This window comes from Hypomesus nipponensis, chromosome 6 (assembly GCF_054491055.1).
Source record: "Hypomesus nipponensis isolate SF chromosome 6, ASM5449105v1, whole genome shotgun sequence".
Taxonomy (NCBI): domain Eukaryota; kingdom Metazoa; phylum Chordata; class Actinopteri; order Osmeriformes; family Osmeridae; genus Hypomesus; species Hypomesus nipponensis.
The window spans coordinates 8,787,501-8,845,527 of NC_140366.1; the positions used below are offsets into that span (position 1 = coordinate 8,787,501).

The 58,027-nt window shown below is 48.0% G+C and overlaps 3 protein-coding genes and 1 long non-coding RNA gene across 4 annotated transcripts; 3 read left to right on the top strand and 1 right to left on the bottom strand.

Annotated features, from left to right (window-relative positions):
• Positions 1–6,433: 6,433 nt before the first annotated feature.
• myb (MYB proto-oncogene, transcription factor) lies at positions 6,434–17,997 on the bottom strand. The gene is made up of 15 exons (XM_084700776.1): positions 17,612–17,997; positions 15,652–15,769; positions 15,467–15,538; positions 14,791–14,883; positions 13,623–13,843; positions 13,119–13,353; positions 12,838–12,906; positions 12,546–12,650; positions 11,955–12,212; positions 11,055–11,191; positions 10,745–10,856; positions 10,421–10,537; positions 9,998–10,096; positions 9,619–9,702; positions 6,434–9,414 (listed from the first exon to the last, which is right to left on the bottom strand). The coding sequence occupies exons 1-15, from the start codon at positions 17,632–17,634 to the stop codon at positions 9,304–9,306; spliced, it is 1,854 nt and encodes a 617-aa protein (XP_084556902.1). The 5' UTR covers positions 17,635–17,997; the 3' UTR covers positions 6,434–9,303.
• Positions 17,998–22,135: 4,138 nt separating this feature from the next.
• On the top strand, positions 22,136–36,664 carry hbs1l (HBS1-like translational GTPase). Its single transcript, XM_084699687.1, is given in 18 exon segments — positions 22,136–22,311; positions 23,082–23,147; positions 23,292–23,423; positions 23,527–23,778; positions 31,216–31,321; positions 31,485–31,738; positions 32,663–32,828; positions 33,007–33,124; positions 33,738–33,884; positions 33,992–34,066; positions 34,212–34,329; positions 34,791–34,859; positions 34,956–35,060; positions 35,733–35,823; positions 35,955–36,063; positions 36,298–36,398; positions 36,578–36,623; positions 36,626–36,664. Coding segments are annotated over 18 exon segments (2,022 nt in total). The 5' UTR covers positions 22,136–22,268; the 3' UTR covers positions 36,650–36,664.
• Positions 36,665–36,936: 272 nt separating this feature from the next.
• On the top strand, positions 36,937–43,009 carry aldh8a1 (aldehyde dehydrogenase 8 family, member A1). The gene is made up of 8 exons (XM_084699688.1): positions 36,937–38,797; positions 39,365–39,512; positions 39,889–40,044; positions 40,504–40,653; positions 40,916–41,172; positions 41,569–41,730; positions 41,900–42,356; positions 42,531–43,009. The coding sequence occupies exons 1-7, from the start codon at positions 38,651–38,653 to the stop codon at positions 42,353–42,355; spliced, it is 1,476 nt and encodes a 491-aa protein (XP_084555814.1). The 5' UTR covers positions 36,937–38,650; the 3' UTR covers position 42,356; positions 42,531–43,009.
• Positions 43,010–43,203: 194 nt separating this feature from the next.
• LOC146286905 (uncharacterized) lies at positions 43,204–44,011 on the top strand. Its single transcript, XR_014758559.1, has 2 exons — positions 43,204–43,282; positions 43,438–44,011. It is a non-coding gene; the product is annotated as an uncharacterized LOC146286905 (long non-coding RNA).
• The last annotated feature ends 14,016 nt before the right edge of the window (positions 44,012–58,027 follow it).

The window sequence follows — 58,027 nt, forward strand, 5'->3', positions numbered from 1 at the left end:
TCCTCTTTTTTCTTTTTCTTTCTCACACTCACTCACTCACTCACTTTCTCTCTCTCTCTCTCTCTCTCTCTCTCTCTCTCTCTCTCTCTCTCTCTCTCTCTCTCTCTCTTTCTTTCTCTATCTCTCTCTATCTATTTTATCTCTATCTCTCTCTATCTCTCTCTATCTCTTTATTTCTCTATCTCTATCTATCCATCGCTATCTTTCTCTATCTCCCTCTCAATCGCTGTCTATCTCTCTATATCTCTCTCTCTCTCGTCAGTGTCTGTCTGCCCCTATCTCTTTGTTCTGTGTCCCTGTCTCATTTCCTTCAAAGATCAAGTCAATGTTTACTGTATATCGTGTTCTCTTACTGTATTATTTTAATGTGTGTCTGTGAGTGTGTGTGTGTGTGTATGTGTGTGTGTGCATAGCCTCCAAGCACTTTAAGAACACTTGAAAGACTACTTTTACACACACACACACACACACACAAACAAACACAAACACATGATCTTTTATGTAGAGTAACAGATGGCGCACATTGCTCTCAATGAAAATGAGTGTGTGTGTGTGTTCAAAGCACTAAGTCATTATCAACAGAGCACTCCAGTCTACTGTTTGGGTCAACTTACTGTCATCTGGTTGGATTGTCCTTAGCTCACTTTTTTTGTTCCCATATGCCATCAGTAGCATCCTCCTGACCCCCAGAGCCAGGCGATAGTCAGGGCTGGGCTGGCTGGACCTGCAGCTGCAGCTGGCTCTCCTGGAGCCAGTCACATCCAAAATTGTTTCAATTTCTGCACATTTGTTGTATACAAAGGATTTAATGCAGTGAAACATGTGTGTGTGTAGCCTGTATCGAGTGAGTGTGTGTGTGTGAGTGTATAAGAATGTGTGTGTGTGTGCCCTTTCAGCCCGGCCATGTTTTGGATGGCAAACCACAAACAAGCTCTCATTGGACAAGTTATTGAATGCCCCCATGACACACACACACACACACACACAAACACACACACACACACTGGAAAAGGACTTGATTTGAGCGGGATTAGGCCGGGGAACACAGAGGGAGGGAGCATCTCAAACACACACACACACACCCTACTAGGGGATAGGGGGGATAGGGGGGGTAGGGGGGGTAGGGGAGTGGGGGGGTAGGGGGTGACTGATGGCCGGGGACCCAGATGACGAGTGGCCTAAATCGGGGCGGCCAGGCGTGATTGTGCGGGGTGAATCAACCTGTCAGGCCCACTTAGACCCAACAATGGGCTGGGGAAGCGAGGAGAGTGTGGAGAAGAGAGTTATGCCATGGGTGGTGGTGGGGGGAAGGGGGAAGGGGGAAGGGGGAGGAGGGTGGGGGGGTAACGAGGGAGGGGGGGTCCAGGGGCATGGGGGGGTAGCATCTCCATTTGTGTGTGTGTGTGATGGGCTCCATTAAGAGGCCCTTCCTTCTGCTCTATTTACCCAGGTGAATAGGAGCGCTGGGCAGGGCCAGAGCGGGAAATCGCCTTGGCCAACTCTATGTGTGCTTGCGTGCGTGCGTGCGTGTCTGTGTGTGTGTGTGTGTCTGCGTGTTTGTACTGGTAAATGTGTGTAATGGCCAGTTCTTACTCTATGATGCCCCTTGAAGCCACCCACCATGGGGAAACAACATGCATTTCTATTTGAAACAGTAGCTTTTAGGCCTCATGTGCAGTGTTGACAGGAAGAGTGTGTGGGTCCGGTGTGAAAGGTTTGAAGTTTCAAATCAAATCAAATCAAATGTATTTGTATAGCCCTTTTTACACGCAAGCATGTCACAGAGGGCTTCACATACGCCCATAGAACCGCCCCTCAACCAACCTAAACCCTCAAGGAAGACAAGGAAAAACTCCCAGAAAAACTCCCAACGGGAGAAAAAATGGAAGAAACCTTGGGAGGAGCAATTCAGAGAGGGATCCCCTCCTCCAGAGACGGTTGGTAAGAGAGAGGAGCAGAACACAAGCTAAACATAGTCATACAATGTCAATGGGTTTTGAAACACCAACAATCCATCTTGGTGACTTGATGTCACCAAGATATCCGTATCCGTTCAAACGTAATCACCTAATCATAATGATCATTTACTGAAGTTGAAAAGATACATGCACATACATGTATTAGTTTAGTTGGATACAATTTGATCAAAAAATGACTCACGTTGAAGGTTTTGGCCAAACAGTGTGAAGGCCAGAGGGTTTACTTACATTTGAGTGGGTTTTTTGTTAGTTTTTTTTTATATGAACTAAATACAAACTTTTTGTAGAACTATTAGTAGAACTAATAGTTTGTACAACTATTTTACCAAACTATTTTACCCTACTTTGCCCTATTTTACAATGTGTTATTGATAAATAGAGAGAATTATCATGGATTGCCTTCTGTCTCATCGAACATAAGGAGGCAAACACGAAACATGACCTCTTTGTGTGAGTTCCTCCACCCTTGTTTGGTTGTTTATTGTTATTTGTTTGTCTTTCTTTCTTTTTAACGGTCAACTGTACATTATGTTTTGTTCTCTTTGACTCACTTGGCACATATCTTCGACTGACCCACTATTTTTGGAGATGTTAACAGTTATTGTCCTGGGACTATCTGTCACATGCACATTGATGCGTTGTGTTGGTTTGAACAACCAGACGAACAGCCAAACGAACCAGCAGTCAAATCAGAGAACTGTTACAGACAAGCTAATCTTCTCAGCAACAGAGGTAACAGTCCCCCCCCCCTCTTTCCCTCTATCTCTCTCTCTTTCTATCTCCCTGTCTCCCTCTCGTGTGCTCTTTATCAGCTCACCCTCTCTTTCTCTCTACCTACTGACTCTCGCTCTCCCTTTCTGAGTGAATTGATCAATCAGACAATGCGTGTGTGCACGTGTGCACGTATAGAGACCCGATAGGTTATCTGTCCATCTGTCGGGCCAACGTGTGGCAGCCCCTCGTGCAGATCCATGAAGGCACAGAGGTTTAGGCAGGGTACACATCTTGTTCCTCCATCTCTATCTGTCCCCAAACATCTTCCCCCTCACCAAGCACCCCTCCGCCCCTCCCCCCTCCACACACACCCACACACACACACACACACAGGTGCCTCTGTGCCCCCCGTGGCTCGTGTTTCCCCCTCGTCCCGTCCTCTAGCGCTCTCTCCTTCCCCCTCCCTTCTCCTCCCTGTTCACCCAGTCTCCTGTTGTCTCCGACTGGCCCGCGGGAGGCCGAGGTGAGGGTTGAGGTGCCTTGTTTTGGTCGGATGACTTAGATCAGTGGCAAGCGGTCTGTCCCCGGGTCTGAACTCCTCCTCACGGCGTCCTCCTCACCTCGCCGGGAGGTGAAGACGCTCGCTGTAGAATGGAGACTTCTCCTTCGTGTGACCCCGCGCGACCCCGCGAATGTCAACGTCCTTCGTTCGAGTGGTCGCCGTGCGGCTTCCCGCTGTGTCTCCAGCGCAGCCTGCCCCAGCGCTCCCCTCCCGCTCCTTCCTGTTCCAGGGAAGGTCACCAAGCCAGCAGGGTCACCCGAGGAGGGCCAGTGAGATGAGACTGCGGGAATGGATGGAAACCACAACAATGTACAGTTATTCCCCCCCCTCTGCCCCTTAAAATGTTTTGCTCTCCATTTTTCTCCTCTCTCTGTCTCTCTCTCTCTCTCTCTCTTTTTTTCTCTCTCTTTCTCTCTCCGACTCCCTGCCTCCCTCCCTCTTCTTGTTTCTCTCTTTCTCCTCTCCGCTCTATCTGTCTGCAACCCCTCCTCCTCCTCCCCCATCACCACAGCGTGGGTAGGGCAGTTATCAGGCCAGGCCAGTCTAGCCGCTCCCTGCTACCTGACCCCGGCCATCGGGGAGCGGCTGCTCATGCCTGAGTATCTCTGACCACAACAGCTCTGGGGAATGAGGAAATCAGACTGGAGGAATGCCCGCTGGCGCAGTGTGAGCGGTGGTGTTGTTGTACGGAGCGGCGTTAGGGGGGCCGTGTGCGTGTGCCCGCGCACGCGCGTGTGTGTCTTTGTGTGTGGGACAAACCAGCCTCTTTGCAACATCCGGCTATAAATCCATTGTGACACGTCAAACTGAATTTGTGAGCCAATCCGCTTGCGACAGACACAAAGCAAAGGTAGTTTAGGTAGCTAACAAGTTCTCAGAGCAGAAAAAAGACCTTTGTTCTTAATACAACTGGTGTTGTACTGGACTTATTCTGTCCATATTCTAAACTGAAGTGGTAAAACAGGTTGTGTCACTGATGAAAACCAAGGTACTGTACCTAACCTGCCCTTCTTTATACCTAGAGAGTTCCTAGCACTCGTATGGTGTCAGGTTCTCTGCCCCCCTCCACTCCCCCCTCTCTCTCTCCCTCTCTTTCTCTTCAAGCCCAGATATCTTCACACAATCTAATTCCACCACTATCATCGAGGCACCCTGGTTGCCATAGCGCAAGCCCAAACGGCCACGCCTGTCTCCCAGGGGAACAAAGTGACTACTGGTTGTGGCATCAGTGTAAACAGCATGTGGAGACCAGAGTGAACTTCCATCTGGGGTCAAATGTCACTGTTCTTGACATGCTGTAGACTGACTAAGGCTACTGTCACAATCCCAGTGGCTTGTGTGGTGCAATCATTATTAAGTGTTTGCTTGCTATGTCTGTTTTGGTGAAAAGGCTTTGACTGGTCAACCATGGCCACGTTTCTCAGCTTATCACGTCAAATCAAATGTTTAGATGATTAAATCCTTTGAGGAAGAGACAAGTTTTTAGTTTTGCACCTGTTTTTGTTTTTTTGTCATTGTGCCTTTTTCTTTCTTTCCTCCCCCCCAACCCTCACCACCCCCCCCCTTCCCCCCCTCCCCTTTTTTCTCGGTCTCTGTCACACTCAAATGCACACAAACACACACACACAAACACACACACACACACAGGCAGGCAGCTGAGCCTTCAGACAGAGGGAGCAGGTGTCTAGTCTCTGGAGGTTTGGGGTTGTGGGTGCAGGAGATGGAGGCATTCCCATTCTGAAAGTCTGCTTCTGGACTCTCACACCTCAGACTCCCCCTTTTTCCGGAGTGTCCTTTCACAGCATACTGTACATGCTGTATACACACACACACACACACACACACACCGCACACACACACACACACTAAAACTGCCAGCTGACAGGAGTCATTCTATGAACAGAGACACACACCATCCTCTCCACCCCTCAACTTTTGTTTTCATAACCATTTTCACTTCACTACTTTCTGCTCCAAAACTTAAACCCAATTAATAGTACAGTCTGACTCAATAAACCAACAACCAACATGTAATGTACTGTGCAGTATTTATATATATATATATACATACTGTATATTGTATCAACATTTACCAAACATTTGCACTTTATATCCTATACATCCGGTACATACTTTATACTACAATGCATTTCAGGCAATTTGTTCACAAGAGCAAATTCAGGGATTTCTTTTTCTTTTCATGATGCTAATTAATGTGGCTCAGCTTGCTTTTATTGAGGTCAACTATATCATGTATGTATTTATGTGCTTATGTATTTGTATCTGTACTTCTATCCCTTGGAGATATAAACTCTGTCTATTTTTGAGGCCTCTATGATGGTTTCAGGGGGCAAGTGTAAGACAGATGGCTGTAGGGGGGATGTGAAAACTGGGGGAGCCGTAAATATAACCCCTGGTCTGGGTCTAGGCCCCTCGGCCTGCATGTCCTCACAGAAAAAGAGAGACTGAGACTTCTTCTCCAGAGACTGAACACTCCACTCATAGACATGAGTGTATGGATGATGCCTTATGTGTGCTGGTGTGAGTTGTCGTGTTTACAATGGAGATGAGGGGGATTTCTTCATAGTATGAAAAAGTGTCACTTTGTCAATTGCCACTGGAAGCTGTTCTCTTGAAAACGACCGAAGAGGATCATGTATCCTATCTTTAGATAGAGATGTAACGGTTGAAGACATTTGCATTTTCTTGCTTTATCATTGTAGACTGCTAAAGTTTTAATCTCTATACTAACACAAAGGTTACCGTACATGTTTGTAGTTTTATGAGTGCCAAGAAAAACTGTAGCTAAACAATCATTCTTTGTTACAATGTCCTCATGGTATAAGTGGATATCAGTGTCTGTGTGTATGTTTGAATATTTGAATACTTCAGAGTAAAAGTATTTGAATACTACAGATACACTCCACCTTTATAAACTTGGCTGTGAAAAGGCTATTCATTCACAGGCAGCTAATATAAATCATTTAGACCAACAGTGGATCAGTTTAAAGAACAAACTGTTCTGCTGAACCTACTGTGTACATCAACTTCTCCACTTTGCGGAATCAACGAGATTTCAAATGAGAAAAATATGCTGGTATGGTTTACCTTTGCCTGGTCACTTCTGAGCTTCTTTGTTCCACTTGTTATGTTATAAATGTAGACTACGAAAGAAATGTTATTGAAAAAGGACAAACTTTATTAGCAAGGCAGTATACAAATATATAAAAAAGATGAAATCCTGGCCTGTATAAAAGCTTTTATAAAACTTTTTTGTTGCTGAAAGCTACTATAATAAAACATATGAAATATAAAAATGATTGTCTTGCTAAGTGTTTGAAAATTGGCTACTGTAGTTTTAGTATAAAACATGCTGATTTTATATGCATTATAAAAACAAAGTATCAAAAGTAACCTTTCAAACCAAAAAACAGCTATATAAAACTTGTGATACCACAGGGCCATTGTTTGTAGTATAATAGCAGTGTTTTACACAAACATTTGTAGAGAACTAGGAATTCAAGTGCAGAACTGACAAACTTGATGTGTTCTCAGTTTGATTAACAACTGTAAACTTATGTAGGACTTTAGGTTTGACTTGATAAAAAAATTATCACGAGTAGTTAATACATTTGTTCAATGGAAACGTCTCCCTATACAGTATACGTATACTGTAAAGGTAAATAAGGAAACCAAAAACATACAATACAGGCTATAGTAAAATCTTGTTTGTAGTTCTCACACAAGCTTCTTATATGGGGTAACACTTAAATGGACTGGCCCAATTGTCACATAAGCATAACAAGATCATCCATAATCATTCGTTAGGATGACATAAGAGCGGACATTGCAGCTCGTGTTCAGCAGTGAAATGTTAACGTCTTGTCAAAAACACACTCGCTAAGGCTTCATTAGGGCCTATGTCATCAGTGAGAGTGTATTGTGACTGAAATACACAGGTTTGCAGTTATTTGGTCACATTTGACACATTCATTTTTAGTTAGGTGTAATGCTAGGGAGCTTTAGGGCTGAAATACTGGAATCAAACACTGCTTGATTGGCCGATTGTAAAAAGAAAACAAATAATAAAAATAAAAAAACAGTCCCCATTAAAATAAAACCAATAAATTAATCAGATTGTTCTTTATATTAATATGAAAATTAATAATTATCACGAATACAGCCCTCTGCAAATTACAGGAACATTTCCCCACTTATAATACAACATACATATTAGAATAACAAAAGCAAAAAGAGAATTGACCGAAAACAATACAAATAAAATAAAACACAAAATACAAACAAACACACACATGGACAAAATTGTTTGTACCCCTCGGTCAATGAAAGAAAAACTCACAACGGTCACAGAAAAAACTTGTATCCGACAAAAGTAATAATATGAATGTTAACCAATGAAAGTCAACCATGTTCAACCATGATTCAACAGAATTATTTAAAAAAAATAAACTCATGGAACAGGCCTAGACAAAAATGATGGTACCCCTCGCAAAGACTGAAAATAATGTGACCCAAGGGATATATTAATTCAAGGTGTGTCCACTAATTAGCATCACAGGTGTCTACAATCTTGTAATCAGTCAGTGGGCCTATATATAGGGCTCCAGGTAGTCACTGTGTTGTCTGGTGACATGGTCTGCACCACACTCAACATGGACCAGAGGAAGCAAAGGAAAGAGTTGTCTCAGGAGATTAGAAAGAAAATTATAGACAAGCATGATAAAGGTAAAGGCTATAAGACCATCTCCAAGCAGCTAGATGTTCCTGTGACTACAGTTGCACATATTGTTCAGAAATGTTAGATCCATGGGACTGTAGCCAACCTCCCTGGACGTGGCCGCAGGAGGAAAATTTATGAAAAATCAATGAGACGGATAATCCGAATGGTAACAAGGAGGCCAGAAAGGCTTCTAAAGAGATCCAAGGTGAACTTCATGCTCAAGGAACATCAGTGTCAGATGGCACCATGTGTCGTTGTTTGAGCCAAAGTGGACTACATGGGAGATGACCAAGGAAAACACCATTGTTGACAACAAATCATAAAAAAGCTAGACTGGAATATGCCAAACTACATGTTGACAAGCCACAAAGCTTCTGGGAGAATGTCCTATGGACAGATGAGACAAAAATTGAACTTTTTGCTAAGGCACATCAGCTCTGTTCACAGAAGGAAAAATGAAGCATACTGTGAAACATGGAGGAGGCTCTATGTTCTGGGGCTGCTGTGCTGCATCTAGTACAGGGTGTCTTGAATCTGTGCAGGGTACAATGAAATCTGAAGACTATCAAGGGATTCTAGAGAGAAATGTGCTGGCCAGTGTCAGAAAGCTTGGTCTCAGTCGCAGGTCATGGGTCTTGCAACAGGACAATGACTCAAAACACACAGCTAAAACACCCAAGAATGGCTAAGAGGAAAACATTGGACTATTCTAAAGTGGCCTTCTATGAGCCCTGACCTCAATCCTATTGAGCATCTTTGGAAGGAGTTGAAACATGCCGCCTGGAAAAGACACCCTTCAAACCGGAAACAACTGGAGCAGTTTGCTCATGAGTGGGCCAAAATACCTGCTGAGAGGTGCAGGAGTCTCATTGACAGTTACAGGAATTGTCTGATTGCCTTAAAAGGTTGTGCAACAAAAATTAAGTTAGGGGTACCATCATTTGTCTAGGCCTGTTCCATGAGTTTATTTTTTAAATAATTCCGTTGAAGCATGGTTGAAAACCAATGTCTGACTTTCATTGGTTAACACATAGAATTTATATTATTACTTTTGTCAGAATCAAATTCTGTGAATATTGTGAGTTTCTTTCATTGCCCAAGGGGTACCAACAATTTTGTTCACGTGTGTAATAGTCTTTGGTTGGTTGACATCCAACAAGTGTGTTAAAAACACCAAACGGCATCAAGCCTCTCCCAACTGTTGTACCACAACAAAATAACAAAATAAAGAACTTGAAGAGTGCAGGGAATGTTGATGTTTTCAAACCAACTTGTGTTTCTCTTCTGTCATTTGTGTGTGTGTGTATTTACATGACCAGAGTCCTCGTAGAGTAAGTGTTCATGTATTTGTGGCTCTGCTCCAAAGCCAAGACTTGGTCCTCTGTCTTCCCACAAGCCACCTGCTCCCATGTGCTGAGCTGTTGCAGAAACAAAAACAGATAAAGAGAGTGAGATAGAAACAGAGAGTGAGATAGAAACAGAGACAAAGAGACAGAGAGCATGGGAGGGGGGGGGGGGGGGGGGGAAGGAGACGGTATATGTTATGGCAAGTTTACATTGTATTATCTAGTAATCTATCATGCAATCTGAAACCCATGCTAACTTCTGACTCACACACACACCTGCTGTTGGCTGGCCGTGGACCGGTGGGGGAGGTGGTAGGACTTGTGTCCATCATCACTGAGCACTGAGCTTGTTAACAGGTCCTGGGGAACAGAGAGGGTCATCTTACATTCATTTCACAATTTGTCCTCAAAGAAAGTCCATTCGTCCACCCCAGATCAGTGTTGGAAGAGGACTTTCAGTTGTCTGCCTCGAAGACGCTAACGTCAATAACAGGGTTCCCTCCAAAAGCTTTGTCATGGTTCATTCAGGCATTTTGCGTCTGTCAGATCTTATTCAAGTCGGATCATCCGACCTCGTTCAACAGTACAGTGAAAAACAGCAGCGGGCCATGACACGACCCACGCGACAGGAGTTACGAGGTGAAAGGTCACTCACGGGTACTTCCTGGGCGGAGCCGGAGGGGGAGAAGAGCTGGGTGTGGAGGTCTTGTCCGTCCCACTGCATGCAGGGACTTCTCTCACACGGCGCTTCCACCTGTGACCACAACCACAAGCTGTCAGAGGGCGTGTGAGAGCTCACGCAAGCACGCAGAGCAGGTTCCCAACTGGATTTGAACTACTCCGGGGGCCGTTAGCCAGAGAAATGTGTTTCCCTGAATTGAAGCGCTTCAACGGATAAATGTTAATGGTGTGATCGCAAAACAGACAGGCATGTCCGTGATGATTCATAGCATTTCATCAAGCATTCGGGGTGCTTTCACTTTTGCTTCTCCGGAAAAAGAACGTGTCTTCCAGCTGTGTGCGTGTGTGTGTGAATGCACTTGTGTTCGGCTGTGTTAAAGACAGTAAATGGAAATACCTCTTGTTTAATCTTCTTTAGAGGGAGATGCTCATCGTGTGACCCCACCGCAGAGATGGTACACTCCATAGGCTCCTGCTTGATGGAATCTACCAATTCCTGCTCCAGAGGGGAGTTCTGAAAAAGACCAGAAAAGAGTATTGAGTGTCCACAGAAGACAGGGGGGTAGAACCCACATCAGCAACCTTGGTTTGACTTCACCTGGTTCATTTTCATGGACACTATTCATCTATATTCTTTTTAATTGGCAACTTTAGTGTACGCTCTGTCAGCAAATGTATGTCTTTTCATATTCCAAGTGTAGTCTTGGTGCGTGTGTCTCACCAGTAGTTTGAGGGATCCGTATTTGGATTCCTGGGTCAAGGCCGACCTGAAGGGAGTGGGCGTGCGAGGAGTGGACTCCATGATAGAGCGCCGGATGTTGGGAGTCCTGAACCTAAGAGAGAAGGAGAGAAAGAGAGAGAGAGAGAAAGAGAGAGAGAGGGGTGAGTTTTGCATAGTTGACATAAGACTACTACTATCATTCACTCCTGTTTTAAGTTAGGTATGAAAACACAGACACCGATGTGGAACACAGATGACTAAATGGAGGAAAGTAGATTCGAATTGAATCAGATGGAGCATGAGATCTTACATGTCGTTTTCTTTCTGCAGCCGGAGGGTGTGGTCTCGGTGCAAGGGTGTGACCAGCAGGGGTTTGGTGTCCACAGGTGAGCTCATCGATAGGCTGTCGCTGTCTGAGTGTTCTGAGCTTGTTGATTGGTTGAGAAACTGTGGTTGAATAAAAAAAGAGGAGACCAATGAATATGAGTCTAATCCCAAGTGTCATGGGAACCTGCAGGGTCACATCGATAGCTACGAGGCGAAGAGAAGGGTGGATAAGTGGCAGTAAGCAAGATCCAGGTCAGCTCAGATCAAAATAGTTTTCATGAAAAGATGGAATAATGGAACAGTTGATGGAAAATGCAGAGTAATGGGCAGAGAAAGAGAGAGAAGGAGGGAGAGATGATTTTATATTAAAGCACACTAATTAGTCCTCACGCTGGATGGGTGATTGATTAGACTGCATACAGTAATCAGATGGATGGTGATTGGTTCAATTCTAATTTGATTGAAACCGCTGTTGCTTAGCTACCTGCGAGGGTGAAAAGGGCAGGTTTCTGACTGGAGTACGCTTGGGCGTTGAGCAGGCAAAACTGGCCAATGAAAATGTGCCATGACCAGTCCCTGAGCCCTGATTAGGCAAGCCCCTGTTCGTTGTGGGCAAGCTCCTATCACAGAGCGTACTGCTGGCGACCTCATTCATTGAGGAAAGGCTCTGAAGAGAAGGCGGGAGCGAAGAAGGGGTCAAACCCACCATTGTGCCAGATGCTAGTGCTATGCTAATCGGTTCTGGAAGAATTTGATGCTCTGTTTATCAGTGTCGCAGTTTAAACTTCAATTCGTTTCGAGGAAGTAAGTCACTTGACAAGACACGCATTGTTTTTGTATTTTTTGTCGCTTACTGAACAAAATTCACGAAACATCGTCTTACCGAGTCGATGACTGACTCCATGAACTCTGACTCTGGCAGGCCGGAAAGACTGGAGCTGTTATTGCTGTTGTTGTTGTTATTGTGGTTGCCGTCGACGACAGAACCCAGGCTGCGTGCCGACGAGGCGCTACCCTCGGGGAGGCACCCCTGGTCTAGGGGCGGGGCTGGGGCGGCGGCCTGGTGCGGCTGGGAGGTCATACCCTCTAAGCTGTCTGTCAGAGAGCCCTGGTTTATCCAGTTCAGAAATGATGGGATCATCTGACAGGGAGAGAGAGATGGAGGGAGAGAGAGTGAGTGAGGAGGTAAGAGAGAGAGATAGACAGAAAAGGAGATGGAGGGAGGGAGAGAGAGAAAGGGAAGTTGAGTTTGAAGTTTTGGCAGCGTAGCTGTGATAAGTGGGAAGGTAGTAGGGTTGCACAAGAGTCAAACAGGGGCAAGATAAGCAGCTATTTCATCACTTATGTTGTAGGCAGTGAAATAGACCCCCCCAGATGTTTCCTCCCTGTGCGCACACACAAACACACACACACCTTCACTGTCATAGCACTGTAGGCCGGCCACAAGGACACAGACAAACCCATACACACTCACTGGCTGTGAAGGCTGGCCTCTCAGTTCATTCTCTGTTGACATCAGCAGCAGTTCAATCTCTTTCACTCTTTTCTCCTTCTCTGGGTCCTCCTCATTATAGTGTCTCTGGGTAGAGAGAGAGGGAGAGAGACAGAGAGAGAGAAAGAGACAGAGAGAGATTAGAATTGTGTTACTCTCTTAATTTGAATGAATCCCTCCAAATTCCTGACCATAAAAGTTGTTAGCTAAAAATAATTATTGTGATTAGTGGCCATGTGAAGAGACTACCATTACTGTTTTTGTTCTGTTATACCTGTATAGCAGCTGTTCCATGCTGTGGAATGTTCCGGATGTTGAAATGCAACGACACAGGAAAGGGAACCTAAGACACAGAGCCAACCAGAAAACAATGAATACTGACCGACAAACAATCATACGTATGATTGTTATGTCATCTGCCAAAAAGTTAAGATACAGTTTGCAAAGACTCAATTTCCCAATATAACCCCTGACCTCAGGATAGTATTATTTTTTATTTTTTTTGCATTGTGTTGGTTATGCAAGGTGTGGTTTGGGGGAAGAGAGTCCACTCACCCTGTGTGTGTCAGAAATGTAGCAGGGGTAGTTGGTCGATAGGGGTGACAAGGGTGGGAGATGCACATGATTGGGCGAGTGGTGGGAGAAGCCCAAGATGTGGTTGGCCTTGCCGTAACCTGTGGCGGCGGCCATCGAGGCGGCGCTGGACTTGTTGGCGTGCTGCAGATAACCCTCCTGCTCCACTTTGCGCCTCATGGTGGAGTTCCAATGGTTCTTGATAGCATTATCAGTCCTAGGCAATAAACACATACACACACGCGTGCGCGCGAGCGTCATTACAAAACTCACACGCACACACCTCAATAGCATTATCTCTCCCAAGCAGTTACATACACACACACATACACACACACACACACACATGGTCCAAGGCATACAATACACCTCCCCACCCCCACGATTTATCACTGGGGGATCCAATTGTCCGGACGACCCCGAGTGAGGCCGAACCAGTAGGCAACCAGGGGTGGGACCCTGTGGAGCTCTGCGTGGGCAGCCTACCTGCCAGGGAGCAGCTTGGCGATCTCGGCCCAGCGGTTGCCCAGCTTCTCGTGGGCCTGGTAGATGATCCTGTCCTCCTCCTCCGTCCAGGAGGTCTTCTTCACCTCGGGGTTCAGGTGGTTGTGCCAGCGCTCGCGGCACTGCTTGCCGATGCGCCCCTTCAGGTGCTTGGCGATTACGGACCAGCGCTTGGCGCCGTACTTCTGGACCAGCTCTATGACCTGGGAAAGGGGGGAGGGGAGAAAGAGGGTAGGAGGCAGGGGCAGGAGGGAGGTGGGGGAGGGAGGGAGGGGTGGAGAGAAGGGGAAGAAGAGGACAGGAAGCGGGTGGAGGGAGGGAGGGAGGGAGGGAGGGAGGGAGGGAGGGAGGGAGGGAGGGAGGGAGGGAGGGAGGGAGGGAGGGAGGGAGGGAGGGAGGGAGGGAGGGAGGGAGGGAGGGAGGGAGGGAGGGAGGGAGGGAGGGAGGGTGATATGGGGTTTAGGGGGAAGATAAAGAAATAAAGAGAGATAGAGAGAGAGAGAGACAGGGCCATGGGGGAAAGGAGAAAGATAAAAAATAATGTATTCCTCGCAATCCAGTCAACGGCCACCTTCTCATTTCCATTCTTTCGTCATTGACTCTCCCTCTCCTCACCCTTCCCTCTCCCACTATCTCCCCCCTACACGGCTGGGGGCACCTGCTAGTGATCAGTAAAGGGAGTTTCCACATGATACGTTAGCTTCCCCTGCTAATCATTACCTCCCTAGCATCTGCACTGAAACACAACTCCCTTTGGCTGATGTGCACCCTTGAGTGAGTTATTGAGTGAAGACGCACCGTTGATCTCAGTGAAACTTTATAGCTGGCTGTTCCCATACCGGATCAACTAATTCAATCTCTCTCATAAGCATGTTTCTGAAGGTGTGTTCACCTGCAGGTTGCTTACAGTAAAGTGATGCTTACTTTGAGACGTGTTCTAAGGTTAGGTTCTTTCCAAAAGGTTGGCCTACATTCTGTTCTCTTTCTGGTTCATTCTATAATGCTGTCTATAATGCTGTATATAATTCTATAATGTTATGTAGGAGGTTTCGGCAATTCTGTATTCCATGGGTATGTGGATTGCTTCAGTTAAGGTTCTAGGATAAAATGATTCTTTGTCTATTCTCATCTTGTTTCGTTCTGTACATACCCTCTGGTCCTCCTCTTTGGTCCAGGGACCTTTGATGAGTTCTGGATTGAGAACTTTCTGCCACCGGTGCTGACACTGCACATCTGTTCTGTTCTGTTGGTACAGACAAATACATGTTAAGAGTTGTTGAGTGTTTGTCATGGAGACTGATTAGGACAATGGTATATTCTGTAAGGCCCCACGCATGCGTTGGAAGTTGGAATCAAAATTCGACTTGGGTGAAGCGCAAGTGAAGGTGGTTGTGTGAAGTGTGTGTGCGTGTGTGTGTAGGGGATCAGCACTGTGTCTGGTGGTATATTATTCATTCACAGTGTGTGTGAGGAGCAGGTGCTCAGACAGGGCAACAATTCTAGTTTCTCATTTCCACACAAGACTGAAAAATAAGCTTTATTTTTGGAGAAATGAAATTGTATCACAGTTGTGCATGATTTGTGTGTGTCTGTGTGTGTGTGTACAGTACACCTCATGCATAAGCCTTAGCCCTTCTTGTTCCCATTGGAAATGACTGGTTGCCACCAAATCCCCCATGAATTTAGCAGATACCATGGAATCCACGGCAGACGTTACTTTTAAGATCAGCATCAGTACACACACACACAACAACTTGTGTTGGATGGAAAAAGTTGAATATGTGTGTGTGTGTATGTGTGTGTGTGGGTGGGTGTGTGTGACTTACGGGCAGAAAACTGGCAATTATTTTCCAGTCCTCGGAACCATGGTGCTCAACCAGCTTTTTTAACTTTTCATCCTGAAACAAATAAAAACATTTAAAGAATTGTTGTTTTGTTTTTAAACAAATGTGTGTGTGTGTGTGTGTGTGTGTGTGTGTGTGTGTGTGTGTGTGTGTGTGAGCGTGTATACCTCCTCCCGGGTCCAGCGTGTTTTGCCAAGATGGCGTTTTCCTGCCTTGGCCAGAGGCCCATCATAGTCATGGTCATACATCTCAATCTCATCGTCATCGTCCTCACTACTGTAAACACTGAGGGGAAACACAGAACAAGGAGAGGATGAGGGAAGGCGAAAGAGATATGGAAAAAATAAAGAGAAGAAGGAATGAAAGAAATAAAGAAAAAGAGGGAAAAGTGAGAACACTTTTGTCACATGGCTACCGAATGAAAACCAACCCTTTCGATAAAAAACACATGTACAGTACAGGAACGTAAGAGAAGAAGAAAAAACACTTTGACAGAACCAGTCATTCTTGCAGGTTTGGGTGCAGGCTCTGAGCCAGACACCCACAAGGGGAGGACAGAACATATTTGGAGAAACTGGTTCTGGGGTGGGTGTTTTTAGTTTCCACAGATACCAGGATTGGCACAGGTGATCATCATTTCATGACCTCAGCGTGTCCAGACTTGCACTTGCATTGTCAGAACAGCACGCAATCATCAACCCCATTAGCCAATCAGAGCATAGGACACGTGGAAGCCTGATAGGATACCTTTGTGTGTGACAGGGGGACAGGTGTAGAGGAACCCTGTGTACTAAATGTGTGTGTGTGTGTGTGTGTGTGTACTGTATTACAAAGGATAAGCTTAGTATGCAGATAGCCCTGAACTTTTCATCAACTTCCTTAACAATGTGTGATTCCTGTTTGTCCAACTACAATATTTAAGAACAAAGGTCAATTTGCCCAACAAGAAAGAAATTTGAACTGTTAGTATGTCTTTGTCTAAAAATGTATGTAGACCTAGTCTTTATCCATTAGGATGAACTCAATAAACAAAATACAACTTTGAGTTTTTTTTTTGCACCAGCAAAATTCATAGTAAAAAAAATACCATGATATCGTTAATAATGACCAAGCATATTTAAAGTGAGTTTACAGGTAAATCATGGTTTATTGGACTCCCAACTTCGTAAGGGAGGCTTGGCAACTGAAATCTTGGCTTGAAGACAACGGGACATCTGAGCCAGTGCCGCCACTCTCGGCTAGACTGGAAACAGGGGTGACTCAAGTCTAAGCTAACTGGCATGAAACAAAACGTGCATGGTGCACTGTAAAATGTTTCGCCTTAACATTTATTCATGTGATTTATGTTCAAATGCAATGTACCATTTTAAAGACAATGAAGTAGGGGGGTACGTGCAGGTATCTTATAGTTCTAAACTGCTCTAAACTTGTGGAAGATTTAACCAACGCAGCCGATTGTTCTCGAATGACTAACTAAAAAGTGGAATTGTGAGAGTGAAATTGTTTCATGTATAAGTTACTATACAGTAACTAATCCAAGGTTTTTGTTGCACCTAAAGGTTGTTGTTGCACTTAATCGCCATCAATAAACAGTGAAAGCAATGTGTTTTAACACACGCCCGCCTGTTTCACGTTTAGCTTCCATTGTATCCATATGATTAATGGAACATAATCCATATCATAAAAGAGCAAATGCACACGGCAAAGCAAACTGAACACCTGCTTTATAGCTCCCAGAATGAATTAAAAGATCGGCCGGTGTGTGAGCGTGTGAGAAGGCGCAACTATAACACACTAGCGCTCTCTCTCTCCCCACTAAAATGACAGAAGCCAGCGAGAGGAACGCGTGCCAGATGAGCTGCACCACCTGTCATCTGCGCGCCCAACACAAGTGCGCTTCTTCATAAAAAACAACATGCTTTTCACAATTGACCCCAAGCTCGCTGACTCAATACACCACACAGCAAAAGTGAAAAATAAAAGTCGTCTCAAAATAAACACTAGGCTACATGAACAGGCGATCAGAAACTAGATAGTAACATAGGCATGGAAACGCAATGAATGAGACACACTAAAGCCATGCATGTGCTATCAACCTAATAGAGACCGGGTGATGTAGAAACGTACCTGTTTCTTGGCCGCCGAGCCATCGTAAGTTTCACAAGAGAGCGACTTGCCGTGTGCGCTCAGCTCTGTCTTTCAGAGTAATCTCCGGAGTAGGAAGCAGGTTGACATTATAATGCATGTAAACACCAGCGTGCCACATTAGAGCTAGTGCTCCTCCTCCCGCTTCATTTCGCGCCCCGGGGCATTGCGCAAGCGCGCTATAGAGAGAGCCTACCTTCGTGGGGCGCGTATTTCTACCCCGTCCGCGCTAAACTCTCGCTATTTTCATGAAGCTGTTTTTAGTTCCTTCAAGAAAAAAAGGAGAAGGAAGGGGGTTATTGTATCTGAGAACAATGTAAACAATTGAAAGGAATGGAAAGTAGCCTAGGGACCACAGAAAGTGAAGTGGAACGCTTTCTCCCTGGCTACCTGTTGCTCTGGTGCCCGGTGGTGTTGTGGAAACAGATGTGTTTATGATCCCCCCACGCACCTACTGCGCTTATTCATATCAATTCATTCGCTTTCTTACATTGACTATTTTGTGCGTGAGGAATGCACGCCTGTAAGGAGATAACAGTAACCAATGTAGCCTACCTGACTCACAGAACTACCCCGGCAACACGTTTGTCGTGGTTCATTCAAAAGTGTAGCATTGTGTTTGACTGTAAATCAATAAAACGAATGTTGAAAAGTTTGGAATTAAAACTAATTAGGAGCGCCAACTTTCACTTGACAAACACATAGATCCGTGTGTGCTGCTTTTTTCAGGCTGTTTCTTATCCTCGTGGGTTTCTTCACAAAAACCAACCACTCATATGACGTTTAAAAAATACACATAGGCTATATCTGTGCTTTAAATAGTTTAGACTAGTATTTACACATTTGTGTCTTTTCATTGTGTTTTTCTTGTCTTAAGCGACCGTATTGCCCAAGTCACTTATGATTATAATCACCCCAAATGACGCTATTGTACGGGGTCACTCATCATCACGTGATGGGAGCTCCACGGAGCGACGGACAAGGCGTTCCATTTGTTTCTTTTTTATTGTTGTATGAGATGTCCATTCAACCATTTACATTTGGAGGGATACTTTGTATTCAACCTAAACATACTTAAACATGAGTCAGATGATAATAAAGGAATTCTGTGTTGAATGGGTCAAATGCTGAAAAAAAAAGTTATTGCATGATAAAAAAAATGATATAACAATTAAGTCGTACAACTAAAAGTAGGCCTACATAATATTCGTCATTTGTTGACTACTTTTAGCTGTTGGTTACATGACATGCACACCCTGTTTACATTGTTACACAATAATTGCTTTCCAATGACAAAAGAGGCATATATCCTTGTGTGTTGGAATCTGTTTTACTTTTCCCTAGAGGACAATAGTCAAAAACTACATCTTGATAAAACACACACTGAAAGTAAACTCCCTCATGGGCTTGATAAGTCAAGCTAAATCAAAGGCAGAGCCAGGCTATGCAAATTCCCTGTAGTAGGTCAAGCTAGTATACCTGAGTAACTCATTGAGTTCAGGACATTTGCATGGGCACGATTGGACAGGTTAAAAGCAGGCATTGTGAGGGTAGCCCCTTTTGCAAAGCATTGTGTGCACAGGTAGGTTCATTTGAATTATTCTACATGATGGCCCGTGGCTGAATAATCATCAGGCTTTCAGAGCTCTTGAGATGCCAAATAGGTGGGGTAGTGTGTGTGTGCGTGTGTGCGTGTGGGTGTGTGTGTGTGTGTGTGTGTGGAGGGGTGATAGTGTTGTTTGTTCTAAAATATTTACCACTTCAGTTGTTCAAAAAGATCTCCTGTGGATGCAATATTTGTCTTAATGGGAACAATGTTCTGCTTCATCATTGTGTATATTTAGAACACGGCGTCATGTTAACTTTTCATTAGACTTTAACTCTTTAAAGGCATCTCTTGCAAAAGAACTGGGTTATATCCATATTTCTGCATTAAGTGTAGAGTAGTATGCCATTTGTTCTGTCTCCCTTGTGCTGTAGATGCCCTCAGGAGTTATGCAAAATGTCACTTCTTACCTTCTGCTACGACATGTTACCAGAGCAAACCAGTGGTGTAAAGTCAAATCTCAACTTGGAATCATAAGCTGTTGTATTGCTGAGTCATTTCTATAATTGAATCGGATTTATGAGTGATCCAAATATTCCGACACAATATGGGTTTACTATTTGTGCCAACAAACACTTTCACACCTACAAACAGATATTTGTGATGAGCTATTTTTAAGGATTTCAGTGGAATGTGCATCAAAGTGTGCTTTAGGAACTGTTAACATTTGACAGGGCCACACATGTATTTTACACTCTTACAGCTTCATTGTATTCAGCCTAGGGTCTGCACCTCTCTGTGTCACCAACTATCTCTGGAGGTGGAAATCCGTCGCTAAATTGCTCCTCCCAAGGCTTCTTCCATTTTTTCATTCCATTTTCTCTGAGTTTCCTGGGTATTTTTCCTTGTCTTTTTTTACAGTAATATTTTTTGTTGGTTTACGTACTGTACAGGTGTATGGGCATATGTGAAGCCACCTTGAAATAGGGCTATATACAATTATATTTGATTTTATTAACGCATTCCCTAAAATACCAATTTAGACTAACACAAAGTAATGTGGCAAAATCTTCAGTCAAAATTGGGTGACTGAATCATCTAACTAACTCCAAGGTCAGTCATACTCACATTGAGAATAAAACAAGTTTTTTCTCTTTGTGACCATAAAACAAGGATAATTGTTTTCTGTCTGTCATAATAGCACACCCAGTTTAATGTAGTTCCTCCTCTCTTTGTCATACAGGTACATTCGTCATGGATAGCAGTTTTTAGGTTTGAGATTATGGCCCAGAAAAATGTCATCATGTTTACGAAAGTGTTCCCTTCTCTTCACCTGTGTGACCCCTATAGGTTGAGTGTATTTGTGTGTGTGTGTGTGTGTGTGCACTTGTACATGCAAGCCTGTGCCTGCATGTGAACATGCACATATATGTTTGTGTATACTATTTATACAAATAGTGTTACAAGTAGCAGTGCAACATCAAAATACAGGAAGTGGAATCGAGTGGGGGATACCTCCACCTACGTAAGCACACTCAATCTCTCTCCACACACACACACACACACACACCCTAACTTGAGGTGAAACCCAGGGCACAATACAACTGTCTATCTCCCGTCATGACATCATCACTGTCACTATCAAATGAGACCTCTCCTTTCTTCGTTAACGTCCTCTTTCTTTCTCATACTCTCTCTTTCCTTCTTTTCCCCCAATCTCCCTCTATCTAGGCCACTTCATGACAAACTGCCACCTGCAACATAAGCCACCCCATTGAAAAGGTTTCCAGAGTTACCTAAGCAGGTGTGTCTCTTAACTCTGGCCTATTTTTAGACAGGGGACACACACACACACGCACGACCTCATATTTCATCTGTCATACAGATGTGCTGTCTGATCTGACTGCATCATCGGTAGTATCCGATTTTTCGTCTGACATTTTCAGCCCCAATCCTCCCCCCTTTAGATCCAGATCACATCAGACCCCCACACTGATTCACGCCCCTCTCTTTCCATCTGCTTTTGAGGCACAGATGGGGTCGAGGCCTAGCTTGTGTAACCCAAGGGCATTGGAAAAAGTGATGTCACTCACTTGTGTGAGTGTGTTTGTTTGTGTTGTGCACAGGGTGGGCCAAGCTGGGCTTTCACCAAAGGTTATAACCTTTTACAGAAGAAGAGGATGCACACACCCCAACATACCAGGTGGGTCTGGGTATGCATGTGTGCCTGTGGTTGTTCTCTGCACTTTCCACCACATCTTGCAACCCCTTTAAAGTAAGATGCACACAAAGACAAAGATACTCAATACAACTCTTGAAGCTTTCATGAAGACACTTTTGGAGTCCAGCACAAAACTGCATTTCATATGAAATGCGTTTTGTGCTGGACTCCAAAAGTGTCAACTACTAACAACTAACACAAATACATTTAAGGGAATCTGCCTGGTTTCCCACAAGGCCTACTGAAGTGTTGATTTGTGGTTATCTGTAGGAACAGTTGTCTGCACTGTAAATACTTCAGGTTTAATGTTTCTCCCAGCGGTGGAAGGTTTATTTTATCTCTCCATCACCATCATGCCTGCTATAGCAGTGTGTCGAGCAAAACCAAAATGAAAACTGCCACTAATTTATAGCAACCCACCAGCACTGTGGCTCAGGAAAGCAGTTTTTCTTAAGTATATGATATAAAACTGATTTCCACAATATGTTATTTATTAAAAGATGGGAATAATTAGAGCATTTAGCCTGCTTTACGAGGGTCCGACGAATCGAAACATATTTTCACCACCGAATCAAAAAATATCAATGTCAACAGAATAATAAACCAGATGAAAAGATTGAAAAGACATTAGATTGGCTTGCCAGTCTTGCCTCTCCTAGGCCGAAGGGAAAGTTGACAATTTTGTGACCGACACTGCCCAGTTATGAATGGACTAGACTAGTTGGCAATCAACATGTGACAGCTATCTTGAGTGTGCGCACACTGGGCACATTGCATTAAAATATGGCTGTCGGGGAGTGAAACGCATGCTACATCAGTCTGTGAGACGAAAACGCCTTTATTTGGGGCCAAAGTTGGACGAATAAGGCAACATGTCTCGACATAGAAATGTCCGAGGTTATAACTACGATGAAGGTAGGTTATACGGATGATTTGGCAAGGCTGTTGATTCCTGGAGGCTAGTTTAGGCCTTGGGACTAAATTCTTGCTAGCCGGGTTAGCTAACGTAGAGCTATATCATCAGCAAAGCTAGGACGCATGCTAATGTAGCTAGCTCTACTGAATTAACTACATTTTAAGCCGGCAAAATACAAATGTAATTACTCGTGTTAATTGGGTGGCACACGCCATTTAGACAGACACATACTTTTGTTTAAGTCAAAAGTGGCCCGCCAATATGCAGTATATAGCTGCCCATAGCACATGTTTATGTTGTGCTAATTGCCTAGCTAGCCTAGGCTATAGCTAGCTAGGCTAGTTATTTTGTAAACAGTAGTTTGGAAACTACCTTTCACTTGTCTAACTAGCTAGGTTCGCTAGCAACGTATATCCAGCTGCCGTGTGGCTGCAGCTAATGCTGGTAGCCTATATGGTCATAGCTTGCTACCTTACTCGTTAACTAGATATCTAACGTAACAATTATCTTCTTTTTGAAAGTAATGTCATCATCATGTGATGCGATAAACAATTAACATTAAATACTGTACCTGTGCCAGGGTATACAGCAAGATTTGTGCAGTATTGACATAATTCCGTTCGACGCCAATCCGCCTAGGATTGCTGACGAGGGAAAGTGGCAGCTGTCAGACAACAACATGTTGTAGGCCTACTACTTTAGCCGTTTGTGTGATAGAGCTACCAACACAATTGCATTTCATTCATCTGTAATGCGTACGTTCCCGCAGACTTTGACGATGACGACATGTACGGCCAGTCTGTGGATGATGACTACTGCATCTCACCAGCTACAGGTCAGTGGCTAAAGGAGTGCCAAATGTGCTTATTTAACTTGTACCAGTGACCATTTATTAGCTCTTAAAGTTTCGTAGGCACCATTATGGCACCTAGACCAAGTGTGATAGCATTGCGGTTAAACGATGCACAACGTTGCACAGCGGCGCAGTTCATCTACTCCCGTCAGGAGAGGGCGGCCCCCAACGTGGAGCCCGTAGAGGAGGAGGAGTGTGAGGACGAGGAGATGCCCCTGTCCCCTACGATCACCCCCAACCTCGACCCTCTCGACCAGGGTAACCATGACGACCACCGGATCTGAGCATCTGCATCAACTGGGTCTTTGGCTCCTACCACTGTGTTATTCCCCCCATAAAGTGTGTGTGTGTTTCCTCATAGGCAAGCTGTACTCATGTCTGGACCAGATGCGTGCCGTACTGGGAGACACGGTACCAGACTTGGTCCTGACCCAGGCTGCCCTGGGCTGTGGCTTTGACCCCCAGAGGGCCCTGGATAGCGTGCTGTCTGGGGACAGTGGGACAGCGCCCCTCCCACAGAGAGTCCCCAAGGAGACGCCAAGAACCAACCAGGGGACGGTGCCCGTGGTGAAGACCAATCAGGAAGCCCCAATTGTCCCCCACCCCGAAAAAGGTACACCTGGTGCAAGATCAGTCCGTCGGTTACATCAAAACCTTGGACTCGTAACCGTTCCCCTTAAGACGTGTGTATTGTGTGCAGCGCTGAGACACATTGTAATGAAATGCCTGTCTTTTCCCTCCCCCTTCTTCTCTTGTCTTCGTCACGACGATGCCCACCCCCCCCTTCTCTCTTCTCGCCCACTGCGATTGGCTTTCGTAAGGTAAGGAGCCTGCTTGTCTGCTTTTCTCCCAGAACCTGTACCTGACACACACACACCTGAGACGGCACTCTCCGCGAGCACACACACCCCGCTCCGTCCATCTGCCGGCCCTCTCAACTTGAGCGAACTCTTAGCACAACCCCCGTCTAACCCAGTCAGTAGTGGTAGCAAAGCTCACAGCCAGGAAGAGCTGAAATTGAATTTCTCTGGCCTAGGAGGTTTGCCTTTAGATGGTTCCAGTAAGCCCCCGTTGACAGTTGTGGGGATGGGTAGTGGCGGCAGCATGAGCCTGGCCCAGCTCATGACAGAGCAGAAAAGTCAGGGGGCGGTTCCGGGGGGTACCGGGCGGGGTTCCTCATTGGCCAGTCTGTCTCTGGGCCCCAGCGCCCCTTCTCATTTGCTGCCAGGCCTGCAGACAGGCTTGTCTCTGGGAACTTTAGCGTCTCTACACTCCACCGCTCTGTTTGGGTGTGTCCCTCGTGCCCCTCCTCCATCCGTTCTTGCGGCCTCTCTGGGTAGTCTGTCACTAGGCAACCCCCGAGTGACAGGTCCTGCGCTGCTGCCTCCCCCTGGTTTCGGAAGGCTCAGCGCTGGCTTCCAGAACACTCCACCAGTGGACATAGCAACCGGCGGGGGAGGGAAGGGGACGGAATCCCGTCAGAGCCCGTCATTGGCCGAACTGATTCAGGAACACGCGAACAGTAGCCCCACCCTCTACAGCTCCCTCCCAGGACCCCGTAGCGACATGACTCCGAACGTCACAGGGGGGGATAAGACGGCACCTGCGCACACGCTGTCTCTGTCTGAGCTGGCTGCCCAACACCAGGCCAATCACACGCTGTCTCTGTCTGAGCTGGCTGCCCAACACCAGGCCAATCACACGCTGTCTCTGTCTGAGCTGGCTGCCCAACACAAGGCCAATCACACGCTGTCTCTGTCTGAGCTGGCTGCCCAACACCAGGCCAATCACACGCTGTCTCTGTCTGAGCTGGCTGCCCAGCACCAGGCCAAGTCTCCAACACTAGCGCCATCCCCCCACCTCTTCAAGCTGCACAACCCCGGTCCTCCTGGCCTCCAGGGGGAGCTCTCTACTCAGAGCCGCGCACCTCGTCCCAAACCACAGAGCGCCACACCTGCGGCGTTCAGGCCGTCGCTTCCGGTTGCTCCCCCAGGCCTGACGGGGGCACTCTCGCTGTCTCAGCTCGCTTCTTTTCACGGCACGGCCGCCTCCTCCAACACCCCAGAATACTCTCTGGCCTCCCTGCTGTCTCCAGGGAAGACTCTGGGGGGCGGGGTGTTGTCAGACGGTCTGAGGGGAGAGGTCCAGGCCAGCCCTAAACAGCCCCGGTTGGGTGTGGACCTGAGCACCCTCATGGCCCACTCACCCAGAGACTCCCCGCGTTGCCACGACGACGACGACCTGTCGCCCCCCCGCGCGGTGCGGTTTGGGTCGGACCCCACCATTTTCGCCCGACCTTCCGTGTTTGCGCTCGCTCTTTCCGTTCGCTCCGCTAGCCATGAGAGGAGGAGGAGGAGGAGGAGGAGGATGATGATGAAGGCTCCAGGGGGTCAGGGGCCAGTGAGGACCTGCAGGGCCTTCCTGTATGCTACTCAGACCCAGATGCTCAAAGCCAAGAAGCAGACGCCTACATTACCCATCACCCCCTTTGGCTTCGATACGCCGTCACCCGACGACGTTGTACGAGCCAATCAGAAGAAGGCTTTTACCAGGTAGACCGAGGAGACCAGTGAGAGCATACCTAACAAAAGGTTGTAGCTTACAGTGTTAATGGTGGAGCATATGTAGAAACAACCAGGAAATTGATTGAAATCAAGACATCTATTATTTCTTTCTTTGACATATGGGCATTAGACAGTTTGTATATAATATCAAGTGATTTTTTTATTAGTTCAACATCTACTTTTTTGTAGATTGAATTATATTTTTGTATACATGACATTTTATAGAATTTTGTATGATTGCTCCTTTTTTTAAATGAATTGAATACGATATTTAGAATGAAGTATCATGCTCGACAGACGTTATAGTGGAAAGTAGCCTCCAGTTACATGAAGAGTATAGAAAGATGGTAAGAGATTTAGAGAGGTCGATCGGCTTTGCAGGTGTGCCTCTGCTTTCGGAAATATGGATCAGTTAACCATTGTGCTGGTTTACCACTGGGTGTGTAGGGGGGGAGTGGGGCAGACACCTGGAGTTGATCCCATAGGTGAAGATGTATTACACTGTGTGAAGACACTCACACACACCCCATCCACCACACTTGCCAAGATGCAAAGGCACGTAGAGTACTGGTAGTCTGGGGACAACGCGCGTGCACACACACAAACGCACACCTCATATCTTGAGCAGTCAGAGCCTTCTGAACATTTTAAACTTGAGTTTGAAGTTTGCCTGTGAACACAATAAAAGAATCCACCCTTGAGTGTCAACCTGTGTTTATTTTGATTTTTTATGAAGTGGACTTTTCATCAACTTTTATTTGAGGCATTTCACTTTATTTATTTTTATGTTTTAAGGGTAGGTATAAGGTGTGGCATTTTTGATGGTAGGGGTGTGAACTCATTTGAAGTTTGCTATTATCAGTACTGAAATACATAACTCATCTATGTACCTGTCTGTCTTGTGTGTGTGTGTGTGTGTTTGCTCTGCTGAAGGCCTGTGGGAAGGTGTAGGCTACGTGAGATGAGGGCCGTACATTTGTGTGTTTCTGCTCTCTGGAGGGGTTGACACAAGGACTAAACATGCTGTGGTTTCTCTCAGACCTCTAGGTTCTTACTGACGTCTGCTAGTCCCGTGTGTTTGCATTGGGTTGAGTTCCTAAACCCAAAGGGTTTAGTACAAAGCAGTTTGATAACAGTTGAATACCTGAAAATAGCAGTTTTGAATACAAATTACATCCACGTGAATCGTGTAGATCCGGAGAGTTTTTATTGGAGGGGGGGGATACAATTTCCCATAAACGGGAGTTTCAACAACCTGCTGTGGTCGTCTTCACAGTAAAGCATCTCTGGTGATTCGTCAGTCGAGTCATTTGGCCAATCACAATCAAGGGAACTGCAGCGTCTTTGAAAAGGCTACAGTAGTCAGCTGTATAAAATGTGTCACCTTTTTCAGCCCTTCATAGTTTGTAGGTATGAGTTGGTTGAAACGAGGCGAAAGAAACACTTTCCTCCACTGTGAAAGCTGTTGTGTCGTGACCAGCTTTCTTTCAACATGTCTTTGATGAAAAGGGCGTTGATGAACGTGTGTGTGTTTCATCAAGTAAAACTGTGGGTTTGGATGTCCAGCTGTTGTCAGTCATCTGTGTTTTGCAGGAGATCTGGTGTGGGTTTTGGGGCAGGAAGCACAAGACACTGGAGAAATGTCAACCTCGTCTCATTCGATCACTCGACTCTTTTGGTCTCGCTCTCTCTCTCTCTTGTCACCACCTACGTAGGAAAATCTGATGGTGCCTCTCGGCTCAATGGAGAGGACTGAAGATCAAGTCCCTTCGAGGTGTTTTGCAGCACGGAGTTTGCAGAGCATGCGACACGGTTGCTTCTTTTGGAAAAAGTGGCGTCAGTCCTGACGAGTGGTCAGGGGCCGCTGGGTGGATGCAGGGCGCAGGACACGCAGCTGTCATATCCGTGGGCGGAAATGCTTCTGGAAGCTTCTGGGCCGTCACGGTGTGTGAGCGATTAGATTGAATACGACAGTTGCGGATTTCTTTTCCGAAGCGCTGCACTGTTGTTAGGCATGGGTCCTTTTTTGGCCTGGTCCATTACTGTTGGCTGGGCACAGACTTTCACCCACACGCTACGACCTATTTCTGTTTGGTTGAACAGCAAATGACACAGGGCTCTGTGGCCCTGCAAAGCTGCAGTGGTCGAGCCACGGCATCTGTCTATATTGTGTTACGGGTTCTTTTTTTTTTTTTTTTTTTTTGCCTGAAGGTTCTGACCTGCAGGAGTTTTTGAGCGATCTGGGGGCGGGAGGTCCTGTGCATTGAGCACCTTAAAAAAATGTTTTTTTGCCTAGTATCGAAAACTGTCGTCTGTGTCCCTGCCTGTGTGACTCATCCCTGTACAGCTGAAATGTCTCATCCAGTCTCTCCCCTCTCTCAGATGGGCTGATTCGCACCCAAACACCTCTCCAAATAAGGCAGAGCAGTCTGCAGCGCTGCATTGAGAGCACACCTGGACAATGCATTGGTCCCTACGCCCAACCATTACCTTTTTCAATGAAGCAGAAACCATGCTCTGGTTGAGCTGAAAATGCGGCACAACTCGGGCCAAAGCCTTTCCCCACCGGGACCCCGTCTCTGGAGGCAGTGGGAGGGTCTGGCTGGGTGAGAGGCTAGACGCTCTCGGCTCTGTACAGCATGAGCGCAAGGGAGAACACACTGCCTGGTGAACAGGTGGTACGATCCACACCCCAGCATGAATGGCCTGCATTGAACACATGCAAAAGTTTTATTCAAATCCATAACCAGGCTCTAAACCCCGATGAGTGATGTCGATACGAGTAGACATAGTTAAGCGTTTTTTTTATATGTATTGCCCAAAAGCTCTTTAAACTCTTAGCGCACCCTGGTGGCTAAGTCTCGTTTTCAATGACAAAGAGATGTTAGTTGACAAGGGACGATACTTTGTGGGACATGGTTGGAATATTGATCTACCGAATGTTAGAACTAAGGCCTGAAGCGACACTCTACCAGTTTTCCAGAACATTCCATATTTGAGGATGGCATAGTGTGGTGGTGGTGGTGGGGATCTTAACAGGAGCCTCACATTTGCATATCCTGCTCCAAGCTCTACTTCTCCCCCCACCGACGCGAGCTCAGCACCCCGGGGCAGGGAGTGGGGCCGGGTGACTCACCCCCACCCTCGACACACTCCAAGGGTCTAACCTTCTCAGGGGAATACCTGGAGCTGGAACACAGACAAACTGTTTACCAAACTAGTATCAACAGTAGCTAACATCCTGGTTTCAGCCCTCCAGGAACCTGGTCAAAGAAATGACTGTTTGAGTTGTTTGAAGACCCCTCAGGGCAACCAAAAAGCCATCATTCACCTGTATTTGTGTAGCAAGAACGAGATCGGCAGGTGACTGTGTATTTAGGCTAATGTAATTGCAAAGTTCTTTTTTTTTTTTTTTTTATGAGAGGAAAGATTGAGAACTGTTGCTGAGAAGTGTACAAAGGGAACCGAGATCCCCATTAGCCTTCTCATGGTAGTCTAAGACTACAGGCGATGCTGGGGTATTAATAGTGTTGTCTTATTATTCTGGCTACTTAAAGTGGCTGTAAAGCAGTACTGAAAATGAGTTTTAAGTTCATCACACCATAGAAGAACGTGTCGTTAACTACCCATCCAAATGCGAAAAAACAACAGGTATGTTAAATTAGGCTTTGAAATTGTGAGAAAATCAGCAGTCTTCTCTTGATTACGGGGGGGTGGTGGGGGGGGGGGCGTGTCGTGTGAATTGTCTGAAGCTCCGCCCCCTCTAATTTATTGTTTTTTTTAGGTTAGATTGTAAATTACGACTACTTATATTTTATTTTATTCCCCTTAGTATTAGCTAGACCCCCCTTAGTATTAGCTAGACTTTGCTCCTTTTATATAGTTAGTCCACATATTTAAGTTTCAATATTCCTAGATGTTTAATGTATGCACCTCCCTGCCAAAGTAAATTCCTTGTTTGTGCAAACATTCATGGTGAATAAAATCCCTTCTGATTCTGAATTTAACATCAACAGCAACAACAAGCTAAATCAATTGCAGATATCAGAACAGACCCCCCTGCAGTCTCTTGAGTGTTTTACATGTTAATTACTTTGTGTTTGCATCGTACCAGCTGAGTAACAGAATGCAGGTTACATAAACCGATCTGACGTAGATAGGTGGCTGTGACGTAGATAGGTTGAGTTTTGCCACGCCTATACAAAACCTTGAGTTGAAAACGGGTGAGAAACTGTTCAACGGTCTAACTCCACATTTGAGTGCGACAATGTTTTAGAGCTTTGCACATGCTTTCCAGCAACTCATTTCACACGTATATAATGTCATGCGAAGCAACTCATGGAATTTGCTTTACAGCACCTTTAAGTGGTTCAGGTTTGTTGAAGGATCAGAGGTTATAAGAGGCTTCTCATCCGAGGTGAGATGACATAATGATGGGAACAGCCACATCAGGGATAAGCCAAATGCTGTTCTCTTCTGAAGCCCCCCCCCCCCCCCCCCCCACACACACACACACAGATACATGCATGTGGATGTGTGAATGAAGCCTGGATGAACGGGGTGGCGTTGTGTGAAAGACCACCGCGCTGCACACCGCATCCTTCCCCTTGTGATCTCATCTGGATGTACGTAGACTCCGGTGAGTCAGGGCTTTCTGACTGTGCAGCGAGCATGCCTCTGTTTTTGTGAATCAGGTCTGAGGGAAAAAAGGGGGATTTTCTCGTCAGCCAGAGTGAGTCATACTGAGAGGACTGGGTTAGAGAAAGTCGACCAAGACTGGATCGTCTTTACCCTCCTCTGGGATGGGGGACTTTTTAACTTTATTATCAAACCAGAACACTCTACCCTTTGCAGAGGTGTGTGTTATGGGGAATATGTGTGTGCGTGTCTATGTATGTCTGTGTGCACCCTCTCAGACCTTCCTGCTACCCACTTTCAATCCTCTCGACAAAATGCTCTGTCAACGTTCCGTTTCCACGGCGACGGGGAGTGGCAACTGTCAGTTCTGAAATTAACCCTTTCACGGCCTGGCTGCCGCCGATGCACAAGCCCCAGTGTGTATGAATCACTACCGTCCTGCTATGACTGGTTCCACTGGGAGAGGAATGAGAAGGACGCAGGCCTCAACAGTGCTGGTCCAGACCACAGACCTCTCGTGGGTCTGTCTAGAACGCTTCTAAACAGCCTCCGTCCTCATTATGAAGCATGTGACAGCCAGGGAAGGCTCTGCTGTGTGTGTGTGTTTGTTTGTGTGTGTGTGTGTGTGTGTGTGTGTGCGAAGCGTACATACGTGCACTCCTAAACCACGTAGACGACCGCTACCGTATGTGCTCAATAGGGCCCCCACTCGCGTGCGTGTGTGTGTGTGTGTGTGTGTGTGTGTGTGTGGTCTCTGCAGGATGTCCAGTATACCACACGTACATGTACATGGATATAAAAATAGGCAGTATTTGATGTGTCTCTCTCCCTGTCTCTCTCTCCTGTAGCGAAAAGCAGAGATGGGCCTAATAAAGTAGACTGTGAGGTTGTCCCCAAAGTTGCCCGAATGACAATCTCCGGCAAGAAACAGACCATGGGCTTTGAAGTGCCAAGGTAACTAGCGCACGCACGCACTATTCACAAACACTCCAATCTGTGCCCCAAAGGGACACCCCCAAACCCACCGGCGCGTCTCTGTGCTCTCAGAGGCACAAACGCTGTTCACCGTTAACGCCGTGCTAACACGCCTGCCTGTGGTGTCTCCACGTCCCTCCAGCGGGGAGGAGAACGGCCTCCTCGCCCCCCCCGGGCGGCGCGGCGGCAGCCCAGACAACGTCGCCCGCCCCGAAACCCCCTCCAGGCGCCCCGAGACCCCCTCCAAGGCCTCCGGAGCAGGGGAGGAGCCCAGCACCACCACCAGCACCCCCACCCCGGGCCGGACGCCCGGGAAGGCCAGGCAGCAGCTGGACATCAAGGCAGAGCTGGAGAAGAGGCAGGGGGGCAAGCCCCTCCTCAACCTGGTGGTCATTGGTGGGTAGGCGGAGGGGCTGGATGGTTGGACTGTGCACGTCACCCACAGAGAGATGGGGCCGAGGGACGAGCCCGCTGTCGCTAGCGTCTCAGGGTGACTCAGTGGTTTCAGTGAGAGGTTTCCCACGGTGCTGTTAACCTTGACTTGTGGCTTTCTCCCCTTCCCCACTTCTCCCTGTCTGCACTCGCTCTCTACTCTCATTCCTTCCCCCCCCCCATCTCTCCGTCCCGCTCTCCACCGTCCCACATCTGTCGTCCATCCCTCTCTTCTCCCTCCCTCCCTCCTCCCTGTCCTCCCATCTCCCTGTCCTCCCTCCCCCCTGTCCTCCCTCCCCCCTGTCCTCCCTCCCCCTGTCCTCCCTCCCATCTCCCTGTCCTCCCTCCCCCTGTCCTCCCTCCTCCCTGTCCTCCCTCCCCCCTGTCCTCCCTCCCCCCTGTCCTCCCTCCCATCTCCCTGTCCTCCCTCCCCCTGTCCTCCCTCCCCCTGTCCTCCCTCCCCCCTGTCCTCCCTCCCATCTCCCTGTCCTCCCTCCCCCTGTCCTCCCTCCCCCCTGTCCTCCCTCCCCCTGTCCTCCCTCCCATCTCCCTGTCCTCCCTCCCATCTCCCTGTCCTCCCTCCCCCTGTCCTCCCTCCTCCCTGTCCTCCCTCCCCCCTGTCCTCCCTCCCATCTCCCTGTCCTCCCTCCCATCTCCCTGTCCTCCCTCCCCCCTGTCCTCCCTCCCCCCTGTCCTCCCTCCCCCCTGTCCTCCCTCCCATCCCCCTGTCCTCCCTCCCATCCCCCTGTCCTCCCTCCCATCCCCCTGTCCTCCCTCCCATCCCCCTGTCCTCCCTCCCATCCCCCTGTCCTCCCTCCCATCCCCCTGTCCTCCCTCCCATCCCCCTGTCCTCCCTCCCATGCCCCTGTCCTCCCTCCCCGTCTCCAGGCCATGTGGACGCGGGGAAGAGCACCCTGATGGGCCACCTGCTGTACCTGCTGGGGAACGTCAACAAGCGCACCATGCACAAGTACGAGCAGGAGTCCAAGAAGGCCGGCAAAGCCTCCTTCGCCTACGCCTGGGTCCTGGATGAGACCGGCGAGGAAAGGGACAGGTACACACACACACACACACATACATACACAGTACACAAACGCACACATACACACTTGTATACGTGTACTTTCATATGCACAAAGTCCTTTTTGCAATTGGTGCGCAAGTCCTTGGTGTCGTGGGATGCCAAGCGGCTGTCGAGCGGGTGACTGGAGCTGAACTGTGTGTGATCACAGAGGGGTGACCATGGACGTGGGGATGACCAAGTTTGAGACGGCGTCTAAAGTCGTCACCCTGATGGACGCCCCGGGACACAAAGACTTCATCCCCAACATGATCACCGGAGCTGCACAGGTGCCCGAGTGTCTGTGTGTGTGTGTGTGTGTCAGTTCTGTCCTTCTGTCTAATACAGAGGACATTCTTAAGAAGGGAAAACGGTCTTTGTTTTGAGGTCTCCTCGTTGTCCTCCTCACTCTTGACCTAACCCCAGAGAGACATGAAACGTAGCTTAATTACGTCCAGGTAATTGATCGCGGTAATTGAGCGCGGTCTGTTTAAACTGTTGAACGTACCACACCCCAGGCAGGGCTTGATGACACTGTGGGTTTGGGTGGAGTTCTCCGCAGGCATTGTGTGTGTGTGCGTACGTGCGTTGCTGTCTGTCTGTCTGTGTTTAGGGGTGTGTAAGTAATTTCAGTGTTTCACCGGATGACTGTCATTTCTCTGGTGTGCCTTTCCAGTTGCGTTTCATCTCGTGTGAATGAGTGTGTGGTGTGAGGAGTGACTAAGGGGTTCTCGTACGAGGAGTAAGCACTTTCACTGTGGTACGCCAGCTCTTTCTCAGCCTCTGCCCCCCCCCCCCCCCTCTCGAACTGTGTCTGTTTTGCATGTGTAGCTGTCTGTTTGTGTATGGCTGTGTGTGTGTGTATGTAGTAATGTGTGTGTGTGTGTGTGTGTGTGTGTGCAGGCGGACGTGGCCGTGCTGGTGGTGGACGCCAGCAGAGGGGAGTTTGAGGCGGGGTTCGAGGCTGGCGGGCAGACCCGGGAACACGGCCTGCTGGTGCGCTCTCTGGGGGTCACCCAGCTGGCCGTCGCCGTCAACAAGATGGACCAGGTCAGCCGGTTGCCCATGGCCTTGTCGCTACGGCAACCCCTCACCCACCCCCCCCCCCCTCCAATCGACAGACTTTTTCATTTGCTGTGTGTGTGTGTGTCCAACAGGTGAGCTGGCAACAGGAGCGATTCCAGGACATCGTGTCCAAACTGGGCCACTTCCTCAAGCAGGCGGGCTTCAAGGTGGGGCCTCTACCTCACCCCGTGACCTCACCCCGTGACCTCACCCCGTGACCTCACCCCGTGACCTCACCACTGTACACTGACCGCTCCCCACATTGCTCAGCTACAACCTGACCCCCCCCCCGTCCTGCTGTGCTTCTCCCAGGACTCGGATGTGTTCTACGTCCCCACCAGTGGGCTGTCCGGGGAGAACCTGACCTCCAGGTGCACCGTGTCCGAGCTCACCTCCTGGTACTCTGGACCCAGTCTGCTGGAGCAGATCGGTACGCTACGCTCACCCTCCCCCCTCCCCTCCCCCCACACACATCACACCCTACGACCCCCACGGTGCCACCTGCGCCCAGTTGTTTTCTACAGGGTGTGAACAAACCCCTGTGGATTCCCCCCCCCCTGTATTGTTTTCTTTCAGTTTCTTGATTGGTGTTTTTCATCCTCCCTGCTGTAATGTCACAGTGTCATTTCCCCTCTGAGCTGGTTGAAAGCACCCACCTCACAGCCTGGTCCTGTCTCAGGTCACATGCTGACGACGCGGCGCCCAGGTTGATGAGTCTTGAGGCACTCTTTGAGTTCTTCGGGCCGAGCTGCCGGGATTTCATTTGTTTTGTTTTTTTGACGGCTCTCGCCCTCCCTGCTGTCCCCTCTGTCCCTCGCCCCCCCTCTCTCTTCCTCTCCCTCCCTCCCTCGCCCCCCCCCCCCTCTCTCGTCCTCCTCTCCCTCCCTGCAGATTCCTTCAAGTCTCCTCAGAGGTCTGTAGAGAAGCCCTTCAGACTGTGTGTCTCCGATGTATTTAAAGGTGAGCTCCCCTCTCTCAATATGCGGTGCCCTCGGACTGGCCTGCAGCGGGCCTGGAGTCTAACCCTTCTCTGTGTGTGTGTGTGTGTCTCTCCAGACCAAGGTTCAGGGTTCTGCGTGACGGGCAAGATTGAGGCTGGCTACATCCAGACTGGAGACAGAGTCCTGGCCATGCCCCCAAACGAGACCTGCACTGTTAAAGGTCCTAGTGATGATGATGATGATGATGATGATGATTATTTAATGATTATTATTAGTGATGTGCTGGATTGAACGGGGTTGGGATACCGTGTTGGAGTGATCCATGGCTCGAATGCTTTAGCTGCAGCTCAACATGGCGTTGAACATGTTTCCGTCTATTTGTGGCCAACCACTCATCCAAACGACTTCCTTGGTTCCTGACTAATGCACCTGCCGAAAATCGACTTGATACATTTACATTACATTTACATTTAGTCATTTAGCAGACGCTCTTATCCAGAGTGACTTACAGTAAGTACAAGGACATTCCCCCTGAGGCAAGTAGGATGAAGTGCCTTGCCTAAGGACACAACGTAATTTGGCACAGCCGGGAATCGATCTAGCAACCTTCAGATTACTAGCCCGGTTCCCTCACCGCTCAGCCATCTGACTCCCTGATACACCGCCCAGTTCTCGAGATAATCGAGCCACAGACACACACACACACACGCACGCACGTCATCCTTTGCAGTTCGATGTAAGAGAAAGTTCCACCTCAGCATCGTCTGACAAGATGTGACACCTGGATCGCCAAACGGTCCCACAGTGCCACCTAGTGGCGGTTGTAAAAAGTCTTTATGCACCGTAGATTTACAAACACTTGTCCCCACCCTCCCACCCACCCCTCCTCCAGGCATCACCCTCCACGACGAGCCCCTGGACTGGGCCGCGGCCGGGGACCACGTCAGCCTCACAGTGACCGGCATGGACATCATCAAGATCAAGTAAGAGCACCGGGCTCTCTCTCTCACCCCGACGCCCATCTCTCTGGACCGACGCGTTCGGAGGAGGTCACACACTGTGTCGTGTCGGACCAGGAAAGTTACAAATGTGCGTGTGTGTGTGTTCCACACAGTGTGGGCTGTGTCTTCTGCGACCCCAAGGAGCCGATCCGAGCCTGCTCCCGCTTCAAGGCCCGCGTGCTGCTCTTCAACATCGAGGTCCCCGTCACCAAGGGCTTCCCTGTGAGTGTCTCACACACACGCACACGCACACGCGCACACACACACACGCACTTATCACCCTTCAACCCGTACTCTTGTACATGAACGGCCTCTACATGGATAGGTATATGTTCGTTACTGTGCGTATTCATGCTTCTATACTGTAAGTGCTTCTCTCAGTTTACATATGTGTATATATATATATGTGTGTGTGTGTGTGTATATATATATTGTGTGTGTGTGTGCGCGCCACAGGTACTTTTGCACTACCAGACTGTGAGTGAGCCAGCCACCATCAGGAAGCTGGTCAGTGTTCTACACAAGAGCAGTGGAGAGGTGATCAAGAAGAAACCAAAGTGAGTGAAACGAATGTGCTTGCACGATGACTGTCCCGAGAAGGGCAGAGTGTGGATGTCGACCAAGTGTTCCGAGAAGGGCAGAGTGTGGATGTCGACCAAGTGTTCCGAGAAGGGCAGAGTGTGGATGTCGACCAAGTGTTCCGAGAAGTGAGGCTCACCTGCTGGTCTTTGCTCAGGTGTTTGGGGAAGGGGATGAACGCCATCGTGGAGATCCAGACCCACCGGCCTGTGGCGTTGGAGCTCTATAAAGACTTCAAGGAGCTGGGCCGCTTCATGCTGCGCTACGTGGGCTCCACCATAGCTGCAGGGGTGGTCACCGAGGTAACCAGACCGCAGACGCCATCCTGATACGCATGCATGTCAACACCGGTTACATTACTGGGCCGTCTCGCTTTAATGTGCTTGTCGGATGGCTGAGTTATCGAAGTGAGATCGATTTTTCTTGTATATTGTTTTGTAGTGCCGGTGTTGTGTCGTCTTGTTCATTTAAGCTGGGATTCTCGTGTTTCATCTGTTTTTGCAGATTAAAGAATGACGGTTGCTCGGGTCCAGTTTGGAAGCAGCCCAGACCGGCTCCAGACAGCCTGTCCTCAGACAAAGTGCAATCCCCTAGACTGTCATGCGTGACCTCATGATTGAGGCTTCACATCCTTCCATCCTTCTATCCATCCATCCATCCATTGCAGTACCTCCATAACAGCTTGACGGACACTATAACTGCAACAGTCCACATCGACATCCTCAGACAGACTGTCAAATAGCCAAGGCATGTTAACAAGCCTCAAAATCTCAAAATGGCTGCCACCCTGCCTCTCTAACCAGAGCAATGACTCAACCCCCCCCCCCCCCCAAAAAAAAAAAACAAAAAAAACAAAACAAGCAATACCGTCTTACTTTCATCCTACTTATCCAAGCTTCCAGGAGCCATGTTTCACACATGGAAAGTACACAAGGGCTTGGAACTACACTTCCCAACAAACATATCTCCAGCCCCTCCCCCAAACACATCTCCTCCCACCGCTAAATCAGTTCATTATGCCCTCCCTAAGAGACAATCTTTCTGAAATGGTGTTTTTATTTTCATAACGATTGTTTAATTTTATTCAGCACAACGTGTTGTTTTTTTGGACTGATTATTTAAGAGGATGTTGTAACTTGAGTTATAAGTTAGTGCTGAGAGGCAAGTAGGCAAGTGCTGGTTGATAGAAAGTCAACCAGGGGGGCATCTCAATACTTCAGGATCCTCCCTCCACTCCCTCTTTCGAATTCCACTTGATTTGAAAGCAGTTCAACCTGTGGTCGACCATATTTATCAAAGCTATTATCTGTGGTTTCAGAACAGTGGAGAGGAGAAGGACAAGATGTGCTCCCAAAGTAACATACTGACCTGTCAGCTCTGTTTCTCACACTACTATGTTTTATTTGAAACCTTTTGAATTTGCTGTGGCAAAGGAAACAGGTTTCTGTCATGACTCGATGACAATGTTAGCCACATATTTCACTCTGACCTGACAGAATGTGAGCAGGATTAAATTCTTATATCAGAATCGGCTATCTAGAATTGTACTGGGAAAAGTGAAGGTCAAATGGTTTTGAAGTTATTCGTAAATATGAATTCAAGTTGCGAAAAGATTAACCTCAGTTATATTTTAAATGAATATGACACTTATAATTTGTATGACTTTGGTAGCCATGACAGGAGTATTTCTGACACACTAATCTTCATCTAAAAATAGGTTGTGAATCTTGAAGGGAAAAGCAGCAGAGTTGAGCATTGTTGATGGTGGTGGGGTGAATAAACATATATGACAAACAGTATTTCAATCTTTTCCAATTTTGATATTTCGTTTTGTGTTAGAATTGTGTATTGGATATAGCATATGAAATGTGTGGAGTTGGTTTGAAGTTTAGCTGCTGTGTGATATTGACGTACATCAAACGAGATTTGGTTCTCGACCAATCCGATGCCCCGTTTTCACTTTTCATAGAAATATGGAAGATTTGCCCCCTTTAATGTTTAGTCAATAAACGTGTCTGTGAGCCTGCCTCCTCACGTTAACGATTGGTGCTATCTTCTGTCAATACACCATATGAGGTTCAATTGGTCTATACGAATTTATGCTTTTTCACTGAACCTTGCTCTTATTTCAAGAGGCAAATTTATTTTACAAGCGTGAGTGTCCAGTAATCCTTGTTATACGGTTTTACTATTCGCTGCGGTGTGACGGTTTTTGTAGAAATTAGGAACCATGCCCAAAGCATCAGACCAACGCTCACAAATTGTTTTGGAGAACTTCATCGGGGGAAAGTTCGTCCCCTGCTCCAGACACATCGACTCATACGACCCCTCAACCGGAGAGGTGTACTGCAAAGTACCGGACAGCGGCGAGGATGAGGTGGGCTAGAAACGGCTTGATGCTTTTCTTGCAGCAGTGATTGGAAAGGATATGTCTATTTACTAGAAAATAGTCAGCATATTGACACATGCCTCAGATCCAGAGTGCTTTTGTTACAAAATAATAAGTTGAGTTAAACTATTTGTAAATTCGTTGCTTTATACGAACTTTTTCTTATTGCTTAGTCAGGGGAGGCACCTTTGCACTTTGCAAAGTCAACAACAGATAGCAGCTAATTATTAAACTGAAGAACCTGGTCTGAGCTTACCACTATGGCTGTACGATGCAGTAAGAAAATGCAATTTAAGTCTGAAAGTCTGGTATTGATCAAATATTGTACATGAGTGACTTTTACTGTAGTTACACAGTATTACCATTTATTAACTTATCTGGGGCACCTGATTTTACAAAGGCCAATTCATGAATCTCCATGAATGCGAATGTTATTTCACGTTTATGCGTCATGTGTACACCCCACCTGACACACACACACATGCATATCACCCTGAGAACCATCCATCCCTTTGAAGAGCGCAATAAAGATCCAACATCGTATTCTGGGTCTAGGTGGAGGCAGCGGTGCAGGCTGCGAAGAAGGCCTTCCCTGATTGGTCATCTCGTAGCCCTGCGGAGAGGGGGCGGGTCCTCAACAAGCTAGCTGATCTCCTGGAGGCTCACCTGGAGGAGTTTGCCCAGGCTGAATCCAAAGACCAAGGTACTCAACCATGGCAGGAGCATAACCACATTGTTAGTGTGGTTGAGGCAGGGATCAAACAGCTGAACTTCAGCTGAGGACAACTATCTACCCCGAAACTAAGTCGAAATTCTCAGAGTTCCATAACGTATTGTTACATATCGTTAACGACTAGTCACACTCCACTCCCGGGGATTGAACAACATAACCACGTCAGCCTTTTGAACTCAGTCTCAATCTCTCTCAGGCATCAGAGAGCCTGAGGAAAAAAGTATAACGCTGACAGTCCATGTTGCTGTGTCGGAAACATCTGCTAAAGGAAACCCCAGGTCAAGGTAACGTCTGTAGAGAAGCGTGCGTGCTGCAACATCACCAGTGGCCCTGCTCTGTGTCCCAGGGAAGACGGTGGCGTTCGCCCGCACCGTGGACATCCCCCGCTCTGTGGACAACTTCCGCTTCTTCGCCTCCTCCGTCCTCCACCACACCACCGACTGCAGCCAGATGGACCACATGGGCTGTGTCAACTACACCCTCCGCTGTCCTGTGGGCGTGGGTGAGGGCCTGCTGTGTGTGTGTGTGTGTGTGTGTGTGTGTGTGTGTGTGTGTGTGTGTGTGTGTGTGTGTGTGTGTGTGTGTGTGTGTGTGTGTGTGTGTGTGTGTGTGTGTGTGTGTGTGTGTGTGTGTGTGCGTGCGTGCGTGCGTGCGTGCGTGCGTGCGTGCGTGCGTGCGTGCGTGCGTGCGTGCGTGCGTGCGTGCGTGCGTGCGTGCGAGAGAGCTGAGGAGGTGTGACTTTCACATGTGTGTGCAACAGCAGAAGCAGGTGTAGTGTGTGGAATCACCCAGCCAGCAATGAGAGAAAGGAGGAAGAAAAGATTTGTATTTGAGCATTTATTTTGAAGCTATTGACTTCCTTTATTGGTCAGAGAGGTTCATCAAAAAAACGTCCATTGTTAGTAAGATTAAGCTGAAGATGTTTTTACTTTCCTTTCTCTGTGTGTGTGTGTGTGTGCAGCTGGATTGATTAGTCCCTGGAATCTGCCTCTCTACCTGCTCACATGGAAGATAGCCCCAGCTGTTGCTACGGGCAACACTGTGGTGGCTAAGCCCAGTGAGATGACTTCAGTGACAGCCTGGATGATGTGTAGACTCATGGAGGAAGCCGGTAGGACTACAGTTCCCATAGTTCCACACTACACACCAGGATCCTCTGACTGAATTATTCTCTATGCTGGTACAAAACAGTCCAACTCCTACACATTCACCCTCCCTCCCTCCCTCCCTCCCTCCCTCCCTCCCTCCCTCCCTCCCTCCCTCCCTCCCTCCCTCCCTCCCTCCCTCCCTCCCTCCCTCCCTCCCTCCCTCCCTCCCTCCCTCCCTCCCTCCCTCCCTCCCTCCCTCCCTCCCTCCCTCCCTCCCTCCCGCAGGCATCCCAGCAGGTGTGGTCAACATGGTTTTTGGGACTGGTCCCAGAGCTGGCAGCGCCCTGGTGGGTCACCCTGACGTGCCCTTGGTGTCCTTCACCGGCTCCACAGCAACAGCTCAGCTAATCACAGAGCAGAGTGCTCCTTACTGTAAGAAGCTCTCATTGGAGCTGGGGGGTAAAAACCCCGCCCTGGTGTTTGCTGACGCAGACCTGGACCAATGTATCGCCACCACAGTCCGCTCCAGTTTCTCCAATCAGGTGAGAGGATGTTCAACTAAGCCGACCGTGTAAGAGGAGGAGTTTGTGTGAGAGTCTGACTTGGCTGTAACTTTTTAGTATTTAGTATTTTTTTTTATCTGGCTAATGTCAGAATGCTTGTGAACGGGACTCTGTCAGTTTGGGATGGGAGTGTGACATATTTGGTGCTGTAGATAATGTTTTGACTTGGCCACAAGATGGCAGTCTTAGTCATAGTCATAGTCTCAAAGCAGACAAAGGACAACCAGTGAATTGGATATTTGCCCCCTGGATATTTTTTAAACATTTTTCTCTCTCTCTTTTGGTCTCTCTCTCTTCTCCTTGGTTCATCACTCTGTTTCTGCCCTACTCTTTCTCTTCCTCTTCCTCCCTCTGCCCCCCCCCCCCCAACTCCAGGGAGAGATCTGTCTGTGCACCAGCAGGATCTATGTGGAGCGCAGCATCTACCCAGAATTCCTGGACAGATTTGTGGCGGCAGCCAGGAAGTGGAAGACCGGTGTGCCCTCTGACCCCGACAGCAACAACGGAGCGCTGATCAGCAAAGAGCACCTGGAGAAGGTGAGGTCTCGTCCCTGATCCCAGGGCAGCGCTCCTCTCTCAGGGCTCCCAAACACAAGTGAAGAGCCACTGTAGAGCGATCGTCGCGCCTACCGTCCCGCAAACAGGAAACGAAAAAACCCGACTTCCTTTCCCTGAACCCCCCCCCCAAAATCTCCCTCGTCCCCAGGTGCGCAGCTTCGTGGCGCTCGCCAAATCCGAGGGCGCCGCCGTCCACTGCGGTGAGGGCGTGGACCAGCTCCGCCTCCCCGGGGCCAACGCCGGCGGCTACTTCATGCCCGCCACGGTGCTCACGGGCGTGGCCGACGCCTCCCGCGTCATGCAGGAGGAGATCTTCGGCCCCGTCGTCTGCGTCAGCCCCTTCGACGGGGGCGAGGACGAGGCGGTCGCCCGGGGCAACGGCGTGCGCTACGGCCTGGCGGCTACCGTGTGGTCGCGGGACGTGGGGAGGGTGCACCGCGTGGCCAGGAGGCTGGAGGCGGGCCTGGTGTGGACCAACTGCTGGCTGGTCAGGGATTTGAACCTGCCCTTCGGGGGGATGAAGAGCTCGGGGGTGGGCAGGGAGGGCGGGAGGGACTCCTACCACTTCTTCACCGAGGTGAAGACCGTCACCGTCAAACACTGAGGTGGGAGGGAGGGAGGGAGGGAGGGAGGGAGGGAGGGAGGGAGGGAGGGAGGGAGGGAGGGAGGGAGGGAGGGAGGGAGGGAGGGAGGGAGGGAGGGAGGGAGGGAGGGAGGGAGGGAGGGAGGGGAAGAAGTGCGAAATCAACTTCACCTTTCAACTTTCTTTGTCCCCGGAGGGAAATTAGGTTTTGCAGCAAGACATAGAAAACAGACATGGAAACAAGAACTGAAATACAAAACGCCTACACAGGGTACAACAGATGGGGGTGTGTGTGTGTGTGGGGGGGGGCTCTGAATGTTGGGGATTCTGGGAAAACAGCAGCAGTCCCAAGATGACCTTCCAAGTTGCAATAAAAAAATGAAATGCTTGTCAGTTACAAGATCAACACACACAGGAGAAGTGAGGAGAGGGAGGGAATATGGAGGGAGCAGGGACCCTGGGGTATGTCTCAACAGGCTCTGAACACCCTTCACTCCGAAACCCCACCCAGTGAAGGAAGGTGAACTGAGGGAGAAGGTCTCCAGTCTAACAGGATTACTTCAGTCATGTCGTGTGGATAGTTAGAAGGGGAAAGCTCACCACTGTGATGCTAAACCAAATTCACCTGTTGTATTCTTTTTCAAAAATCTGTTCAATAAATCATCTTTTCCATCATTACATGTGTCAAAACACTCAAACTGACTCTGTGATTGGCACTTACTATCTTATCTGACAACTTTTCGTGACCTTTTCTCTTGACAGGAAACTTTCTCCCTCTTTCTTGTGACACTGGCTCACATGCACATTTCAGGGGTTTGGAACAAGGAAAGGGTTTCTGAACGTGTTGCACTTTGACACACTGACCAAAGAGACAAAGACTGATCCGTGTGTGTGTGTATGTATGTATGCACACAAGCACTCTAAATAGAAGGCCAGCTGATTGTCAGTGTAAGATTGAAATCCTTCAAATCTGAATCACACTAGATTTGCTCCACCATAAAGGATGCTTAATGTAACATCTTTTTTTTTTTTTTGTGAAAGAACGAATGAGTTATTTTAATTGGCACACAGTATATTCATCTTATTCTTGTTTTCTTTTGTAGCGCTTGATTCAGTCAAACGAAGAGTGTTGTTTGAACTGCTGGAATCTGCTTTGGGCTTCGTCACCACAGGTGTCTGCTGTTCCCTGGAAACACCCTGAGAGCATTTGGTGTGTGAATACATGCAGTGAGATTCGGAGAAGCTGTCTGTTTGGATCTGTGTGCGTGTGTGTGTGTGTGTGTGTGTGACAGAGAGAGAGAATGCATCAGATTCATGGGGAGTAAGTCTATGTGGGTGTGCGACAGGAGGGTCATTTCAAAGCAGGGGAAACCATGTGAGTGAGTCGAGTCACGTCGCAATGGGTGGTACGTGTTCGCTCGTGTGTGCGGACGGCTCGTGCGGGCAGTGTGTGCGTGTGTGTGAGCGAGTTGGTGTGTTCCAGAGAGAAGCACGTTAACTGTGTACCACCGCACCCTTCTCTTTGTGTCCCACCCTCTTTGTTTTGGCTAGGGAAGGGCACTGCTACCAGCCTCCCTGCACAGTCTCACTCTCTCACCCTGTCTCTCTTGTGTAGTCTGGAAAGTCTATGTACTCCCCTTCTTCACTACACCCCCAAAATAAAGCATCTCAATTGAGTTTTAAACCTCAAATTTCCTTACAAACCTTGTAAATAGCTTGGTTTTTGGGTATTCACAGTGCCGAAAGGATGTACGTAATCAATGTAGACACTACTTAACTCCGAAACGTCATTGATGGCTACAGCATAGTCATCTGAGGCACCTGACAGCCTCTGTAACAGAAATCCCAATCGAAATGTCTCATTGTGTGTGTGTGTGTGTGTGTGGGGGGGGGGGGGGGGGGGGGGGGGTTTGTGATGTGTAAATGATCTTATCTAACTGCCGGGTCAAAAAGGGCAGTTTGTGCGTGTACTGGTGCGCAGTATGGAAATACGAACGACTCACTTTTCTGACCCTGAAGACAAGGAGGGTCAGATGAGGTTGTGGGCCCTGCTGAGCTTCTCATGCCAGACGAACACTTAAATGGAGGACCTCACATGCACTCGCAACCCCACCTACCACGTCTCGAATCCTCTCTGAAGTTCAACAGGAAAATCGAACTCAGCACTCGTGATGCCCTCTCTTCCGTTTCTCTTTCCATATTTGAGCCCCTCGTCAAGTGTTTATTCATTAGGAAACGCTCGCAAAGGCCCTCTCACACCCAGAAGGCTAGGGGTACGTGCCTGAGAAACCATCCGCGGGCCTCCCTGCCAAAGCAAGCATATTACTTCCTTATCAGGCACGGTGGAAGAGGAGGCGTACAGATGCCCTGTGCTGCCAGGGAACAGCGTTGCGTAGCTTCTCCAGCAGGTTTACTGTTGTCGGGTTTGATTCTACAGCCAGCCTGGTTTGATATCAATCGCGTGTGTGTGTGTGTGTGTGACTGTGAGAGAGTGTTTGAGGGAGAGTGTGTGTGTGTGTGTGTGTGGATGAGAGGGAGAAAAAGGTATGAGATAGCGTGCGTGTGTTTGAATGTGTGAGGGAGAAACGTGTGTATGTGTGTGTGAAAGAAAGAATGTTCTGCATGGTGCATGCTGTACCGTACTGTGTGTGTGTGTGTGGGGGGTAATCCTGTGTGTGACCGAGCACACACAATCACTGCACTCTCAGAACAGGACTTGCTGTTTTCTATGGTTTTCTCCCACTTTGTGCATTCTCATGATCGGTAGTCAGTCGAAACCCTGACAGGGTGACACTGGATCTGCAACGCCCTCCTGGTTAGCTGTATTCGCTCAGCGTGCCCCTGCTATTGAGAAACAAAACACTACTCCCTTTCCCTCCCTTTCTCTCCATTTCTCTGTGTTCTCTGCCTCCCTTCTCACCCAGTGCCTCTCTTTGTCTTTCGAGCAGGGAGTCTGCGTCACACTCCCTCTTTTCTACATCCCTACTTTTTGTTCTCTTCTCACCCCTGTTCCTCGTTGTATTGTGCCCTTTTCTCTTTCTTTCTCTCTCTTGCCACACGCACTGCACCTCAGGTTTCAAGGCCCCCTCAGTTGCTGAGCTCGGCTTTGGGAATTTTCCACAGGCTGCGAATGGCCTTCCAGCAGGGAATGTGGCAGACGGAGAAATATGGCTGTGCTGTGAACAAATACAGACTTTGATCAGGCTGAACCCACTCACAGAGTGAGTTTCTGGATGTGTGTGTGTGTGTGTGTGTGTGGGGGGGGGGTGTATGTGTACAAAAGAGAGAGAGGGGTGAGGAATATTGTGGGTCAAGTGTCTCCGAGACTGAACTTGTGAGGAAGGCAAGGCAGTTTCAGTGTTGGCCTCTAGGGGTCCCTGTGGTAGTGGAGAGGTGTGTGTGTGAGTCCATAAAACACCAGCAGGTTGAACTAGGACATTTCAGACATTGCTGTAATCCAATATGAATATAAACTCTCTGTGTGTGTGTGTGTATTACTGTTCCTCTCATCAGATTACAACATGGGTCAGTCTCAGGCTGGTCTGGGACATGACGGCCTACATTTCCCAGCTTCCGTGTTTGGATGATCTAGTGTCAGCCGTCTCTGTTGCATAGCTCGGTTAAACATCCAAACAGGCCTGAAAAACATGATTATTTTGTTCTCGTACATTGTGTGCCCAACCAGCCTATTGAGATGCATAGAGAAAGGCAAAGGAGAAGAAATGTAATAATGTAAAACGCACAAGAAAAGGCTTGTTTACTAATATTCTATCCATCCACAGGCTTGACACTTATTTGCGAGGCATTCTGATATGACAAACTCCTCCATTTTGTATTACGAAAACAAAACAAATCCTTTGTCAAAATCTAAAAATAATGATCCCAAAATGTCAAGCTGACTGCCATGATAGCAGCCGTGAATATGTTGCTGAGCCAGGAGCCTCTGGCACTGTTATTTCAAAGGCCATCATCTTCTCCACCGGGATTGCTCAGCTCTCGGAGGTGTGTGTGTGTGTTTTGTCTGTGTGTCTGTGTGTGTGTAGGGGGGGCTCAGGGCTGGGAGAGGTTACTGCTGACTGGTCAGGTCTTGACTGTGGGACCAGATGGCCCAGTTTGGCCTATGATTCCTCAAACTGGTGTCCAGGTGACCATCAACTCACACACACACACACACACACACTCCTAGATTCCTAGTCCCCACCTGCTGTGAGGGTTGCTGCATTCCCCCGACGAGGAGCCACTGAGAGCCGTGCTGCACCATGCAGCATGAGGAGGGGGGAGGAGAGCAGGAGCAGGAGTGGGAACGTGTGTCCGCCTGACGGCGTGTTTGGGTGCTTGGTGGGTTGGTGTGAATGTACAGGAGGTTGCTTGTGGAATCATGTGCTTGTGTGGGATTGCTCGCATCATGGTTTCATTCACTCCTTTGCCCCACCCTCTCTCCTTATCTCTATATCTCTCTTTCGCCACCCTTCTCTGCATCGTGCTGAGAGAGGCTTGTTCCAAACCCTGTCCTTGGATTGGTCAGCCAGAGCACACACCACCTAGAGCAGAATCTACACACACACGCACACACACGCACACACACACATTCGATTGACCGGGCCAGCCTGGACATGACTAGGACGAGATCTCCACAATCGTCTGTGAGGTCACTGACCACGGATGTGTTCCAGAAGCTTATCTCTCTATCGACTTGTCCACCCCTCCACACGTACATACATCCACACGGCCACATATACAAACATCCACACAGACACATGTACAGGGGGTGACAGAAAGCGACCGCGACAGAGAAAGCGGTTGAAAAGAGGAGCGTGCAGTCATTCCAAACACACCCCGTCTGCCCCGAGATCTGCCATGCACTGGACCGAGTCGTGAGCGGACCGTTCCAACGATCCCATGCGGGCTACCTGTCTTTTGAGATGTGGAGGGGGAATGTTCCACTGCTGCTGTTGGTCTGTGTGCCCCCCCCCCCCCCCCAGACTCTCAACTGTTTGGCGTCTGACTTGCATAGCGCACACACAGACAATAAGGCCTGTCCTCAGTCCGTTTCCTGGTTGTGTGTGCCGTAGACAGGCCAACGTTTTCCGTGGATTCTTCTGCTCTGGCCTTGCCCTGTACTAGACTCACACACACCCATACACCCACACCAACCCCCCCCCCCCCACACACACACACACACACACCAGCAGCATCTACCTTGGGATCAGTCACGTTATTCAGAGTAGAGTGAAAGGTCAGTGTGCCATGTCATCAGCCTGCGGCCAACCAGAAGGGGTCACATGGTCACATACAGGAAGACTGTCCTCATCCTGCGTTCTTCTACTATATTGTCTCTTCTTTTCCTCACTCCACCCTCCTCTCATCTCCTCTCTCCATCTTCCTCCACCCTCCTTCATTCCCTCTTCTTGTCTCTCTCCATCCCCTCACCCCTCTCCTCCTCCTCTCATCTCCTCTCTCCATCCCCTCACCCCTCTGGCGCTAACACCCTCCCATCTCCTCCTGACACTCTCTCCTAACTGGAACCCATGGGGTTGATTGCTCTGCCCCGCTCCTTACACAGCCAATCCGTGTCTTAGCATCCTGATGGGATGATTAAGTGAGACAGTGGGTGTGGGAGTGACTGTGTGTGGGAGTGAGAGTGTTTGGGTGTGTGTGTGTGTGTGTGTGTATATAAGTGTTTCAGGATCAGTGATATTTTTGAGAGTTTCTGACACGGGAATCTAGAGAGAGAAGCCTGGGGTGTAAGTGTGTTTATTCATGTGTGTGTGTGTGTGCTTGTGTGTGTGCATTGATGTGCGTGTGTATGTGTCTGTCGGAAGCAAAATCTTGTCCCAGGGTGCTGTCAGTTGTGCCACTGGAACAAACTCGGGGATTAGCAAAGTTGGGGCTGTGTGGGTGGTTGGGTGTGTGTGTGTGGACACTGTGAGGGAGGAAGTGAGGGAGACAGAGAAAGAGGGATATTGAGATGCACAGCAGGTCTGCTGTGCCGTGGCATGGCTGGTCTAAGAGGACGTGCTGTTCCAGACCTGGAACACGGAACGGTACAGGAGACGGGGTTTGGAGGAGACAGGGTGCTGTATTTGGGGGAGGGGAGGTGGTGGGGGGGGAACACAATCATCCATCTAGTTGTACTGTCCTAGAGCACGTAGAGTCCAAACTGGGCTGTAGGGTGCAGTCAGACCACTCGCTGCCCGGCCCTCTGTGGGTCCAGCAGTTGTGACAATGTCGTTTTTGAGATGTGGAGATCAACAAAGATTTCACTGTCTCTCATTTGGTTGGCTCTGCTTGTCATTTCCCTGAGTGGTAGGCTGAGGAAGAATGAAGTCTGTGTGTGTGTGTGTTTGTGTGGGGGTGTGTTTGTGTGTATGTGTGTGTGTTTGTGTGCGTGCCCCTCAGTCATAGGACTTGCAGGAAGGTGGGATGATGTATTCAGAATGGTTTGTTTGTTGACAGTGGAACAAGGATAGTTTCATGCTGCAGTATGAATGTGTGCTGACGACAGCCTCAGAGGCAGGCCTGCAGTGGGAAACACCTCCAGTGAACCAAATGAACGCCTCTTTTTTTTCCACAGGTACACCTTTGAACTTTGAGGTTCATGTTGTTTAATTGTAACTTGTTCAACTACATGCTCTTATGGATCTTCCCTTTGGGATTTAGTTAGTTTTCACAATGTATGTTTCATATCTTGGCTACCCGCAATGCACTTTTGTAAAGCTCTCTTTTGGAAGTGACTTTGGATAAAAGCCTCTGCTCAATGCATAAATGTAAATGTAACACCTACAGTACAGCCAAGAACCACCAGGCACAAACAAAAGCTACAGTACAGGATCTGACTCGTAAAGTACGGCAGTTCACAAATTCCTATTCAATCCCATGTTCAGATGCATTTGATATTCCAGTCCATATCCAGACCCATGATCCGCAACATCTGTAGTAAAGATCAACAGGTCTGTAATGTTCTAGGATACGTGTCTCCAGTATGTCCCAGCCCTAGTGCCTTGTCACCAACCTGTCATTGTCACCCTAACAACATCTATTAAGATCAGAGATGTTTTTCTGACCCCATCTCTCACTGCTGCATTCTGATTGGTCGATTTCAATGACAACGACAACATTGTCATGCTGTGATTGGTTACTGTTGGGTGTTTTTCTGCTCGAGGGGTTTGGGAACAAGTGAGTCGTATGGAGACTTTGTCAACAGCTTGACAGAGGGTATTGACTGTTTCCGATAATGATCTGGTCACCTTTGGCCTTTGGATTGTTTTGATGTCGGAGCCAAAAGTTAAACTGTGTTGGACCCTCCAAATGGAGGTAAAGGTGGGCACGTTGAAGCTGGAGAGAATGATTAATCACCGTTTGCTAATGCTTGCGTCTGTCTCGGATTGTCTGTGTGTGTGTGTGTCAATGGGTCTGTTGTATTTGTGTGTGTGTTATTTGTAAGGGCTTGGTGGTCAATATTTTGAAAATGAGGGGGTGGAGCCTCAAATGTCAGGTTTGGGGAGGTGTATTGGAGAGGACAGAAAACCACTGTGTCTTTGTGTGTGCGTGTGTGTGTCTGTGCGTGTGTGTGTGTGTGTGCAAGCGTGTAAGGGTGGTCAATATTTTGAGATGGAAGGACAAGGAAAGGTCACAGAGGTGGGGTTTGAGGGCCAGGAAGTATGAGCAGAGTTTAGATAACAGTGTGTGGTCTCGGACCAAGTATGAGAGCCAAGGTAGAGGTTACTGAAGTTCTCCCCCAGATAGACACCAACACGCACGCAAACACACACACAGACATACACACACACAGACATACACACACACACAGACATACTGGATGACTGATTTACCTCCGGAGTCCTGTACTAGAGCTGTTCCAGCTTTACAGTAACACTGCTCAGTGGAATGACTGAGGGACAGAGTTAAGAGAAAGCTGACTCTGAGTTTCCACTGTGCACAGAGAAAGATAGCACAGAGAGAAAGATAGCACAGAGAGAAACAACGCAGAGTGAAAGAGCACACAGAGAGAGATAGCACAGAGAGAAAGATTAAAAGAAGAGGTGAAGGAGAGAGTCATCTCCTTGCCATGGTCCAACGTACTCGACACTTCCTCTACAGAGTCTATTTAAAACGCGGCGCTAACCGTGTGTGTGTGTGTGTGTGCGTGCGTGCGTGTGTGTGGGCTGGGCTAAAGGTGACAGTCAATATAAATTGTGCTTTAACAAAGCTCTTTCCTGCTGCTCTGCACACACATCAGAGTGTGTGTGTGTGTGTGTATGTGTGTGTGTGTGTTACACTGACCTCCTGGGCTCCTCCTCAGACTGCTGTCTCCATGGCGAGGGCTGCTTCCTGTCGTCGGAAGCCTCTGCTTCCTGTAGAGAAGAGGGTGATTGGACAGCTATTTCAGAAACACACTGGCTCCAAGCTCTTGGAGTGTGTACACGAGTGTGTGTTTATGCTTTTATACTACTTTTAGGGGGGATTTTGTGCTCGTATCGTGTGCGTTTGTGTGTGTATATCAGTTTTTTTTGCACAGGAATATTTAATCCTGCACAGCCATGAACATTTTAGCCATCTGCTGTGCATCGTTTCACTGTAGACACGGCGACAGATTGGGAGATTGCAGGAAACGATTTTAGGACACTGAAACACAGTCCCCACCCAGGGACGACCCAGGACTGTAGTCAGCATGGCTGACTGATGTCGAACCCAGGACAGGGTGGGCTGAGTGAATTACAGACGGGTGTGTTGGGGTTTGGGGACTGGCTAAAGGTGTGGGGAGGGCCAGTCTCAGAATAGCCTGAGTGAAGGCCATTGTCTGGAACCCCTGTGGCATCCATTTCCCCGCTCCCCGCTCCGTCTCTGTGGGCTGACTGTCTCAGACTCAGAGGCAGCGGACCACAATCCCTCTGATGGATTTATACTGCAAAGAACGATCATTCTTCCATTGGCTTTTTTTGGTTTTACAGAGTCAGTTGTTGAGGCTGTGCTTCCAGATACTTCCTGGAGGTTGTTCCTCGCCCCTTATCACATGGTATCTGGCCAGGGAGCGATGGAGGAACATTGAACTTTTTTTTTTTTTTTACAGTTTTGTTCTGGGATGCAAAATGTGTTTTGATACTTGATCCATATGGATATGAATGCCCAAAAATGCACTGTACATTTCAATATTTATGATTTTCATGTGTTATGACAGTCACTGACACCTTATCAAAGAGGTGGCTCATTGAATGTTCAGTTCATCGTGTTCTTTCTGTCTAGTCAGGGAAAAGAAGGCCCTCGTTTCAAAGTTCCACTTAGATAAGAGGGCGCTTCCGGAGAAATGGCAAGAATGTTCAACTTGGAACACAGAAACCTACAACCTTCAGCTTGCCAAAACCTCTGGGGGCACACACGCGCTCGCACACACACACATTATGCAACTCATAATACTGTCAGACTAAACGTGTGACTAAATGATCTCTGTCCTCCCGTCTATCTGTCCATCCGGCATGTCTGTCCATCATTGTGTCATGAATTCAGTCTAGGTTTCTTCCAGTGGAGTATCTGATACAGTCCTTCCACACACATGCACACACACACAAACACTTGACATTTTAACACAATTCTATTCACTGCGTAATCGCCATGTCAGCATCTGTCTGTCCTAGCCGGTAGGAAGTGGACTGAGGAGAGTTCAGAGTAACAGCTCTGAGAAGTCTTTGTGTGCATGGACTACACTTGCCAATCGGTCGGGAATTCCATTGAAACGTGCCTCCGTGAAACTGCACAATAAACACTATATAGTGGCTCTGTCACTGTTGCTAACGGTCTGAAATGGTTTCTCTTTCTCCCTGTCCCATTCTCTCCCTCTTTCCCTCTTTCCCTCTTCCCTTCTTTCCATCTCTCTCTCTCTCTCTCTCTCTCTCTCTCTCTCTCTCTCTCTCTCTCTCTCTCTCTCTTTCTCTCTCAGCCTGAGGAAACCTTTAGACCGATAACCTGCTGTACCAATTATTCCTCAGCTCATACATTGAACACAGCCAGACACTCTGCTCCAGAGAGGAGGAGGAGAAGTCACGGTGAGGGAGCAGTTAAAGTGAACAAGAGAGAGAGACAGACAAAGAGAGACAAAGAGAGAGAAAGAGATGAAGAGAGAGCGACAGACAGAGAGAGTGAGAGAGAGAGAGAGAGAGAGAGAGAGAGAGAGAGAGAGGAGAGGGAGAGTGACATAGAGAGAGAGCGAGACAGAGAGAGGGAGGGAGGGAGGTAGGGAGGGAGGGAGGGAGGGAGGGAGGGAGGGAGGGAGGGAGGGAGGGAGGGAGGGAGGGAGGGAGGGAGGGAGGGAGGGAGGGAGGGAGGGAGGGAGGGAGGGAGGGGTCTGTGCTGACACGGGAGTCAATTAGTAGATTGAGATAAAAGATTGAAAGAACAGAAACAGATAGCACGCTTATGCAGACAGAAAACACACACACACATACACACATGCACACGCGTGTGGACACACTCCAACGTAAAAGTGTTGTCCATGCACACAAAGACTCAAATGTAATTGTGTATGAGTTTGCGGACAAATCCTATTTAGTGTCCTTCTCTTTTTCCACCTGTGTCTCTCTCTGTCTTTTTTCATATCTCTCTCTCTCTAGCTCTCTCTAGCTCTCTCTACCTCTCTCTACCTGTCTTTCTCTCTCTTTTTAACCTAGCTCTCTGTTTCGACCTATTACTCTCCCCCCTCCATCCCCATTATGTTCATAAAATTGTATCAGCCCATCATTGGTTGAGGAGGGCCGCCCTGCCAGCCAATAGGAGCACAGGAACGAGCTGCTCCTATGGACAAGTGGAATTACTAGGATACAGACCCATCTCTGCCTCCCTACAACCACACACACACACACACACGTACACACACACACACACAAGCAAACAAGGACACTGGAGAAGAGGGACATGTCTAGCATACAGAGCAGCCCAGTGTCTGTAGGGGAGGCAAAGTGAATCGTGTGTGGTTCTTCTCTGAGAATGAGTCTGTCTGTATCTTTGTGCGCCTCTGAAGGCTGAAAGGAGATTACAGATAACAACATAACAGAGGCTATGGAATCACTGTTATGAGTCAAGATAACGCCAGAATAGATCATCTCTCTCTCTCTTTGCCTCCCTCCCTTGCTGGCTCTCTCCCCTTCTCTTTCTCTGTCCCTTTCTTCACCTCTCCTTCTCCCACAACACATCCCTGTCCATCTCTCTCTCTCTCTCTCTCTCTCTCCCTCTCTCTCTCTCTCTCTCTCTCTCTCTCTGTGTCTCTCTCTCTCTCTCTCTCTCTCTGTCTCTCTCTCGCTCTCTGTTTCTCTCTCTCTCTCTCTCTCTCTCTCTCTCTCTCTCTCTCTCTCTCTCTAATATATCTCTCTTCTATCTCTCTCTAGAATCGTACACACAAAGATGAGAGCAGGACCCATCCAGGGTTTCCGGACCCACCGCTCGGCCCAGCTCGTAACGTGTGTTGCCGCGTGCCAGGGTGTCAGCATCGTTGAGCTCGTGTCCACCTGAGCTCTCACACGTCAATCCCCTGAACACGTTCTTCTCCCGCACCTCCAGCCTCACTGTCGTTTCTGCACAAACGCTCCGCTTTTTGGGGCTGAGGCACTGACATCACCCCCTCCCTCCCTCCCCGGTCGTGTCTCTGACAGCTGGTGATTGACGTTTCAGACTCGGTGACAGGACGGTCAGGTGATGGTTGAGGCGAGCGGAGCTGCACTAATGGGTGACAGGAGGAAGAGAGGTACCTTCTGGGAGATGTGCAGATGTATTCTAGGGGTCTGGCACACACACACACACACACATGACATTACCATATCAAAGGACTGCCACAGTGGAGGTTCTGTGAGGGTGTGGGTGTCCTGAACCTGTGTTTGAGGACAGCTCTCCAGAAGTTTGGGTTGAAATGTTCAGTGTTGACCATCATACAGTCAAACACTGAACACGCGCACATGCACACTGAAGTCTGAACAATTCGAGAGAATAATTTGAGACAGAGAAGAGTTGAGAAAGACAGAGTGAGAGAGAGAGAGAGAGAGAGAGAGAGAGAGAGAGAGAGAGAGAGATAGAGAGAGAGATAGAGAGAGGTATAAAGTATAGTGACCCAATCAATGACTAAATGTTATCTGACAGAATACACTGTCCTAACTGTGGAACTGTGAATGTGTGTGTGTATGTGTGTGTAGGTGTGTGTGTGTGTGTGTGTGTAGTGGGTGGGGGATCACTGCCTGAACAACATGACATGATTGACCTGAGTAAACTTCAAATTTAGGTCATATTTGAACAAAGGTCTGCTGTCATGGTAACAGTAACTGCTTCACACCACCCCATCAAGTATTGGGCCCAGGCTGACGAGGTGACTGTACAGAGTCAGGCTGGAGGAACGGGAAGTGTTCCCTACAAGCAGCCAAAACCAATGGAACTCAGATCACAAGATGACCTATTTAGTATATCTAGTCAGTGTAGGTGTAGTGTGAAGATTTGCATGTGAGTGACACCTTTTCTTTGAGACTGTGTGTGCGCGCAACACGCTGTGTGTGCGTGCAACACGCTGTGTGTGCGTGCAACACGCTGTGTGTGCGTGCGTGTGTTTTCAGGACTGCAAAATTTTGAAATCGACTGCAGTGCCAAGTTGAGTATAAAGGGTATCAGAGAGACAGAGAGCAACAACGCAGGATCAAAGAGAATATGAGAGGGAGAGATGGAAGACTTTCCCCTGGAGAGGAGGAACCACATCCTCTCTCTCTCTCTCTCTCTCTCTCTCTCTCTCTCTCTCTCCCTCCATCTCTCTCTCTCCCTCCATCTCTCTCTCTCTCTCTCTCTCTCCATCTCTCTCTCTCTCTCCCTCCATCTCTCTCTCTCTCTCTCTCTCTCTCTCTCTCTCTCTCTCTCTCTCTCTCTCTCTCTCTCTCTCTCTCTCTCTCTCTGTCTCTGTCTCTCTCTCTCTTTCTTCTGCTCCCTCTGTCAAACTTTCTTTTCAGTTTTCTTTGTCTCTCCGTGCAGCACTCTATCTGGGTCACTGTTTGTCTCCTTGTCTCTGCCCTCTCGTTTTGTCTGTTTGGAATGTGCCATCTAGGTGCAGCTGGGATCTTAGGACCCGGAGAGAGAGAAAGCAAGCAAGCGAGAGAAAGAGTGAGAGAGAGACTCGAAGGGTCGAATACAAAATAAATAAAGCCTAACCATTGGCTTACGACACTGTTAAAGTGCACTTCTGCTGACAGCTCAGTACAGAGGACTGTGTGTGTGTGTGTGTGTGTTAGGGCCGAAGAAATCAGGTCACTCCCCCGGAGGGTTCAGACAGAGGCTCATATTCAATGCTCTTTATGAGAGAGCTGTCCCTTTGTCAAATACACCCTCTCTACCTCTCTATCTGTTTCCCAGTCTCGCTCGCCTTCCCTCTCTGCCTCGCCTTTCTATCTCTTTTTGCCTGTCTGTCCGGGTATCTGTCTGAGTGTCTGTCTGTCTGTCTCTCTCTCCTCTCTCACCATGTCTCATCGCCTCTCGGGCATCCAGCGACTATAACTTTCTCTCTTCCCCCTTGAACTGCTCCCTCTCATGCTTTCATACTCCGCCCCTCTCCCCTTCTCTCTGTCTCTCCCTCTCGCTCATTTTCATTCATCTTTCCTCATATGTATCCCTCTGCGAGTCAGAAGTCTTCTCTTTGAACTCCCTCCTCAGCTCTCTCTCTCTCTCTCTCTCAATCTCTCTCTCCCTCTATCTCTTTCTCCCTCTCTCTCTTACTCTGTATGTGTTTCCATCGCCCCTCATGGAGAGGATCTACAAAGACTCATCTCTTTGCGAAGGCCCAACTAAGACTTACAGAAAATATACTTTCAAACTACAGTAAAGAAAGGCAATAGGACCGAATGTTCTTGTAAAGTTTTGGGTTAGTTTCACTTGCAAATACTCCCCATTTTTTGTACATAATAAAAAGAATCTGGTTTGATACAGAGTGCTAATTGGCTGCTGTGGTTTTACTGTAATTAAAGGGATGACATGAGTTCATCTGAAAGGAATGCAGAGTGAGTTATGAACCAATCAGTGTCAGAGTTCCACAGCCAGAGGGAGGCCTTGGTGTGGCGCCAGGCAGGAAGCAGCTGACTGCTGGACAGGAAGTGGACTTAAAAGGACAGTGTGAGCCTCAGGGAAGAGTGGAAGCTCCTGTGTGTTTTGTGTGTGGCTGTGTGTTTTGCATGCATGTGTGTGTTTCTGGCTTCACAGGGATCATTGTTTCAAACAGTACAGCAGAGTCCTCAAACAAGATAATGACCCAAAACACACGGCTAAAAGCACCCAAGAATGCAAAAGAGCTGGAACTTTCAGTCTGGAGAAGACACCCATTAAACCTCAGCTGGAGCAGTTTGCTCAGGAAGAGCGGGCCAAGCTAGCTGTTAACAAGTGCAAAAGTGTCATTGAGAGCAACAGAAAACGTTGGATTGCCATTAATGCCTCAAAAGGTTGCGCAATTACATATTAGGTTGAGGGGTCCCCTCATTTTTGTCCATGCCATTTTCATTAGTTTTAATATTTACAAGATTATATTGGTACAAACAAAAGCAAAAGCAAAGGATTTCTATTAAATATGGAATAAACAATGGGGGATGCCTATTACTCTTGTCAGTTTCAAGTCATTTCAAAGCAAACTGCGCGTTCTTAGTTTTTCATGGAGGGGTACCAACAAACTTGAGCATGTCTGTATGTTCTCTGGCTGTGCAGTCAGAAGACCCAGAGAGAGAAGGCCTGCAGGTTGCAGTCCTGGGCTGCTCTGCTCACACAAGGACGCCTCACCCCTGTGTGAACCCTCCTCTTATCTAACAGAGTGTGCTACTGCAGACAATAACACTCATGTATTCATATCTCCACGGCGACATGCAAAGAGGGATTTAAGGCCGTCTTGATCTGTAATCAGATACTCTGCCACGGAACTATCTCCATCCCCCACACTGATGCAGATGTTTGAAGCGAGAGGTAAACTGTGTGCTATTTCCATTGGGGGAGTTCTCACTCGAGATCAATGCTGGGTTTAGAAGGACGACATCATGTACAGTGATGTTGGTGTTACAGACTTGGGAACAATCAAAGATGGGAATGATAGAAGTTTGATTGACTGATTACAGTCATAGACTCTTACAGAACATTCAATATGCTCAAATCCTCTCAAAATATCTTTATTTTCCTTCCATTTATTTTAACTGTCAATCCCCCGAACAAAAAAGGGTTTCCAAATACGTAGTTGTCTCCAATAATGTTCAATCAATCAGATAGTCTCTTTTAGTTACCTTTTATTGAATAGGTTTGATGCTTCACTTCATCTCTTTCTTTACTTTTCTCTAGTTCTTTCCCCTTTTATCTCTCCCTCCCTCCCTCTCTCCCTTTCTCTCCATTTCTCTTCCTTTTTCTCTCTCTCTCTCTCTCTCTCTCTCTCTCTCTCTCTCTCTCTCTCTCTCTCTATCTCTCTCTCTCTCTCTCTCTCTCTCTCTCTCTCTCTCTCTCTCTCTCTCTCTCTCTCTCTCTCTCTCTCTCTCTCTCTCTCTCTCTCTCTCTCTCTCTCTCTCTCTCTCTCTCTCTCTCTCTCTCTCTCTCTCTCTCTCTCTCTCTCTCTCTCTCTCTCTCTCTCTCTCTCTCTCCTGCTCTTTGTCTCTCTGACCTTTTCAGAAATACAGCCTTTGAGCCTTTGACAGACAGTAAAAGGCTGGGGAATTCACA

Excerpts from the sequence above, each read along its gene's own strand:
- myb (XM_084700776.1), bottom strand. The coding sequence starts at position 17,634 with ATGGCTCGGCGGCCAAGAAACAG. Across the intron at positions 15,539-15,651 it reads CACGCTGGACCCGGGAGGAG|GATGAAAAGTTAAAAAAGCT; the intron begins GTATACACGCTC and ends TATTTGTTTCAG. Across the intron at positions 10,097-10,420 it reads TAAAGAAGATTAAACAAGAG|GTGGAAGCGCCGTGTGAGAG; the intron begins GTATTTCCATTT and ends TTGTGGTCACAG.
- aldh8a1 (XM_084699688.1), top strand. The coding sequence starts at position 38,651 with ATGCCCAAAGCATCAGACCAACGCTCACAAATTGTTTTGGAGAACTTC. Across the intron at positions 39,513-39,888 it reads GGCTGAATCCAAAGACCAAG|GGAAGACGGTGGCGTTCGCC; the intron begins GTACTCAACCAT and ends TCTGTGTCCCAG. Across the intron at positions 40,045-40,503 it reads CCGCTGTCCTGTGGGCGTGG|CTGGATTGATTAGTCCCTGG; the intron begins GTGAGGGCCTGC and ends GTGTGTGTGCAG.